Source organism: Ranitomeya imitator, chromosome 1 (assembly GCF_032444005.1).
Source record: "Ranitomeya imitator isolate aRanImi1 chromosome 1, aRanImi1.pri, whole genome shotgun sequence".
Taxonomy (NCBI): domain Eukaryota; kingdom Metazoa; phylum Chordata; class Amphibia; order Anura; family Dendrobatidae; genus Ranitomeya; species Ranitomeya imitator.
Genome location: NC_091282.1, coordinates 255860641 through 255929875, shown reverse-complemented (window position 1 = coordinate 255929875; position 69235 = coordinate 255860641). Strand labels below are relative to the sequence as shown.

At 45.6% G+C, this 69235-nt stretch overlaps 1 protein-coding gene across 1 annotated transcript; it reads right to left on the bottom strand.

Annotated features, from left to right (window-relative positions):
- Window positions 1-21753: 21753 nt before the first annotated feature.
- TMED2 (transmembrane p24 trafficking protein 2) lies at window positions 21754-56753 on the bottom strand. The gene is made up of 4 exons (XM_069755978.1): window positions 56430-56753; window positions 46908-47100; window positions 30527-30634; window positions 21754-24821 (listed from the first exon to the last, which is right to left on the bottom strand). Exons 1-4 carry the CDS (start codon window positions 56607-56609, stop codon window positions 24697-24699), a joined length of 606 nt encoding a protein of 201 aa, XP_069612079.1. The 5' UTR covers window positions 56610-56753; the 3' UTR covers window positions 21754-24696.
- Window positions 56754-69235: the final 12482 nt, after the last annotated feature.

Here is a 69235-nt window from a genome sequence, read left to right as displayed (position 1 = left end):
TAGGCACCTCCTGCAGCGACCAGCTAAATACAGCAGGAGATTTGCCATCAAAACTGGATTTTGTTTATTCAGAGTTGGAGAAGTACACTTCGCAGGCTAGAGCTTCCTCAGATGAAAGCACTAGTACCCAGACTTTTTTGAACCAGTGGTCAGTGATGAATATTAGGGTTTGTGTAACGGGCTGGGTGGTGGAACCACTGTGCCAAAGCCCAAGGAAGACCTGGAGGGGCGTGACTAGGAGCCTCACCCAATCCATCCACGGATACGCAGCAGCTAACAACACCACAGACCGTGGAGAGACAAGGGAGGTGATCCAGGTGCTACTCCAGGACTGACCTTGGATAGATGGCGGCTGTCCCCTAGGAGCGGATAACTGGAATGGCCCGGGGGAACGCCCAACAGGTGCAGGCATGTAGACAGGAACCGCAGGTGCAGACAGGAGCCGTGGCAAATTTTAGGCCACGCCTCTGATCACACCCATTTCACAACTAGTCACACCCATATTCACGCCCCAACCATACCCATTTAGCACAGCTGATCACATATGATGCTTTATACTGTATAATAGCCCCACATGATGCTCCATACTGTATAATGGTCACACATGATGCTCCATACTGTATAATGGCTACACATAATGCTCCATACTGTATAATGGCCACACATAATGCTCCATACTGTATAATAGCCCCACATGATGCTCCATACTGTATAATGGCCCTACATGATGCTCCATACTGTATAATAGCCCCACATGATGCTCCATACTGTATAATGGCCACACATGATGCTCCATACTGTATAATGGCCACACATGATGCTCAATTCTGTATAGTGGCCACACATGATGCTAGATACTGTATAATGGCCACACAGTGCTTCATACTGTATAATGGCCCCACATGATGCTCAATACTGTATAATGGCCACACAGTGCTCCATACTGTATAATGGCCCCACATGATGCTGTGTACAGTATAATGGCCCCACATGATGCTCAATACTGTATAATGGCCACACAATGCTCCATACTGTATAATGGCCACACATGATGCTCAATACTGTATAATGGCCAAACAGTGCTCCATACTGTATAATGGCCCCACATGATGCTGCCTACAGTATAATGGCTCTACATGATTCTGCATACAGTATAATGGCAACACAGTTACTCCAACCCATCATTGCCTTCTCCCCAACCCCCATCACTGCCTTCTCCAACAGCACACACACCTCTCACCATGCTCCCTTGCAGCAGCCGGCAGCTTCCTCTCCTGCGGCGCTGAATGATGTCATCCAGCCGAGCCGCTGACTGCTCCGGTACGCCACTGATAAAGACCTCTCTGTGTCTCCCGTGCCAGTCAGTGTCAGAGCAAGAAGAGATATCTGCTCCGAACCGACACAGCTAGCGATCGTGCAAGCAGTTTAAAGTGGCGGTACATTTGGTCTGAGGCCATGCGGGAAAAGGAGGATCCCAGCCGAGACAGTGGGACAGAGTCTCAAAATTGTTTGGGAGTTATGCACATGCGACTCCGCTCCGTACACACACGGCTCTGCTCCGTACACCTTGTACACACGCGGCTCCGCTCGGCACACCTCGTACACATGCAGCTCCGCTCCGTATACCTCGTACACACGGCTCTGCTCCGTACACCTCGTTCACACGCAGCTCTGATCTGTACACCTCGTTCACACGCGGCACCGATCTGTACACCTCATACACACACGGCTCCGATCCGTACACCTCGTACACACCCGGCTCTGCTCCGTACACCTTGTACTCACGCAGCTCCGCTCCGTACACCTTGTACACATGCGGCTCCGCTCCATACACCTCGTACACACACGGCTCCGCTCCGTACACCTCGTACACACCCGGCTCCACTCCGTACACCTCATTTACATGCGGCTTCGATCTGTACACCTCGTACACCTCATACACACACGGCTCCGCTCCATACACTTTGCACACACGCGGCTCCGATCCGTACACCTCGTACACACCCGGCTCCGATCCGTACACCTCGTACACACCCGGCTCCGCTCCGTACACCTTGTACACAGTTACCCCACCCCCATCATTGCTTTCTCCCCAACCCCCATCATTGCCTTCTCCATCACTACACACACACACCTTTCACCGCGCTCCCTTGCAGCAGCCGGCAGCTTCCTCTCCTGCGGCGCTGAATGATGTCATCCAGCCGCGCTGCTGACTGCTCACATCGCTGCAGCTCCGGTACGCCACTAATAAAGACCTCTCTGTATCTCCTGTGCCAGTCAGTGTCAGAGCGAGGAGCAATATCTGCTCCGATCTGACACAGCTAGCGATCGGGCAAGCAGTTTAAAGCGGCGGTAAATTTGGTCTGAGGCCATGCAGGAAAAGGAGGATCAGTGGGACAGAGTCTCAAAATTGGGACTGTCCCGCTGGATCTGGGATGCTTGGGAGTTATGCACATGCGACTCCGCTCCGTACATACATGGCTCCGCTCCGTACACCTTGTACATACGCGGCTCTGCTCGGCACACCTCGTATACATGCGGCTCCGCTCCGCACACCTCGCATACATGCAGCTTCACTCCGTACACAGGCGGCTCTGATCCGTACACCTTGTACACATGCAGCTCTGCTCCGTACACCTCATACACACATGGCTCCGCTCCATACACCTCGTAGACACCCGGCTCCGCTCCGTACACCTCGTTCACACGCGGATCTGATGGATGGTGCTTTCCATGCCATGTTTCATCTCAATAGACAGGTAAAATCACGTTAAGAAACAAGATGACAATATCTAACGCCAGGGACGTCCAGGGGCGAAGCTATCCTGTAAGTTGGTGATCTCATAAAATTCTAAAAGACCCAGCACATCCCACAACCAGCACCCACATGAGCTAACCAAGGGGAGGTGTGGGCGTAACCTTGATCTAATGAAAAGCAGAATTTGGGTTTGATAATTTGTCAGTCCTGGAAGATACAGCTCGCTGTGGGTTCTGTCTATTTCTAAAGAGTAAAGAAAAGATTAAACAGCTCACCTCTGCTAGGCATTCCAGGAGACATGGATCTGCAAGGAACCACTTGTAGGCATGGAAAAAAGGAGGAGATGATCCAGCTTTCAAACTTTAGGTTAAAAATGTTCTTTGTTAAAGAATGCAATGGATGTTCGAAACGCGTAGCTGTGTCTACACTCATGATAGAATCTACCTTTTAACCTAATAAAGTTTGCAACCTTGGAAGCTGGATCATCTCTTTTATTTCCATTTCTAAAGAGTGCCTCCTTCCGCTAAGCTCTGATCCATTTCTTTGACATCAGCTTTAGTAATTCTCTTTTGTTATTCCTTTTTATTTTATGCAATTGTATGTATCGTATTGCTTTGTTTACTTTTTAGAAACGCTGCCTACCTTTATGGATTAAATGTATAAAATGTAAGAGCTCTGTTCCTCTTGTTCTGTAAACCGCACCTTGAAGCCATACACTACCAGCAACGGGTGTCCACTCGGCATGCATAAACGATTGGTGGTGGCAGCTAGTGTTTCCTTTTTGTCATTGTAGAGTGGGCAGTAACCGTGTGTGTGTGTGTGTGTGTGTGTGTATATGTGTGCATGATCATATAACATATGTTATATATGTTATGATCAGGTGGTCTTGGAGCAGCTTGAAATAACCTTCGCTGGAGCAGTGGTAACTTTACTGACCGCAATCCCTGATCCTATCACCGCAACTAGAAGTAGCCGTGGGGTGTGCCTAACCAGACCTAGACACCTCGACACAGCCTAAGGACTAAATATCCCTAAAGATGGAAATAGGAAAACTCTCTTGCCTCAGAGTAGACCCCCAAAGGATAGGTAGCCACCCACAAATAATAACTGTGAGTAGGAGAGGAAAAGACACACGCAGACAGAAAACAGGGATAAGCAAAGGAGGCCACTTCTACCTAGATAGGAAAGGATAGTACAGGATACTATGCGGTCAGCATAAAACACTACAAAATATCCACAGCAGAAAAATACAAAAACTCCACCACCTAACTAAAGATGTGGAGAGTATATCTGCGACTCCAGCGAGTCCAACTAGACTGAGAAAAACATCATGCACAGTCTAGCAGGAACAAAATAGAAACAAGATAAGCACAGAAGATAAACACACAGCAGTGTGTCTAAAAAAAATGAAGAAAACACTTATCTTAGCTGAATTGGCAGCAAGCAGGAGGGGCCAGGCAGAGGACCAACACTTCCAAAGGAACATTGACTACTGGCAAGGACTAATGAGTCCTGCACAGCTAAATACCCCAGTCCGAATTGCAATTAGCGGAAACACCTGTCCAAGACTGCTGCTCAGGAATAACTGCATTACCATCAACAACCACCGGAGGGAGCTCAAGAGCAGAATTCACTGTACTGTATATATAAATAAAAATACTAGATGGTGGCCCGATTCTAACGCATCGGGTATTCTAGAATATGCATGTCCACGTAGTATATTGCACAGCCCACGTAGTATATTGCCCAACCACGTAGTATATTGCCCAACCACGTAGTATATTGCCCAGCCACGTAGTATATTGCCCAGCCACGTAGTATATTGCCCAGTCACGTAGTATATTGCCAGCCACATAGTATATTGCCCAGGCGCGTAGTATATTGCACAGCGAAGTAGTATACAGCACAGAGCCACGTAGTATATTGCCCAACCACGTAGTATATTGCCCAGCCACGTAGTATATTGCCCAGTCACGTAGTATATTGCCCAGCCACGTAGTATATTGCCCAGCCACGTAGTATATTGCCCAGTCACGTAGTATATTGCCCAGTCACGTAGTATATTGCCCAGGCGCGTAGTATATTGCACAGCGAAGTAGTATACAGCACAGAGCCACGTAGTATACAGCACAGACACGTAGTATATTGCCCAGCCACGTAGTATATTGCCCAGTCACGTAGTATATTGCCCAGCCACGTAGTATATTGCCCAGGCGCATAGTATATTGCACAGCGAAGTAGTATACAGCACAGAGCCACGTAGTATATTGCCCAACCACGTAGTATATTGCCCAGCCACGTAGTATATTGCCCAGCCACGTAGTATATTGCCCAGTCACGTAGTATATTGCCCAGCCACGTAGTATATTGCCCAGCCACGTAGTATATTGCCCAGCCACGTAGTATATTGCCCAGTCACGTAGTATATTGCCCAGTCACGTAGTATATTGCCCAGTCACGTAGTATATTGCCCAGGCGCGTAGTATATTGCACAGCGAAGTAGTATACAGCACAGAGCCATGTAGTATACAGCACAGACACGTAGTATACTGCCCAGTCACATAATATATTGCCCAGCCACGTAGTATATTGCCCAGCCACGTATGTAACAGGTTAAAAAAGACTTAAAATAAAAAATAAACATATACTCACCTTCTGAGGGCCCATTGTAGTTCTGGCACTTGTGTGCGGTGCACGCGGCAGCTTCCGATCCCAGGGTTGGTATGAGCGCAGGACCTGTGATGACGTCACAGTCACATGACCGTGACGTCATGGCAGGTCCTTCTCGCATAGCATCCTTGGCACCGGAATCTGCCGCTTGCACTGCCGAGGACAGGGCGCCACATCGGAGGGTGAGAATAACGGGGTTTTTTTTACTATTATTATTTGAAACATTAGATATTTTTACTATTGATGCTGCATACGCAGCATTAATAGTAAAAAGTTGGTCACACAGGGTTAATAGCTGCGTTAATGGAGTGCGTTACACCGCGGTCCATTAATGCTGGCATTAACCCTGTGTGAGGGCTGACTGGAGGGGAGTATGGAGCGGGCACTGACTGCGGGGAGGAAAGAGCGGCTAATTTGCCGCTGGTCTGTGCCCGTCGCTGATTGGTTGTGGCAATGGCAATAATTAGGCAATTATATAGTAGATATTCCATAAGCTGGAATTGGAGGTGAATATGCCATACGCTTACTGTGAATTCTGTAGGATTTTCCCAATATCATCCTTGCCAAACTGGTGACAGGGGGATCTGCACTACTCCCCCTGCTGTTATCTGTGACAGAGTGTTAAGGAGCATTTGTTCTATTGTATTTGACTTAATTATTTTTATCCTTTGTTTAATGCTGTATACTATCTTCTGAAAATAAAGGACTCGAAGAGGACTGTGCACAAGAGATGTCTCACAGTCTGACAAATTTGGAGCGCTTCTGCAAGGAACAGTGGGCAAATTACCAATGGACAAAAAGTGTGGAGTAACACTGGGACCAAGCAGACAACCGACGCGTTTCGAAGGAGCGCAGTCCTTCTTCATCAGGGTTACCTTCGAAACGCGTCGGTTGTCTGCTTGGTCCCAGTGTTACTCCACACTTTTTGTGACGTCACACAGTGAGCGCTCCCGTCGGCCATTTTTTTTTTTTTTTTCTGTTTTGCTTCACTGTCTCCAGGGACGCCACCGGCCGGGGCGTTCCTGGTTTCCACGCCGACTCACCGCCTTCCTGTTTGGCTGCTGCCACCTGGCGCTGGCTTCCTCGCCCGGTACCTGTTCCTCAGGAGCAGCGTCTCATGTGCTGGACTCACGTTCCAGGCGCTCGGATCCTTGGTACCTCTGGCACTACGTCTATCATCAGACCTCGGTGAGTCAGACTCACATTGTTTAGTGCCAACACCTCTGGTACCACGTTGTGCTCAGCATAGTATTTATCACAGTGCACTTATCCTTCCACTTTTTTCCCATCACATGTAGCAGGGACTCAGCGGGGAGTTTATTAATAGGGGCAACTTTTGTATACCATCCTCAGCACAGACATTTCCCTTTAGCGCGGTATCATCCTGTTTTACACGTAATGTTAGATGTTAGACTTGACGTGAGACAAGCTATAACAGACACATCCAATGGTAAGACTCCAGACCCTGATGGTCTCTCTACTGAATATTATAGGATTCTCTCCCCTGACTTAGTGCCCATTTTGACTAATCTTTTCAATGCAGCTTTCCTTTTGGGGGCTTCTGTCGATCGATATACTGACTCATGCACCATAACTATCCCTAAACTTAACAAAGACCCGTCACTGCCACAATCATATCCCCCAATGTCAGTCATCAACCATGTTTATAAACTCCAGGTGAAGATCTTAGCAAACTGTCTACAAATGGGCTCAGATGGGTTTTACCCAGGAATGGAGCATATATATACGCCTGGCGGTCGCAGCCACGGTCTTGGCCCAAGGTGCAACATGACCATCTGCAATGCTGATAAGTCTAGATGCTGAAAAACCCTTTCACATGGTGGAATGACCTTTTTTTGTACGAGGTTCTAGGCCAGGGAGAGTTTTCGCCTGAGGTTCTTGCAATATATTCAGTACCTTCATATAAATGCAAATACTTGTGTGGCAGTTAATGGATGTAGTGCACCAGCAATAGATCTCTTTCGAGGAGGAAAACAGGTATGGCCTCTGTCACCCCTTCTATTTAATCTCTCTATATACCCCTTACTACACTTTCTATTGTAGACACCTACTTTAGGGGACTTATGGTGAGCTCTAGTAACTAACCCCAAACAGGTCCTGCATTCCCTTATACAAGAATTAGAAGTCATGGGAGGCTTATTGGGATATAATATGAACTGGGACAAAACAGAGGTGATGTTATGCGGCCCCATTATGGGCAGCGGGGTTTTCCTGTCAATGGACTACTTGCTAATTATAATACTTGGAAGTACAGTTGACGAGACATCCCATACTATCCAAATTTTGCGCCTAATGAGGAGAAACAGATCAACTATTTATACCACTCATTTATCGGGGAGGGAAAAAAAATCCCCGTATAGCCTTTAAATTACTCCAACAGCTGAAGAGTAATGGGGGGATAAACTTCTCTGATATTAGACACTATAACCTAGCATCCCTATTCCAGGTGGTGGATTGGCTGGGAGGGACATCCTGCTATGCCCAATACAGCCTGGAGTGCTGCCCTCTTACACCTCTCTTAGGCTGGGATCACACACAGCGAGATACGACCGAGTCTCGCAGGTTAAATCCAAGCTCTGGCACCGGCACTCCAGAGCGGAGCATGCGGCCGCATAGCAATACATGGAGCTGCACGCTCTGCTCCGGACTGCCGGTGCCAGAGCTTGGTTTTAACCTGCGAGACTCGGCTGTATTTCGCTGTAGTGTGACTCCGGCCTTATACTGAATTACTGGCTGAGATAAGAGCAAACGCACTCCTGGTTTCTACATGGAAGGCATGGCAGAAAATATGCTGACAGTTTCATCTCTCTCCCCGGGTGTCTCTGCTTCTCCCACTTGTTGAGAACCCCTAATTTCAACATGGACATTCTCACCCTGTCTTTTATCAAGGGCACTCTCAACATATAATATCTATTAAACACCTGGTCCACTTAATGGAATTGAGGAGATACAGTCTAAATACCCTACCGCCATATTCTCTTCTTTCCAATACCTTCAAGCTAAGAGTTCTCCTGAAGAAGACCGGCGAAACGAGCATTGGGGCGGCAGGTGGGGACTCACTACGTACCATCCACATCTCCATGTAAGCTTTATTACCTTATCTAATTTTATGCCAGTTATACCGTGCATCCAAATACTTATGTGATATATTAGGAGCGCGCACTGTCGCACTTTATTGTGGCTTTAATATGCAGCCTTATCCCCTTAAATTCAGACGTGACTGATTGAATATATATTAGACAGGAGATACTTTTGTGCTGCAATTAGCCATACTAATTGTATTTAACCCCTTATATATTAGGATTTTTCTACCTCTACACCTAAATAATTAGTAAGCACAATTATATGCACAATTGCACTTTATTTTTGTTCTAATATGCAGTACTAGTTCCTCAATCTTTAGACACTATGAAATAACTATATACCATATGAGAAACATTTTCTACCGCTACAATTAGCCATACTGATTGTGTCTTAATCCTTACATACTAAAAAAGTTTTTTTTGCAATCTTGATTGTGCTTAATCCTTTATATTTTAGGATTTTTACTGGTATAGCCTTATATAATATAAAAAAAGATTTTTTTTGTAACTCTTATATGGACATAATTCTTATTATCCCCCTTATTCCTGCTATTTAGTGTCATTCTGTTATTTATCTTTTTATTATCTTGTGTGATTAAATAAAAATTGTTAGAATTTTAATTACTCTCGGGCCTTTTTTCTATTATTTTAGAAAGGTTTATATGTGATATTAAGCTAAGAGTTAAGTAACAAAAATACTAGCACATCTTCCTGAGCAGGAGTGGAGACCATGCCTGCTAAGATGGTTCACTAAATTTAATTCCTTATCTGGCCAAATAGCCACCAATTATAATTTTATCCATGTTTCCCTGGATTATGAGCAATCCCAATTTCCACTAACCAAATAGCAGATTGAGGACCCCACCTTGTCCTGTGGCGACATTCTGGAAACTTTGGTTCAAGCCCACAAATTCCTCCCTTCAGCCCGTTTTCTAAAAATCTGTCATAGATATTATTTAACTCCGTAAAAAGGTCGTCGAATGGGGCTATACACTACCTCTAGGTGTTTTAAGCAAAACCCCCCATCCCCCCAAAGCCAATTTGTTTCACTGCCTGTGGACATGCTTGGTCATTCGACCATTCTGGGTCAGAGTGCAATAATTCACCACCACACATCTGACAAACTTTGCCCCCGATGAGACTCTATGGGCCATCTTTCGATATTTAAAGCCAGATAAATATACATGCTCTCCAGGGGCCCATAATCTACTACATTTGGTAGTGACAGCAGGTATTAAAGTAATTCTGCAGGTATGGATTCACGACCAGGCTCCTCCTTTCAAGATCTTTCTAGACAAACTGTCGTTTCTACTTCTGATGGATTGGGCTGAGGCCTCCTTACATAAAGAGGGAAGGGTGCAGTCCTTTTTTGAAAGTTGGGAAAGTTTCATCTCCATGCTTCCAGAACGCATTCAGGGCGACATTAGAACTTGTTTTCAACCAAAAGTGTGGTATCAAGAGCAACTACTACGAGAAGCATCTATATAGGAATTTTTTAGGTGACCCATCGAGTAGAGATGCTACTGTGTGTTACGGGTTAACGCTGGTGTCGATGGGTCCTGCACAACTCTCAAAGAGTTTAAGGTTAAGCACCCATGCTGGGTGATCAATATGCAAAAGATGTACCAGTTTCAGACATTCTTCTCTTCCCTCCCCCTTTACAGTTTTTAGTTTATTTTCCTTCTGAATCAATGTAATTATACCTGAATAGTTATTTTGCTACCCATCATCTCATAACAGCATAGCATGCATATGATGATAGGCTTTGGTCAATTTTTGTCATCAGTATGTATACTTCATGTAAAATTTGCACTGATGCATGTAAAAAATAGGGATTTTTGAGTACTCACCGTAAAATCCTTTTCTCTGAGCCATTCATTGGGGGACACAGAAAGTGGGTGTATGCTGCTGCCATTAGGAGGCTGACACTAAGTGATACCAAGAAAGTTAGCACCTCCCCTGCAGTATACACCCTCCTGCTGGCTCTCAGCAAACCAGTTCGGTGCAAAAGCAGATCAACAACAATATAGGAGCATATAGCATGCCACATTATATATGAGAGTATAGCATGTCAAATTATAAAAACAAGCACAAGCTAATAATAGGGTGGGAGCTGTGTCCCCCAATGAATGGCTCAGAGAAAAGGATTTTATGGTGAGTGAGTACACAAAAATCCCTATTTCTTATTTGCCTCATTGGGGGACACAGACCATGGGACGTCCCAAAGCAGTCCCTGGGTGGGGACAACATCAGATCAAGCCCTGTGTAACCGCTACTTACAAGTGCGCCACCGCAGCCTGCGGAGTCCGCCTGCCCAGACTCACATCTGCGGAAGGCTGGGAATTATAGTGCTTCAAGAATGCACGCAGACTGAGCGAACCCACAAACTTGCAGGCGTGCTTTGCCGACGCCTGGTGCCTAGAACCCAAGAAACCTCGATAGACAGCGAGATAGACTGACATCTAACACGGAAGGACTCCTGGATGGTGTAAAGAATACACCAGCCTAACATGGCCAGTGAAATGGCCAAAACCTTCCAGTAACCGTCAGGAAGTCTTCCTGTAACCGTCAGGAAGTCTTCCTGTGACCGTCAGGAAGCCCAAATAAGGTGTTCCACCTTCGGAAGGATACCGTGCTCGATACGTACCTACACAGAGCACTCACTTCGTCCAGAATATGGAGAACCTAGGACTGGTGCTGAAAGAGGTGATGGAAGAACAATGCCCTCGTAACATTGGGAATAGAATCCCACCATGGTAACAAGGGACGGGGAAGGCCTGAGGACAACTTTGCCTTGATGGTATTAAGGAAAAAGTTTGAAAGAACGTAATGGCTAGTTCCGAAGGCTTGTCAGGATGACGAGATTGCAGAGAAAAAAGGGGGCGACTTTCCCTGATAGTACAGTCTGTATCAAAAGGAGTCTACTGTAAGACTCCTAGGACCATTAAGGTCCCAAAGATCTAACGGTATGTGAAAGGGAAGAACCACATGTGAAAATTCCCTGCAAGAAAGTCCCTACTTGCAGTTTTGTTGCAATAAGATGGAAAAGTACTAGCTCCGCAACAAAAAAACTAACGTGGTCCGTGCGGATCTCACAGGAACACTGGGAGTGAAAGACTCTCGGAAGCAGTGGAAGGGGAGTTATGGAAACTGCTACCACGGAAGAATCAGAGCATGCACTGCGATGGCTTTTGGATCTCGAGGTCGAACCATGAACTCGAGTACATTGACGTTCAGTCTGGATGCCATCTTATCTACATCTGGAGTGCTCCAGTGAAGGCAGATCTGTTGGAAGACTTCCGGATTAAGTTCCCACTCTCTTGAGGCGAGACCCTGACGGCTGAAGAAGTCTGCCACCCAGAGATCTACTCCTGTGATGAGTACTGCCGAGATCACCGAATGAGAAATCTTGGCCCATCAGAGTGTGAAGTACCTCGGTCAAGGCGCCTGACCGCGGGTACCTGTTGGATGATAGGCGTATGGCATAGCCATGACAATATCCGATTGAATTCGGATGGGGAGACCTGTCAAAAGGCATTGGACTTGCTGTAGGAGCAGTGGAACCATTCGGATCCCCAGATAACTGATCGGGAGACTGGATTCCCGAGATAACCATCGGCCTTGAGCAGTGTGGTGATGCTCCTCAGCTCAGAAGACTGGTATTGGAAGTCACTAGTAACCACTGAGCTGGGAGAAAGGATATCTGCTGGGCTGGAAATGAGGGAGAACTGTCTAAGTCTACCCACCAACCCAGGTGAGGAAGGGTATAGCAAAGTATATATAGACGGACTTCGCGCAGTCCTGGAAGAACGGCTGGAAAGTCGACCAGATTGGGCAGGACGGCCACGAACCCAGAGTGTAAGAGGAACATGACAGCCGCCATGATAATTGCAAATACTCTGGGAGCGGTAGTAAGGCCGAAGGGCAAGGTCGTGACCTGAAGATGCTGTTTGCGAATGGAAAAGCAAAAGAATCTTTTAAGAGAGGAATTTAGGAATGTGAAGGTAAGCATCCCGAATGTCGATGGATGCTAGAAAACTCTACCTTTTTTCCATTGAAGTAAAGGCCGAGTAGAGGGACTCCATCCCAAGAAGGAGGCCTTTGTCAAGCTTGTTAGAAATTTGAGGTCCAGGATCGGTCATAAAAAAAAAAATAAGGGGGACCGTAAATTAAGAACCAAGATCCCTTAGATCTAGACTGTCCAGGACAACCCTTCCACTGCTAGTTGGGTCTATAGGACACCTGCGATCCTTTGTTCCTGCGTGGGGAATGCCCCAAACTTCTCAGCGAATAACCTACCACTCTGTAAGGGAGTGATGCGAGAGGTTGCTTCTGTTCTCTGAGCCATAAAGCCCTTCTGAATGAAATGGAATTCACTGCTGACAGCGCCGCGGCAACTAGCCGCATTCAAAGAGGCAGTGAACCACATAGTATCCCGCTCAAGAGATTTGATTGGCCAGCCGTACTGTCTCTTGGAAAAGGAAACAGTTCTGAATCAAAGTAACTAAGGTCTCAGACCAGGAGACCATTGCTCTAGCAACCCGTGCGGCGGCTAAGGAAAGGTAGAGCGCTGAACTCGAGGCCGCAAGACAGAACAAGTCATATTGTCTTTTTAAAAGATGATCCATCGGGTAGGGATACTGGTAAGTATACCACAGGAGTTAAGCTGCCAGGTGGCAAAGTGCACGGCTGCATCCAACAGAAAGGGAAAAAACCCATCTGTTGAGCCGCTGCTGTCTTTCAACGGTGCAGAGATAAAAAAAGGATGAACCCTCGATCAACCATCCTCTTAACAAGGAAGTGGAGAGGGATAGTCCAGCCTCCTTGCATCATCCGCTAAATAGTGGCGATGCAGAGGGGGGCTGCTCGGACGTCAAAAGGAGGGCGTCCGTACATCCACGGAGATCAAGCCCCTGGGTGGACCGGGTTGGCATTAGGGCCGACTGTAGAAGAGTATACATGGAGGCAACACTCCATGTGCTCGTCTGATGATGGTGTGAGATCGGTGTCTTTTGAAGGACCCGTCGCCTTTAAAAAAAAAAAAAAGACCAGACATGGCATCTCATGTCGCAGAGTTTGCATATTGCTGAAAAAGGGTACTGCGCTTGAAGAGGCTTCTGCTTCTAGAGCAAGCCCATTTGCAAATGCTCATGGTGGGACTGGAACCCTGCACTCCCATGCTGCAAAACACCAGTGTTTTCCACTGTGCTGCCATGGTGCTCGCCAGTGAATCGCTTATTCTGAGGCTTGCCATCCAGGAAAAAGGCAATGCACTACTAGGGAGTTTTGTCTCCGTTTTGAGGACCCAGTGTGATCTAGAGCAGAACCGTAGTCCTTTTTTAAACCCAGTGCTCTAGACCGCTCGACCACGCTACCTTGAGTACCCTTGTCAATTTAATGAGATTGGTTGATGGCCTAAATAGGCGAATCCATCTTATTCCGAGGCTCTGGCGAGTCCAGACCCAAGGCAACCTCCGATTGATATGCGGAGTCTTGTTCCATTTCTAGAATACTTGCGGCCCCTGCTAGCCGATGGCTCCCATGTAGGAGAGGATTCATCTATATTGGTCCTGCAAGCACTTCGAACCACAGAGTGTTCACATAGGGATTCAATCTCTTGGTCAGAGAAGCCATGGATTGCGTCAGTGACGAAGCCCCTTTAGGGGAACTAGGTACTCTGGGAAAAAAACAACTGGGATCGGCGACGGCCTCCTGAGTTCATTTGAACTAGGTACTCTGGGAAAGGTGACCAGCTTTGGGCTGGTCATGTGCCTTTAAAACCAGGGAATGCAGGTCATGTACCTTTAAGACCAGGTGTGCCTTTAAGACCAGTGAATGCTGGTCATGTACCTTTAAGACCAGTGAATAATGGGACATGTGCCCTTTTAACTAGGGAGTGCTGGTCATGTTATGCTGCCGGAGGAGTGCGGAGGGGGGGGGGGGGGAGAGTGGGATGGAGCTACATCTCCCTACCCGGATCCTGAGTCCCTCGTCAGCGTTGGATCAGCGCTGAATACCGCCGGTGTGATACAGCAGCCGCTTCCGGATGTTTACAGCTCGTGTCCAGAAGTGGCAGGAGGATGAAGATGGCCACCGAGAATATGTGTGAGAGTTCTCGTCCTGAACGAGAAGCGCCTGAATAGGGAGGGCGGAGCCATGAAGCATGACCTAGTGTGGGCGGAGGCTCCAAGTTGCGACCTACACAAACCCGAAGCCGGGGGCTAAATTTTTGGTGCCGGCGCCGAGCGGGAAAAAGGAAAAAGCGACCAGCCGCTGCAAAAAAAAAAAAAAAAAGGGGGGGGGGGGGAATCCGCCGGTTGCGCAGAGCTCTCCAGCCGCTCAAGTCCCTGTACTTACCGAGGAAGCTGCCGGAAGGCAGAATATGCAGCTGTGTTTAGCAGGTCAGAGAAGTAGAAGAGATTGTCTGCTGTCGCTGCTGTTTGTATGGTGCAGGGATAAAGAGAAGTCCTCAATCCATCATCTCTTTGCTAGGGAGGTGGGGAGGAACCTTCCACCTCCTTGTACCATCCACTTTCAACAGTGGTGGTGCAGTGGGGGCTGCTCGGACGCCACAAGCTAGGCCTCTGTACATCCAAAGGGTTATCACCTAGGATGGGACAGGGCTGAATGTCCGGCAATAGGCCTGGCTGGGGAAGAGGGTACATGAAGGTCACACTCCATGTGCTCGTCCGTACAGGTTGTGGGGAGATCGGTGCCCTTGAAGGGACCCGTCGCCCCTAGGAATCAGCTCAGGCGTGGCATCCCACATCGCAAGAGAGGATACCGAGAGGCGACACTCTCCGTGCTCGCCTGTTGATGGTTCGGGGAGATCAGAGCCTTGAAAGGATCCTTCGACCCTTCGTCCGTTGTAAAAAGTAAAATCAAAAAATGTAAAAAGGCAAAAATAAAATGAGTTTTGGGTCTGAATAGCAGACCCGTCCCTGTGCCTCCTACGGACACTAAGGCTTCTTTCACACTTCAGTTGTTTGGCGTCAGTCTGCTCCGACATAGTGACGGATCGACGGATCCGTCACAATTGTTGAGAAAACAGTTCTAACAGATCCATTTTTTTGACGGATCCGTTACTTGGGGGTTGTCTGGGAAAAGTATCTAGTTTTTGGAGCATGCGCAATTGAAAAAGCGGATTGGGGCAACGGATCCGCCAAATGACGGTCGCGACGGATCCGTCGCCCATAGGCGGCCATTCTATGGAATGGCGGACGTGACGGATCCGTCGCGAACCGCCATTTCGGCGCAGACAGAAAACGTTATAATGTCCGTCAATGTCTACATTACGTCCGCCAAATCTCGACGGATCCGTCACATGGCGGATGGAACAGACGACCATCCGCCACAATCCGTCGCTAATGTATGTCTAAGGGAAAATAGCGGATCCACCCAAAAAAAAAATGGCGGATCCGCTATTTGAGGAAAAGACTGAAGTGTGAAAGAGGCCTAAGCAAGAACAGGTTAGCTGAGAGCCAGCAGGAGGGTGTATACTGCAGGGGAGGAGCGAACTTTCTTTGTATCACTTAGTGTCAGCCTCCTAGTGGCAGCAGCATACACCCACGGTCTGTGTCCCCCCAATGAGGCGAAGGGGAAAAACGGTAATTAATCTTACCGATAATTGTATTTCCAGGAATCCATCCTGACAGCACCATGGAGGACGTCCTTCTTATACACAGTGGGACAGGAAACACGAGAGTTTAAAAGGACCCTCCCCCTTCCACCCTTCAGTGCTTTTCCAAAGTAACACATCTGGATGGATGCAAACAGAAAATTTATTTTGAACATAAGATTAATACAAATGTTACTTCACATAAGTAAAACACATATTTGCCATAGGGAGGGAACTATCCGTGCTGTCAGGATGGATTCCTGGAAATACAATTATCGGTAAGATTAATTACCGTTTTCCAGGTCACCACCTGACAGCACCATGGAGAAGTACCAAAGGAAACTTCCTAGTTCTAGGGTGGGACTACCGCTTGAAGCACTTTCCTGCCAAAAGCTAACTGAGAAGAAACTACGTCTAATTTGTAGTGTTTTGAAAAAGTGCTAATGTTAGACCAGGATGCTGCATTACAAATCTGATCTACTGAGGCCCCACCTTTTTCGGCCCAAGACGTGGCCATAGCCCTGGATGAATGAGCTTTAAGGCTATCTGGAGGATCTTTTCCCTGTAACTGATAGACCGTGGTAATAGTGGATCTAATCCACCTGGCAATAGTGGACTTTGATGCCTTTTTTCCCCTATTAGGACCCCCATACAGGACAAAGAGATTATTATCCTGTCTCCAGGCCCTAGTCATGTCCAAGTATTTCAGCACCGTCTCCCTAACATCTAAGTTATGGAAAAAGGCTTCTTTTTGATTTTTAGGAGATTGGCAAAAAGACGGAAGAACGACCTCTTGGTTAATATTTGATACAGAGGCTACCTTGGGGAGAAATCCTGGGTCAAGCCTCAAAACCAACCTATCATCAAATATTTGTAGATAAGGGTTCTGGATGGAAAGGGCCTGAAGTTCCCCTAATCTTTTGGCTGATGTGATGGCTACTAAAAAAAACTGTTTTTAGGGAAAGATTAGCGATATTAATGTCTCTGTTTATATCAAAGGCCTCTTTGCATAAAACATTAAGGACTAAATTAAGGTCCCAGGGAGGCACAGACTTCCTGATTGGAGGTTTCAGCCTCGAGACCGCTCTAGAGAACCGAGCGATCCAAGGGTGAGCGGCAAGGGAAGAGTCATAAAATACACTGAGAGCTGCAATTTGAACCCTCAAAGTACTTGGTTTGAGCCCGTTCTTAAATCCCTGCTGTAGGAAATCAAGAATTCTGGGTATGTTAGGGTGATCAACATCGATTGTTGTGTCTCCACAAAAACTGCAGAATTTTCTCCAGGTTCTGAGATATATTGTTGAAGTCACAGGTTTCCTACTTGCTTGTAGAATCGAAATCACTCCTTCTGAAAGGCCTCTTGACCTTAGGATCTGCCGCTCAGGATCCAAGCTGTTAACCGCAACTTTCCTGGGTTCTGATGGAGGATCGGACCCTGAGAAAGTAAGTCCCCCCTGACTGGAAGATGGTAAGGACTGTCCACTGCCAGCTTCTTTAGTAGGGGGAACCAGCTCCTTCCGGCCCAGAAAGGGACCACCAGGATCACCCGAGCTCTGTCCTCGCAGATCTTCCTGAGTACCCTTGGTACTAATGCCAGAGGGGGAAAGGCGTATAGCAGACCCGAGCTCCATGATTGAGAAAGGGCATCTACCCCTGCTGGATTGTCTTGAGGATTTAGGGAGAAGAAGGTCTTTATCTTTGTATTTCTTCTGGTCGCGAAAAGATCCACGGACGGGGTTCCCCAACGCTGACACAGGGTCTTGAAGATTCCGCTGTTCAGTTCCCACTCTATGGGTGATAGTTTTTCTCTGCTCAGAAAATCCGCAACCTGGTTCTTTGAGCCTTCTAAGTGGACTGCTGAAATAGAAAGTACCGAACTTTCTGCCCATTCGAATATCTGATCCGACAGACGTTGCAGTTTCGGATGTCTGTTCTTTAATAGGGACCGGGCTGCCCACAGAACCTTCCAAACTGCCTGTGTCTCTCTATGTGGTTTGAAGAATTGTTGTTCTCTTCCGAATTCCACAGACCCTGGTAATATCTTCCGAGTACCTGGCTGCCCCAACCTTGCTGACTCGCATCCGTGGTTACCATGACTGCCGGAGTCTGGATCCATGGGACCCCCACCTGAAGGTTTCCTGACACCATCCACCATCGTAGGGATTTTCTGACTCGATAGGATAGGACAAACTGTCTGTCCAACGAAGACTGTCTTCTGTCCCATGTTGTTAGAACCGCTCTCTGTAGTTGACGAGAATGGAATTGGCTCCAGCTGACACATGGGATACAGGCTGTCATCAGGCCTAGGACCGAGTTCTTGCAAACTGTCGAACCTTCTTTACCAGGTCTGACCGCCTTTTGTCCGGAAGAAAAGACTTCCTGATGTCTGAGTCTAGTATTACCCCCAGAAACTGTCGTCTTGATCTTGGAGTTAAGTGTGATTTTTTCCAGTTCACCACCCAACCTAGTTTCTGCAGTGTGGAGATCACTAACTGAGAATCGATCTTGAGTTGGGACACTGAGTCTGCCACTAACAGGAAATCGTCTAGATATGGTATTATTATGATACCTCGTCTCCTTAGAAAAGAAACGATCTCTATGATGAGTTTTGTAAAAACTCTTGGAGCCGATGCTAGACCAAACGGAAGGCAACGGAACTGATAATGAAGGACTGAACCGTCTTTCTCTATCGCAAATCTTATGTACTTTTGATGTTGCGAAAAAATTGGGACGTGATAATACGCACTTTTTAGATCCAAAGTGCACATTACCACGTCCTTCCCCAATAGGGGAATTGTGGAGCGAATGGACTCCATCTTGAATCTTTTGTACAATAGCCATTTGTTTAATGGCTTGAGGTTTATGATGGTTCGGGATTCTCCTGATGGTTTTATTATTGAGAAAAGACCCGAGTAGTGACCTGTTCCTCTTTGGTGAGGAGGTACGGGAGTTATTGCCTCCATCCGGAGGAGATTCTGAATGTCTGACCACATTGGGGAGACTGAAGAGAGACGGGCGTTGGAGATAAAAAATCTTTCTGGGGGACGGGATACGAACTCTATCCTGTAACCCAGTGATATAACCTGAAGGACCCATGGGTTTGAGGTAATTTTTTCCCATTCCCCCAGGTAATTCAACAACCGACCCCCTATTCTGGTGGCGTCACTTTCTCCGAAACTCAGACCTGGGGTTTGAGGGACCTGGATCTCTATTTCGGTTCCTATTATCCCCCCCTTTCTGGTAACTCCATCTCCCTTGTTTACCTTTACCCCTATAGTCTGCTCTCTGACTGTAATAGGGTCTACGAAAGGGCTGGAATTTTTTCTTTTTCTCTTCTGGAAATCCCTTCTTCTCATCAGAAGCTTTTTCCAAAATATCATCTAATACAGGGCCAAAAACCCGGCCACCCGAAAAGGGAATGGAACATAGTTTGTTCTTGGAGGGAACATCCCCCGATCAGCTTTTTAACCAAATAGCCCTACGGGCTGCATTAGATAGCGATTGCCCTCTGGCTGAGAACCTGACCGATTCTGCCGTAGCATCTGCTAAGAACCCTGTAGCTAGTTTAAGTAAGGGAATAGCACTGATGATAGACTCCCTAGAAGTTTTGGCTGACAGTTGATCTTTTAAATCATCAACCCATAGATGCATGGCTCTCGCCACGGATGTCGCCGCAATATTTGTGCGGATCACCGCGGCCGAACTCTCCCAAGCTTTTTTAAGGAGACCATCCACCTTTCTGTCCATAGGCTCTTTTAAGTTCGAGGAGTCCTCGAATGGTATGGCAGTTCTTTTAGACACTTTTGCTAGCGGGATGTCAATTTTTGATATATCTTCCCAGTCTTTGACCTCTTCATGGTCAAAGGGAAGACGGAGCCTAAAGTCTCTCGGTATTGATATCCTCTTCTCTGCCTCCTCCCACTCTTCCAAAATCATTGAGCTGCGGGAAGAGGTGAAGAAGGGGTCAGTAGTTGTAAACTCTGAGCAAAGCCGAGACTGAACTCGGACTCACCGAATGTGGGCATTAACCGGAAAGACCTTTGACGTCTCTGACCGCAGTCCCCCGAACATCTCATCCTGCACGGAAAGAGAGGTCGAAGGTTCCTCAACCTGCATAGTCTGTCTGACTGCTCCCAGTAGTTCATCAATATCATTGGAAGAGAAGATACTTTTTCCCCTTCTGAGGAGGATCTTTACACAATTCTTCCTCTAACTCAATGTCAGATTCTGATTGATTGTCCTCAGAAGACGAATCTGACTCCCTCTGCCTCTTCCTAGACCTGGGTAGATCCTGGACCTCAGGCTGGAACTGCCGGACGGCAGATAGGTTAGATATAGAAGCCTGCACTTCTTCTCTAACCATAGCTCTCATGCTTGTTATTAGAGAGGCCTGTTCCTCTCCTACAATGCGGGCGGTGCAGGGCTCGCACAGAGGCTTCTGACACAAGGCATTAAGTTTTGTGGCACATATAGGGCATCTCCTGGTTTTACCCGTCTTCTTATCCCCAGATGAAGGACGCCCCTGGAATATATAAAGGGACCACTACTAGTACCTTTAATAGGAGTATAAGGAGCGCACCTTTTAGAGGGGACTCACGTGTGTAAGGGAATCCTGTTTCCCCGTGGCCTCTACGCTGATAGCCTGGATCCATTGCAACTGCGGTGTCTAGCGGTATTCACTTACCTTAAATCCTTTTGCTTGTGTCCCGGCGCTCCTACAGGAGCGAGGAGGAAGGCCGCCCCCCTGCTGCCGCTGTGACCCGGAAGTGACGCGGCAGCGGTAAACCGGAAGTCCAACGCACGCTTACCGCCGACACACATGGAGTCCGGAGCGCTCTGCCGTACCTGCCCCTCCTCCGGACTGTCTGCCAAGGGACCACCCTGCAGAGATCCATGCAGGTACGCTTGGGGTAGCCGTCCGAGGTCCCTACACCGGCGTCGCTGAGGGACCCAATTAATTGGGTGTCGGCGGTACAGAGATACGACCCATGGGAAGGAAGAGGCTGAGCCCCCCCGATCCACATGCTCTGTAGGGACAACGCTCTCGTCGTTCCTATCCACAGTGGGACAGGAAAAACACTGAAGGGTGGAAGGGGGAGGGTCCTTTTAAACTCTCGTGTTTCCTGTCCCACTGTGTATAAGAAGGACGTCCTCCATGGTGCTGTCAGGTGGTGACCTGGAAAATTAATTCAATAAAAATCTAAGTTTAAAAAAAAAAGTGATACCCTAATCGATTCCCCTGCCCAATGATTGAGCCCCTTGAGAATTAATTCTTATCCATGGAACACCACCTTTAAGATTTGATGGGTAATACCAGCAATTACTGGAACAAACATGTCTTACAGGACCGCTGCAGTGTGTGAACAAGGGACTCAGAAAGGAGTTGCCTTAGTTATTGAAATTAGCAGTCAGCACCCAGCTTTAAGACTGGATGTAGTAAAGCCAGGAGTGGATCAGAAAAGGAATAAAACTACAAATTACAGACATTTACTGATTCTCTTTCTTTTCTTTTTTTCTACACTTGTTCTTGACTCAAAAATTGCGATAAATGGTGCACATACACAAAAAGCAAAACAAAACTTAAAGACAGAATTAACACACCATTTTTGTTAAACAATGTTTTATTCTTCACTGAACCTGGGTAATATTCAGACAAGCATTCTTTTCTTAAATGTACATCTTTAAAGTCAATTTGAAAGTGAAATTCAAAACCAATTGGCAAGCAAGTCCTAACATAAGAACCATCGTTATGAACCTGCTGTGCGAGACGTTTAGCCCAAAATTGAAAATATTCTTTAAAACATGGAAACCCATAAGAAAACTTAACTTATTTATACAAAACGGTTTTGTTGCTTGCAAAGATACCTTCTGCGTCCAGAGAAAGAATGACAAAGGAGACAAAAAACAAAAAAAAAAAAAGTAAGTAATTTACATAATTCCCTAAATAATCCCAATCTGCACCGACACCAGAAGCCATATTAATCACATTATCAAACCGACAAACAGGTGACAACTTTGTTTTTTTTACCCGCAAAACAAAATGGTGTAGATTTCGAAGTGTAACTACATTGAAACAAAGCCTAAAAAGTGTCATCAAAACTAAACAAAAATGTAAAGTGGCGGGAGCAAAAATATGACATCAGGGTATGACCCCAAACTTCCTAGTATATAGCAGTTTTATTTCAGTCGAGACATACAACGTAACGAAACGTATAATGCTTCCCCCCGAAAAACAAGTAGAAAATTACCAAGGAGGTGAGATAACTATTAGACAAATAATGATCAGTGATGAGCAAATGTGCTCGTGAAAGGTGTTATCTAACCATGGTGGGGGCCTAACCGAGCGACTTTGGTGAGCTCGAATAATACTTTGGAGTCCCCGTGCCCATTATGCAATCACCAGATGTGTTGAGACTGTCGAACAGAAGCGAGACGTGCAGCTGCACGATCTTCAAGATATTTTTCAAGCACGCCAAAGACCCTTGGTTAGGACCAGAGCATGCTAACAAAATCTTATCAGAGAACGTTTACTCATCACTACTGAGGATCCATTCTACAACATGGCAGCATGTTCATCTCGGTTCATTTGCTCAATCAGGTTTTTATTGAGGTCAAACATACAACCTGTGGGTTGTGGGATGAAAGTGTGATCTGCTAAATACAAGTGGTTCTTTAAAATTTGTTAGTTCCTTGCCATCATCCTCTTCCCAGATATTCCATGATCACTATACTCTCCGATAGCAGTTTATAAGATGTAATACCTAAGCACTGATGAAGGAGTTGCAGTTACGCAGCAGTATGGTGCAGCGATCATTTGCTGGCTGGTTGATTGTGGATAATCTGATATCCCCTCCATCCATAGAAATAACATTGGGACTTATCACTCTTGGCCATACTTGTCCATAGCTAGCTTTAATGTTGGGTAATCGCTAAAAATGAATAAAATAGAATACACCAACATCAGCAAAGCAAAAGAATAATAACTTGCCACAAGGTTTCTGACAATTTACTGATGGATGAAGACCATTAAAAAGTCTCGTCTCATTACTAATATACCTTATACCGGGAAAACTTTGTGTCAAAGTGTCACATTTCCTGTCCACAAGGCAAAAAAAAAAAACAACTAAAATTGCCTTCTTTGCATAGTAGGGAGTGAGAAGAAAGCAAATTTCTGCAACCATAGGCTGATGATTTAAAGCAACAGAGAAAAATAAAAACCAGCGCAAGTTATTAATGGTCTGGGAGAGGCTAGAAAATGAATGCATGGCTGCTTAATATTACAGTGCCACATTGTCCATGCGTTGCGTCCAGTGCTGCAGCGCAGGTTGAGGCTAGGGCTGCACGGTGATGTGTTGCCAGACATTGAAATCGCTGTGTCGCAGTGAGACGTGGCACCCAAGTCATTTACTTGTTCCGTTGAAGGTTGCACGCAACGCACTTGCCATAGACTTCAATGTAAAGCACATGTGACTGCGACTTATGTACGATTTGGCCTTTATTTTTACAGAAAAAAAAAAAAAAAAATCACAGCTCTAAAATGCCACATGTCTGGAAAAATGCTATTGTGCAATACGTGCTAGTGGGATAGCCCTAGCCTAACGTTTACCTGCAATACCACACACAACCTGCTGACAGGTGGGGTGATGTTTAAAAAAAAAAAAAAATAGTCCTGCGTTTCTAAAACGTCAAACCCCTTTCAATGTTTGTTATGAACAATTGAGCACGTCTAGGCATCTAATCTAGAAACAAAGCTTTTACCAGTGTACGACTCTCTTGCAGGCAGAACTTGCTAGATAATAGTGAGGAGCGAGTAAGCTCGGATAAGGTGTTATCTGAGCATGCTCGTGTGCTAATAGAGGATCTTCGGCGTGTTCGAGTTCCCGCAGCTCATGTCTCGCGGATGTTCGACAGCCACAACACATGCTGGGAGTCCCAGTCTGTTAGGTAATCCCTGCATGTGTTGTAGCTGTCGAAGAGCGGCGACACATGAGCTGCGGGGACTCGAACACGCCGAAGACACTATTAGCACACGAGCATGCTCAGATAACACCTTATCTGAGCACACTCGCTCATCACCAATAATGAATTATTAGAAAACACACTGGACAGAGCACAACAAATATCACAGGAATTCAGGAGAATGACATTTGCTCAGAACAGATGATTTCTGTGGCGCATTTTGAGCCATCTCATCCATGAACCTCTTTGGCTCTTAGTCTTCATTATAACAAAATGTGAGAGTAAAGTGGTAAAAAAAAGAAAAATATAACTAGATATACTTCCAATCCGGACGGTAACACAACACAGAACGGGTTCTAGGATCTTCCCAAAATGTCACTTAAGTTTCATATCAAGGGGACTTTCCTGAAGGTAACAAATGCAGCAGGAGGTTTATCTGTGCTACAATGAGCATTTCCCCAAAACAAAAATTGCAAAATTTAATTTTAAAGTTGGTCTGGCCAAGATAACAAGAAGGGGAGGTTCTGGGGGAAAATTTAGATCATTATTTGGGACACAAAAAAAAAAAATACAACAGGTGCAGCTTCCTAAACAACTCGTCGTACTTCGAAAAATCTCTTCAGATAGTAGATTTGTCCAAGTGTCATAGCAACAAGTACAAGGGCTTCAAAAAATGACCAAAGCACCACCCTGCTGTTCGTGTTGTCATTGACTGCGGAGAGAAGAGAAGAATTAGTGCAAATTGGACAAGACACGTATGAAACACGCATTAAAGGGGTTGTCTACTACTGGTCAACCCTTTATTAATCGCTCCACTGTGTAAAATGAAAGTATACTTATACCCAAACAAGTGCCATTCCTCCGATGGCAGCGCCACATCCCCCGATGGTCAGTCTCCCGCCAGAATGGAATAAACAGTGTTCTGCTGCTCTGACAAAATACGGAAGGCTATAAGCAGATCAGAAACTAACTGACTGCAGCAGTCACGGGACAATGTCTATGTTAAAGGGAATCCGTCAGCAGGTTTTTCCTACCTTATCTGAGAGCAGCCTGATGTAGGCAAAGAGAAGCTGAATCCAATGATGTATCACTTAGATTACTGGGTGCAGCTGTTCTCAGTCAAAGCTTTTAGATTTAGAAAAAAGCAGAGCTGAGAAAGCTAACCCCGCCCACCGCAGCATCTTCATGCACAAAGTCCGTAGACAGTGAGCTGCTTATCACAGGAGGGGGCGGTGCCGGACTAGACCAGCAATGTTAATCTCTTAGTGATAAATCATTCACAGTTAGTAAAGAACAGTAAGCACTTTGACAAGTGACACATCCTTGAATTCTGTGTTTCAGCCTCTATCTCCTGTGGTCTTCAGATTACAAAGCAAAAAACTGCGGACCGATTCCCTTTAACTGACCACCGGGTATTGAGGTAATCAGAGATGTGGATAACCTGCACTAATGGTGATGTGTCCACAAATAATTCCAATATGCAGTGTAGAAGGCAACAGCACAATTTATTCTCAACCTGTTTCAATGTTCTCAGACTTCTTGAGGAGCAAAGATTGTAATAATAAATAATAATAATAATTTTATTTATATAGCGCCAACATATTCCGCAGCGCTTTACAAATTATAGAGGGGACTTGTACAGACAATAGACATTACAGCATAACAGAAATACAGTTCAAAACAGATACCAGGAGGAGTGAGGGCCCTGCTCGCAAGCTTACAAACTATGGGGAAAAGGGGAGACACGAGAGGTGGATGGTAACAATTGCTTTAGTTATTCGGACCAGCTATAGTGTAAGGCTCAGGTGTTCATGTAAAGCTGCATGAACCAGTTACCTGCCTAAGTATGTAGCAGTACAGACACAGAGGGCTAATACTGCATAAAGTGTATGAGAACATGATGCGAGGAACCTTTTTTTTTTTTTTTTTTTTTTATTATAAATAGGCCACACAGGGATCGTTAGGTTAATGCATTGAGGCGGTAGGCCAGTCTGAACAAATGAGTTTTTAGGGCACGCTTAAAACTGTGGGGATTGGGGATTAATCGTGTTAACCTAGGTAGTGCATTCCAAAGAATCGGCGCAGCACGTGTAAAGTCTTGGAGACGGGAGTGGGAGGTTCTGATTATTGAGGATGCTAACCTGAGGTCATTAGCGGAGCGGAGGGCACGGGTAGGGTGGTAGACTGATACCAGGGAGGAGATGTAGGGTGGTGCTGAGCCATGGAGTGCTTTGTGGATGAGGGTAGTAGTTTTGTACTGGATTCTGGAGTGGATGGGTAGCCAGTGTAATGACTGGCACAGGGTAGAGGCATCGGTGTAACGGTTGGTGAGGAATATGATCCTGGCTGCAGCATTCAGGACAGATTGGAGCGGGGAGAGTTTTGCAAGAGGGAGACCGATTAGTAGAGAGTTACAATAGTCCAGACGAGAATGAATAAGTGAAACAGTCAGAGTTTTTGCAGAGTCGAAATTAAGAAAAGGGCGAATTCTAGAAATGTTTTTGAGATGCAGGTAAGAAGAGCGAGCCAGTGATCGGATGTAGGGGGTGAATGAAAGGTCAGAATCAAGGATGACCCCAAGGCAGCGGGCATGTTGCTTTGGAGTAATGGTGGAACCGCACACGGAGATGGCAATGTCAGGCAAAGGTAGGTTAGTAGAGGGAGAGAACACGAGGAGTTCAGTTTTTGACAGGTTTAGTTTCAGATAGAGGGAGGACATGATGTTAGAGACAGCGGTAAGACAATCACTGGTGTTTTCTAAAAAGGTCGGTGTGATATCGGGAGCAGAAGTGTATAATTGGGTGTCGTCAGCATAGAGATGGTACTGGAAACCAAATCTACTGATTGTTTGTCCAATAGGGGCAGTATACAAAGAGAAGAGGAGGGGGCCTAGGACTGATCCTTGAGGAACCCCAACAGTAAGGGGAAGGTGAGAGGAGGAGGAACCAGCAAAACATACAGTGAAGGATCGGTCAGAGAGATAGGAGGAGAACCAGGAGAGAACGGTGTCCTTGAGGCCGATGGAGCGGAGCATAGTGAGGAGGAGCTGATGATCCACAGTGTCGAATGCTGCAGAGAGATCCAAGAGAATTAGCATGGAGTAGTGACCATTAGATTTAGCTGTTAGTAGGTCATTAGAGACTTTAATGAGGGCAGTTTCAGTAGAGTGTAAAGAGCGGAAGCCAGATTGAAGAGGGTCGAGAAGAGAGTTATCTGAGAGATAGCGGGTAAGACGGGAGTGGACCAGGCGTTCGAGGAGTTTAGAGATGAAGGGAAGATTAGAGACAGGTCTATAATTAGCGGCACAGTTTTGATCCAGGGATGGTTTTTTAAGTAATGGATGTATGATGGCATGCTTAAATGAGGAGGGAAAAATACCGGAAGTGAGGGAAAGGTTGAATATTTTTGTTAGGTGAGAGGTGATAGCCGGGGAAAGGGACTGGAGGAGATGTGACGGAATGGGGTCACTGGTGCAAGTGGTCGGGCGAGAAGATGCAAGGAGCCTGCTTACTTCTTCTTCTGTAACTGCTTCAAAGTCAGAGAGTGAACTAGATGCAGTGGGGGAGGGAGGACAGTGCATGGTATGAAGAGATTGGGAGATGATTTCCTGTCGAATGTGGTCAATTTTTTCTTTGAAGTAATTGGCCAGATCGTCAGCACGGAGATCCGTGGTTGGGGCCTGCTCTCTTGGGTTGAGTAGGGACTGGAACGTGTCAAAGAGACGTTTAGGGTTATTGGACAGGGAGGTGATGAGGGTGTTGAAGTAGGTTTGTTTGGAGAGGTGAAGGGCAGAATTGTATGTCTTTAGCATGAACTTATAATGGATGAAATCTTCGGGTAGATTAGATTTTCTCCACAGACGTTCTGCGCACCTGGAGCACCGCTGCAGGAAACGTGTTTGCAGCGTGTGCCACGGTTGTTGCCGTCTGTGCCGAGTTGTTTTATGTATAGGAGGAGCAGCTTCATCCAGAGCACTTTGCAGGGTTTCATTGTAATGCTTCAATGCAGAATCAGGACATGAGATGGAGGAAATAGGGGCCAATGAGGACTGCAAGTTCATCATAAGTTTCTGGGTGTTAATGGCCTGTATGTTTCTATAGGTGTGGAAAGTGGGGGTGACCTGAGCGGGATGGCAGTTCTTGATAGAGAATGAAAGAAGGTTGTGGTCAGAGAGCGGGAGAGGGGAGTTTGTGAAGTCATCCACTGAGCAAAGTCGGGAGAAGACCAAGTCAAGGGAGTTTCCATCTTCATGTGTTGGAGAGTTAGTATGCTGCGAGAGGCCAAAAGAGGAGGATAGAGATAAAAGGTGAGAAGCAGATGGGGAGAGGGGAGAGGCAATGGGGATGTTGAAATCACCCATGATAAGGGTGGGGGTGTCACAGGAGAGAAAGTGTGGAAGCCAGGTGGCAAAGTGATCCAGGAACTGATGAGAGGGGCCGGGAGGACGATACACCACCGCCACTCGCATGGAGAAGGGGACGTAGAGTCTGACCACATGGACCTCAAAGGAAGGGAAGACAAGTGAGGGTACTTGGGGGATAACTTGGAAAGTACATTTGGGTGAAAGGAGCAGACCAACGCCTCCACCTGCTCTGTTGTCTGATCTTGGGGTATGAGAAAAGTGTAGTCCACCATATGAAAGAGCAGCAGCAGCGGTGGTGTCTGACTGCTGGATCCAGGTTTCAGTAAGAGCCAGGAGATTAAGAGAATTAGAAAGGAAGAAGTCATGAATGAAGGAGAGTTTATTACACACAGAGCGAGAATTCCAAAGGGCACAATTGAAAGAGACAGCAGGCATGCAGGGAATATTAATAAGGTTAGAGGGGTTTCTGGGTGTAGCAATTGGGAGGTTTGACTGGCTATAACATGGGGGGCCGGGGTTTGGAGATATGTCTCCAGCGACTAGGAGAAGGAGGATCGAAAGAGTGAGCAGATGGTTAAGTGATTTGTGAGAGCGTCTCTTGTGTTGGATGTTGGGACTGAATGGATCTGTGCTGTTAAGCAATGTGAATAGAGCATGAGTGCTATACATAGGAGAGGCAAGGACAGAGGGGCCGATATGGATGGAGTGTAGAGAGTTAATGCGAGGGCGGTGAATGTGAGTGAATGCAGCAGCCAGAATATAGATTATACAAATAAATATGGTGAGTATTTGTGCTGTTTCAAGTGAATATGGATTAGATTTAGTTTTTCTTACCTGTCTCCTGCCCTGTCTAACTGCCATGTTATAACTGCCGAGTACTTAGAAAAAAAAGTACTTTGAATAAAAAATACACGAATAACAGTGCACGAATGCACCCCTGCACGAATGCATCCCCAAGCTACATCTACATTTATAGAAGGCTAGCCCTTAGATCTCTTTTTTTTTTTTTTTTTTGTGTTAAAGCTCGTTAGCAATCAATCTAACTCAGTTGAGACAACAGGACACAATAAATGTAGTGATCAGATAAACAAATGTCCAGGTCTACATGGATCATAAAGCACTTTGAAACAGTTATGTGATCTCTCTGAGTAAGGACATGCAAAAGTGAGTTAAATATCTATAAACACAAACAAAGGCATAATAGGATGACTAACATATATAGATACATGCAGGATTCAATGCCGAAGATAGAATGACTCAGATACCATCCAAGCTGCTTGCTGTCAGGGACTGGAGCAATAGACATGCAGGATATTTCAGCTCAGAGAATGAATGATATGTTTACCATCCAAGCTGCTTGCTGTCAGGGACTGGAGCAATAGACATGCAGGATATTTCAGCTCAGAGAATGAATGATATGTTTACATATATAGATACATGCAGTACACAGTAGCAAGGGACAGACTTAAATAACTCGTACTTAACCAGTACAGAAAGTTTTGCTTATAGAGAAATGTCATATTAAAAATTGCTAATTGCTATGATTAAAGCGTATTGGAGAAAAATAATAAAGGGAATGTGCAAAATAATGTTTTGAAAAAAATAAATAAAATAAAATCCATTGAAAGAAATTGGAAAACATTTATTCTGAAAGGTGACTGTAAAAACGGATCGGAATATGCACAGGGAAAGGGAAAATTAGGCTGAAGACAAAGGAAGGGAAAGTTCCCAGATGAACTCTCTGCTGAGCGTGAGAAAGGAATTCTGACCTCCGGGAACATGGCGCCAACATTGGGGAAAAGGCAATCATCTGGGAGGTAAGCACAGAGATTATTATTATATGCTGCACAGTGGAGCCATTAATATTTAGGGTGGTGTCACTGATAGCCCTCGTCTATAAGATCAAAACCCTACACAGCGCATATCTATATTTATTTCATAGTTAGAAAAAATACCAGTTTAATGTTTTTACTCACTTGTGACAGAGAAAAGCACAATTTCTAATAATATGTATGGACACAGACTAGCATCACTTCAGGAATACGAGGACTCACTTGCTCTATGTATTCTTTCCCGCACTTCCATGTATTCTTGCTCGTGCTTCACAGCTGTCATGGCCACGGCCAGCTCATTGATCATCTCCTCCAGCTTGTTCTGGTGCGCTGAATAACACGCAAACAAACAAGTCGTCACATATCATGGGGAAAAAGAAAAAAAAAAAAATCACACAGTGAACGCATGGCATGGGAGAAATGCACTGACAGACCACAGTAACTTATCCAGAGTAAAAATATACCAGGAACACACAAGGAAAACTCAGTAATTCCACAACACACAAGCATGGCAATAATAAAGCACACGGGTAATTTATTAGTGACACATTCACATAATACATTCTTCGCAGCTCTGCTTGTGTGCCTTCCTTCCGTAAGTCCGATCACAAATTATAGCCCCCACCGGATTACCCTGGCCCTGTTTCATCATTCCCAACAGAGACAGACCGCAAATAGCAGTCATTCTAATAGTGTGATGGTCGGGGCGTGGCCTGAGAGTCCATGTGAGCGAACGTGCGGCTGTGAGCTCCCGCCGCTGTACATTCTAAAATCCTGCAGAGCCGCTGCTGTTTGGTCCCTGTGGGGGCTTACCGGCTGCGGGGAGACTTGGAGGGTCCGGCGGTGCTGAGCGGTGGTGCTGGAGCCGGCGACCATGACCAGGAGAAGGCAGAAGGACGCGGGAGCCGGGGATGCAGGCGCAATCCAAGATGGCGCCGACACGAGGGAGAAGGCAGACAAGGAGAACGCCGCATGTAGAAAGCGCATGGAGGTAGCGGCAAAGCTCCAGCAGTTTGCGAGAGCGGAGGCCGCAGAGGAAGGAGCCGGAGCAGATACTGAAGAGGAGGAGGAGGAGGAGGAGAGCCCAGCAGGAGAACATGAGGTACAACAGGGGAGAAAGGAGAGTAAAATGGCGGTAGCAGAAGGGGGACCCGAGGAAATGGCGCCAGAAGCTGAGCCTACCCTAAGAGACGTTTTTGCGCTAGTCTCTTCATGTAAACAGTCTCTGACCTTACAGATACAGGTGGTTAAGGGGGATACAGCCCAGATAAACGCAGCCATGCAGAAGATTGACAAGCGTGTGGGGGAGGTAGAGGAGAGAGTGAGCACTGTAGAAGACCATATAGTGCAGCTGCAAAAAGCAGAGAAAAAGTTCACTCAAGCAATAGCTGAATTGGCTGCGAAAAATGAGGACCTTGAGAACAGGTCCAGAAGAAACAATATTCGCATAGTGGGCATCCCTGAAAAAGCTGAAGGGAGGAATCCAACGGAATATATTGAAAAATGGCTGTTAGAAACATTTGGAGATATGGCGCTAACAAAAGTGTTCGCGGTAGAAAGAGTGCATAGGGTCCCGCCGAAACCACCTGTCCCTGGAGCGAATCCCAGTACCATGCTCGCCAAAATTCTAAACTATAGCGACAGAGACATTATCCTGAGGAAGGCCAGAGACATGACAGAGCTGACAGTTGAAGGCCAGAAGATTGCTATATACCCAGACTATTCTACTCTGGTGCAGAGACAACGGATGATGTTCACGGGTATCAAGAGACGGCTGAGGGAGTTGGGAGTACAGTACTCCATGATGTTTCCAGCAAGACTAAGGGTGGTGGCGTTTGATAAAATTCATTTTTTTCAGAAGCCGGAGGACGCTACCCAGTGGATCGATATTAATGCTAAAAAGCTTAAAGGAAAAGGAGACTGAAACTGTGGGAAGAGTCTGATCTTGTTTACTTATCTGTCAGTTGGCAAAGAGTCATGTGATTGACAAACCAGGGGGTGTGGGGGATGAAGAAGGGAGCTGGATTGTATTCAGTTAAAGTTAAAGGGAGAGTGTAATGGTTGCTGGGAAAGGGGGAGGAAGGGTATGCGGCATATTTTAAGTGTATGCAGGTTTCTTGCGTGTGTAAATAATTCTACATTAAAATGTTTTGTGATATGTTATTTTTCAAAATGTCTGAAATCCTGTTATGTACAGTGGTGGGAGGAGGGTTGGGAAGGTAATGCCAAACGGAGTGTTCGCTATGGGCGATGATGCCCCACTCTTGAAAAGAGGTGGAACGGTTAGATGTGAGGGGGGAAGGGTGGGTGGGGGAGTTGGGAGGGGGGGGAGGGTAGTTAGACAGCTTGGGCTCAAAATTGACGATATTTATAGTGAAGATGAGCCAAGTGATGGGGAACCGTTTTAAGATTTTGTGCTGGAATGTGAGAGGCCTAGGGGAGAAATCTAGACGTGCCGCGTGTTTGCAATATGCAAGAGACCAACGGGCCTCAATGATATGCTTGCTGGAGACGCATTTGGTAAGGGAAAAGGTGGATGTTCTGAATAGACGGTGGATCCAGAAGGGATATCATTCTACCTTCTCCACGTATGCAAGAGGAGTCTCAATCTTGGTTCCAGCGGGAGTTCAGTATGAGGAGGTGAAGGTTTGTGTGGATGTGGATGGGCAGTACGTACTAATACGGTGTATACTGTATGGAGTGATGTTGTGTGTTGCAGCGATGTATATTCCGCCTCCCTACTCTAGCAGGAAAATTAGAGAAGTAATGGAGCGAGTGGAAAGATGGGGGCCGACACCGTTAATAATTATCGGGGATCTAAACAATATCTGTGATGAATATTGGGACAAAAATAAAAATACTCAGAATAGGTCGGAGGGACATATAACAACATTTGGCACCTATATACAGGAGATAGGTTTGATTGATCTTTGGAGGGTTAGACACGTTGGAGAGAGAGGGTACTCATGCTATTCACCGGCGCATGCCACGCTCTCTAGGATTGATATGGCTCTGGGTAACAGGATTTTGGACACATTGGTTGGGGAGGTGAGATATCTGCCAAGGGCCTTGTCGGACCATAGTCCAATTGAAGTAGAGGTTAGATTGGAGGGGGCTCACTCGCTAAGGGGGAGAGAATGGAAGATTCATCCTAATTGGTTACAGAGTATTGAGCTGGAAAGTATAGGACGGGAGGTAGAGGAATTCTTCCTCTTAAATGATGGAAGTACTGATGCTCTTACGATTTGGGATGCAATGAAGGCGTATCTGAGGGGACTACTGTTTAGGGACATTAGTAGGTGTAAGCGGAGGACGAGAGAGGCAGAAAAAGTGGCAGTTGAGGAGTTGAAGGAAGCAGAAGACGGGATGGCTACACTGGGAACCCCTGAGGCAGAGAGAAGGATGAAAAACGCACAAAATCATTTGGAAAAAATTCTGTTAGGCAAAGCAGAGAGGAAGCGGGATTTCCAAAGGGTATTGTTCTATCAGGAGGGAGAAACAGTGGGACATATGCTGTCGGTAGTGGCTGCTGCTCAGAGAGGTTCTTCATATATACACTCTTTGGACTCTGCTAGTGGAGGTAAAATAACGGAAACGCCTGAAATCTTGAGAGCTTTTGCGGACTTCTATGCAGATTTGTATTTCTCTCGGGTTGGTGAATCGGTCGAGGACACACTGACTTTCTTGGAAGGTCTGGATCTGCCGAGACTGAGTGAGACAGATAGGGAGAGCCTTGAGGCCCCTATCACTGAGGAGGAATTGAGTCGGGCATTGATGTCTATGGCTAATGGGAAAGCGCCTGGGGTCGATGGGCTACCCGCTGAGATCTATAAAGGGTTGGCAGAAGTGTTGATTCCTAGATTAAAAATGGTATTGGAGGAAGCTAGGTCCTGTGGGTGCTTGCCAGCCTCTACGAGAGAGGCCATAATAGTGGTCATTCCAAAAGAGGATAAGGACTTGGGGAAACCAGAGTCGTACCGCCCAATTTCTTTACTAACTATTGATGTCAAGCTTCTGGCCAAGGTGTTGGCTCTCCGCCTCTCTAGTGTTATTGCGAGTCTGGTGCATTCGGATCAGTCTGGCTTTATGCCGGATAGATCAACGGCGATCAATTTGCGGAGGTTATATGTAAATTTGCAGGTAGAGTCTGATAACTGTGGTCGAAGAGTGATTGTATCGCTAGATGCACATAAGGCGTTTGACAGTGTCGAATGGGGGTACCTCTGGCAGGTGCTGGAATGTATGGGGTTTGGTCCGCAGTTTGTGGCCTGGATACAGCTGTTGTACTCATTACCGTCCGCTAGAATTAGAGTAAACGGGGAGCTATCTCGACCTATAGGGCTGGCTAGGGGTACTAGGCAGGGATGCCCGCTTTCACCCCTCCTGTTCGCGTTGGCTGTAGAACCTCTTGCTGCTAAGATTCGGCAGTCGGATGGGGTCCCTGGGTTTAGGTATGGGAAAGTAGAGGAAAAAATAGCGTTATACGCGGATGATGTTTTGCTGTTCCTGGCGGATCCAGACGAGTCACTAAGAGGGGCCGTTGAAATTGTTGAGAGATTTGGTACTGTGTCGGGACTAACAATTAATTGGGATAAGACGGTTCTTTTTAGAGTGGATGACGGTCCCTGGGTTTAGGTATGGGAAAGTAGAGGAAAAAATAGCGTTATACGCGGATGATGTTTTGCTGTTCCTGGCGGATCCAGACGAGTCACTAAGAGGGGCCGTTGAAATTGTTGAGAGATTTGGTACTGTGTCGGGACTAACAATTAATTGGGATAAGACGGTTCTTTTTAGAGTGGATGACGTAGGAGAGAATGTGAGTGAGGATGTTGGGGATGAGAGGCTGAAGGTGGTCTCCCAATTTAAATACCTTGGAATATGGATTTCGGTGCCAGTTGCGGAGTTCCTGCAAAGAAATTTGACTCCTGTTATGGGGGTACTCAGGGCAAAGGTAGATGCCTGGAATAAGCTACATCTATCGGTCGTCGGTAGGGTAAACCTTATTAAAATGGTTCTGATGCCTAAAATTCTTTATGTTCTACATAACGCACCAATTTGGATCCCTCGGGGGAAGTTCAGGCAGATTAACGCCCTTTTTAGAAGTTTGATATGGGGAAGACAATATCCACGTATTAGCCTGGAGACGCTTCAGCGACCCAAGGAAGATGGTGGTTTGGCTTTGCCCAACCCGGAAATATACTTCCTTGCGGCCCAGAGCCAGCATTTGAAGGGCTGGGCGCGAGGGGCGTCATCCAGTGCAGTACAACAGCTAATGGAAGAGGTGACGGACCGACGACCGATGGCCAGGTGTTTGGAAGATGGCTCTTTGAGCGCTCTGGGGAAAGTATACCCAACCCTGTTCCTGATTCGTAAATTATGGAATAGACTAAGGCAGATTCGTGGGGTTACGGGGTTGACTAAATTCACACCGATATGGTCTAACCACAATTTAAAGGAATTTGAGGCCTTGGGAGGACTATTGGAATGGCAGAATAAGGAAATTTGCTTTGTTCACCAGATAATCCAGCGACAGGAACTGAAGTCCTTCTCCCAATTGCAGGAAGAATTTGGTTTGCGATCCACAGGGGAATATCAGTATGCGCTGATGAGACATGCCTTTAGAGCTCAGAATAAGAAGGCTGATATCAGGGTTCAAGATGATATAGTGTTGGAGTATGTGTGTGGTGACGGAACTACAAGGGGAGTTATTTCTACTCTGTACAAGGACCTTATGCACACGTTCCTGTTAGATTTCCCTATAAAGGCGAGAGCTAAGTGGGAGAGAGAAGTGGGACCGATGGAAAATGAAACCTGGGAGTCGGTGATGGAGTGGGTTCCGCGACTATCCTTGAGTGAACCATATAGGCTCTCGCAGCTATACATTCTGCATAGGGTATATAAATCTCCGGAAGTGCTATACAAAGCGGGATTGCGTGCCAATTCTGAGTGTCCGAGGTGTGCGAGTGAGAATGCAGGAATATATCACATGATGTGGACGTGTCCGAGACTGGCTGCCTTTTGGGTGGTGGTTTTGAGCCGAGTTGAAGCTGCGTATAAGTGCAGAGTTCTTAGAGACCCGATAGTATGCGTGCTGGGATATGTGGAAGAAATTGGAGTTGACAATACTTGGAAGATTGCAATCGCTAGGCTACTCTACATGGCCAGGAAAGTAATAGCACGAAATTGGATAAATGCGGAACCACCTGCGAGAAGGGAATTTCTCCAATATGTTCAACATGGTCTGAAATTGGAAAAGGGGGTGTACAAAAAAAGGGGGAAATTAGAAACGTTTAATAAAATATGGTCTCCTTGGCTTGATTTGGATTGAGGAGTATAGTCGTCGAGTTTCCTAGGACTTGGATGAGGATAAATTATACGAGGCAGAGAAGGCCTCAGTGGGGCGAAGATTGAGACTGAGCTGTCGTAGGGGGGAGGGGGGTAGTTGGGGTAATGTTGGGGTTTATTAAAATAAGAAAACGTGTATGTGATATAATGCAATGTAAATGGCATTCTGATGTTCTTCCTTATTTTGTTAATAAAAATCTATTTAAAATAAAAAAAAATAGTGTGATGGTCAGGCATGCGCTCTGATGCACCACTTAAAGGGAATCTATCAATCTGAGAGCAGCATGATGTAGGGGCAGAGACCCTGATGCCAGTGATGTCTTACTTAATGGGCTGTTTGCTGCAGTTTGGATTAACCCTCCGTCACATACAACTGATCTGACAGGCGCTTCTCTTTTACTTTCATTTCTCCTTCCTCACCAGATTGTGAGGAAACCCCCTCCCTCCAGGTAGTCTCCTGTCTCTTGAAGGTCTGTGAAACCTGATATCACAGTTGGATTTCAGAGCTTCAGGGGAAAGGATATAGCTGCACAGATCTCTCAGGCTCATTGTATGTGAATACGTCACATTCAGTAAGGTTGGTATTTTATGTTTTTATTCATCACAATAGTTTATTTAGCTTGTTTTATGAATGTATAGCACAAAATGTGAGGATATTTCATAGAAATAAGGGAGATTTTATAAAAGAAAGTGTGCTGCTCAGGCATATACAGTAGTTCCCTAACATATTCCTTCTCTTGCTTCAGATTATCTGCTGAAATGGAGAGGAAAATGTACAATTTATCCAAACAACTTGATGTTGAGGAAGTAACAAACATGCTGTTAGATGATAGAGACCTCACACTGAATGAGGATTTTGGAGAGGAAAGTGAGATTGATTCTCATGATGAGGTGGACGAATGTGTCCTGGATCCTGAAACAGAGCAAGATGGTGACAGTGGTGAGGATGAAGAAGTTGGATCATATTATATTGGAAAAGATAAAAATACTAAATGGAACAAGAAGCCATTCCAGAAAAAACGTAGGGAACCTTTAAACATTATTACTCACCTTCCTGCAGTAATAGGAACTGCACGTAATGCAAAACTGCAGTTGAATGCTGGAACAGTATATTTACAGATGACATTCTGGACTCTATTGTCACATATACCAACCAATATATAGACATTATAAAGGACAAGTACATCTGCAACAGAACCATCAAGCCCACAGATGAAATAGAACTGCGTGCTTTTTTTGGATTACTGTACCTTGCAGGAGCTTATAGGGCAAATAGACAAAGTTTGGAGGAACTTTGGGGTAAAGATGGGGATGGAGTTGAAAAATTTAGCCTTGTTATGTCCATAAACAGATTCAAGATTCTAATTCGTTGCCTTCGGTTTGACGACAGAACTACCCGAACCGAACGCAAAACACATGACCGACTTGCTCCAATTCGTGATATATTTCAAAGATTTGTTGTAAACTGTAAACAAAGTTATTACCCTGGAGAGAATCTCACTATTGACGAAATGCTCCCTGGTTTTCGTGGTAGATGTGCCTTTCATCAATATATTCCATCAAAGCCAAACAAATATGGAATAAAAATTTATGCCCTTGTTGATGCCAGTAAGACCTACACTTACAACCTGGAAGTTTATGCAGGAAAACAACCAGAAGGTCCTTACTGTGTGAGCAACAAACCCATTGATGTTGTAAAAAGACTGGCTGAACCCTTATTTGGATCCGGTCGCAATATTACAGCTGACAATTGGTTTACAAGTTGTGATCTGATTGATTATCTGAAAATTCAGAAGCTGTCATATGTGGGAACTGTAAGAAAAAACAAAAGGGAATTGCCGCCACAGTTTGTAAGTGTGAAAGAGAGACAACAGTACAGCAGTATGTTTGCATTCCATAATGGAAAGGCTTTAGTTTCCTATGTACCACATGCCAAAAAAATCGTACTTCTTCTATCAACACTTCATGATGATGAGGCCATCGATCCTGGGACTTGGGCAGAAAAAAAAACGGAGATAATTACATTTTACAATGCCACCAAAGGGGGTGTGGATACAGCAGATCAGATGTGCTCCACTTTCAACGTCAGCAGAAACATCAAACGCTGGCCAATGGTCATAATTTTTGCTATGTTGAATTTGGGTGGTATAAATTCACAAGTAATTTATCTTGAAAACAAGCTTGAACCACTCCGTAGACGATTGTATCTGAAAAAATTGGCCCATGAACTAGTACTTGGAGAGCTACGCAGGAGAAGCGTGAAAACAATCGGTATCCCCTCTCGCCTTCAAGTTCAGCTCAAAAGGTTCCGCCCAGAAGGTGAAAAGTCACCATCTGCACCACCTCACAAAAGAAGGAGATGCACCACCTGCCAAACGGAAAGCGGAACCAGAAGGCTTTCAAATTATGAATGTCTCAAATGTCATAAAGCAATTTGCCTGACACATGCAAAAATGGTGTGTAATTCTTGCTATTTGCTCTGCAAGTGTGACTTTTCTGGGGAAAACTCAGCATCTACTTCTGATTGAATATGTTTTTAATAGTACTTAAGGTACCTTAAAATTAAGTTTGTGTTCAAAAATTTTCTTTGTACATTTTTTTGAGAGAGTGGAACTGGGGACTATTTGGCGGGAGTTTTGAAAAGTTTGTATTTCATAGTTATTAGTTTTATGTTAAGTAAATGTTTTTTTTTTGCAACTGATTATGTGTAGTCTCTTTTATTACATCCCTATGAAGGTCACTGATCACTTTTAGAGCACTGAAATTGCAAACATTAGATATTATAGGTATTTTTCCAGCAGGCACCTGACAGGCACATTGTATGTGAACTCGTTAGTCCGAATATTGTATGTGACGGAGGGTTAAAAACTTATCTAATGCAGATGCAAAACTGTGCATAGGCATTAAGCTGCCAATCGGTGATGGAGACGTGCTTGGACTTCCTGGCAGCAGGTGTACTTGTCCGAAAAATTGGGAAAACTTTGAAAGTGTCCACAAGTGCAGTGGCAAAAACCATCAAGTGCTACAAAGAAACTGGCTCACATGAGGACCGCCCCAGGAAAGGAAGACCAAGAGTCACCTCTGCTTCTGAGGAGAAGTTTATTCAAGTCACCAGCCTCAGAAATCGCAGGTTAACAGCAGCTCAGATTAGAGACCAGGTCAATGCCACACAGAGTTCTAGCAGCAGACACATCTCTACAACAACTGTGAAGAGGAGACTTTGTGCAGCAGGCCTTCTTGGTAAAATGGCGGCTAGGAAACCACTGCTAAAGACAGGCTACAAACAGAAGAGACTTGTTCGGGCTAAAGAACACAAGGAATGGACATTAGACCAGTGGAAATCTGTGCTTTGGTCTGATGAGTCCAAATTTGAGATCTTTGGTTCCAACCACCGTGTCTTTGTGCGACGCAGAAAAGGTGAACGGATGGACTCTACATGCCTGGTTCCCGTGAAGCATGGAGGAGGAGGTGTGATGGTGTGGGGGTGTTTTACTGGTGACACTGTTGGGGATTTATTAAAAATTGAAGGCATACTGAACCAGCATGGCTACCACAGCATCTTGCAGCGGCATGCTATTCCATTCGATTTGCGTTTAGTTGGACCATCATTTATTTTTCAACAGGACAATGACCCCAAACACACCTCCTGGCTGTGTAAGGGCTATTTGACCAAGAAGGAGAGTGATGGGGTGCTACGCCAGATGACCTGGCCTCCACAGTCACCAGACCTGAACCCAATCGAGATGATTTGGGGTGAGCTGGACGGCAGAGTGAAGGCAAAAGGGCCAACAAGTGCTAAGCATCTCTGGGAACTCCTTCAAGATTGTTGGAAGACCATTCCCGGTGAATACCTCTTGAAGCTCATCAAGAGAATGCCAAGAGTGTGCAAAGTAGTCATCAAAGCAAAAGGTGGCTACTTTGAAGAACCTAGAATATAAGATATTTTCAGTTGTTTCACACTTTTTTCTTAACCCCTTACCGGCATCGGACGTACTATACCGTCCGATGCCGGCTCCCCTGCTTTGATGCAGGGCTCCGCGGTGAGCCCGCACCAAAGCCGGGACATGTCAGCTGTTTTGAACAGCTGACATGTGCCCGTAATAGGCGCGAGCAGATCTATTAACTAGTTAAATGCCGCTGTCAAATGCAGACAGCGGCATTTAACTACCGCTTCCGGCCGGGCGGCCGGAAATGACGTCATCGCCGACCCCCGTCACATGATCGGGGGTCGGCGATGCTTGTACAGGTCCTTCTCAAAAAATTAGCATATAGTGTTAAATTTCATTATTTACCATAATGTAATGATTACAATTAAACTTTCATATATTATAGATTCATTATCCACCAACTGAAATTTGTCAGGTCTTTTATTGTTTTAATACTGATGATTTTGGCATACAACTCCTGATAACCCAAAAAACCTGTCTCAATAAATTAGCATATTTCACCCATCCAATCAAATAAAAGTGTTTTTTAATAACAAACAAAAAAACCAACAAATAATAATGTTCAGTTATGCACTTAATACGTGCTCGGGAATCCTTTGGCAGAAATGACTGCTTCAATGCGGCGTGGCATGGAGGCAATCAGCCTGTGACACTGCTGAGATGTTATGGAGGCCCAGGATGCTTCAATAGCGGCCTTAAGCTCATCCAGAGTGTTGGGTCTTGCGTCTCTCAACTTTCTCTTCACAATATCCCACAGATTCTCTATGGGGTTCAGGTCAGGAGAGTTGGCAGGCCAATTGAGCACAGTAATACCATGGTCAGTAAACCATTTACCAGTGGTTTTGGCACTGTGAGCAGGTGCCAGGTCGTGCTGAAAAATGAAATCTTCATCTCCATAAAGCATTTCAGCCGATGGAAGCATGAAGTGCTCCAAAATCTCCTGATAGCTAGCTGCATTGACCCTGCCCTTGATGAAACACAGTGGACCAACACCAGCAGCTGACATGGCACCCCACACCATCACTGACTGTGGGTACTTGACACTGGACTTCAGGCATTTTGGCATTTCCTTCTCCCCAGTCTTCCTCCAGACTCTGGCACCTTGATTTCCGAATGACATGCAAAATTTGCTTTCATCAGAAAAAAGTACTTGGGACCACTTAGCAACAGTCCAGTGCTGCTTCTCTGTAGCTCAAAAGTGGCTTTACCTGGGGAATGCGGCACCTGTAGCCCATTTCCTGCACACGCCTGTGCACGGTGGCTCTGGATGTTTCCACACCAGACTCAGTCCACTGCTTCCTCAGGTTCCCCAAGGTCTGGAATCGGTCCTTCTCCACAATCTTCCTCAGGGTCCGGTCTCCTCTTCTCGTTGTACAGCGTTTTCTGCCACATTGTTTCCTTCCAACAGACTTACCATTGAGGTGCCTTGATACAGCACTCTGGGAACAGCCTATTTGTTGAGAAATTTCTTTCTGGGTCTTACCCTCTTGCTTGACGGTGTCAATGATGGCCTTCTTGACATCTGTCAGGTCGCTAGTCTTACCCATGATGGGGGTTTTGAGTAATGAACCAGGCAGGGAGTTTATAAAAGCCTCAGGTATCTTTTGCATGTGTTTAGAGTTAATTAGTTGATTCAGAAGATTAGGGTAATAGGTCGTTTAGAGAACCTTTTCTTGATATGCTAATTTATTGAGACAGGTTTTTTGGGTTATCAGGAGTTGTATGCCAAAATCATCAGTATTAAAACAATAAAAGACCTGACAAATTTCAGTTGGTGGATAATCAATCTATAATATATGAAAGTTTAATTGTAATCATTACATTATGGTAAATAATGAAATTTAACACTATATGCTAATTTTTTGAGAAGGACCTGTATATTGTAACCATAGAGGTCCTTGAGACCTCTATGGTTACTGATTGCCCGCCGCTGTGAGCGCCACCCTGTGGTCGGCGCTCACAGCACACGTGCAATTCTGCTACATAGCAGCGATCAGCAGATCGCTGCTATGTAGCAGAGCCATGGAGGCTATTGAAGCATGGCAAAAGTTAAAAAAAAAAGTTTAAAAAAATATGAAAAAAATAAAAAAAACATAAAAGTTTAAATCACCCCCCTTTCGCCCCAATCAAAATAAATCAATAAAAAAAATATCAAATCTACGCATATTTGGTATCGCCGCGCTCAGAATCGCCCGATCTATCAAATAAAAAAAAGTATTAACCTGATCGCTAAACAGCATAGCGGGAAAAAACTTTTCATGACTATGAAAATTGTACACGGTAAGGAAACACGGCACTCAGTAGATATGAGGGTTGGTGGTGCTCAAGTAGGGTGTCCACCCCGTATATTAAAGATGAATGAAACTTGGCACTCAATTTTTGAGAAGAAAGGCTTCTTAGTTTATTGATGCATCCAGACAAACAAAACCGCTAAACGTTTTCGGTCCACACCGGAACTTCGTCAGAGCGTTTCTTGACTGGATGAGGAAGCTGATGAGCCTGAATGAGCGTCAGCCAGAGCACGGGATATAGGAGCTGCAGTCTGCAACTCTGGCTGACGCTCATTCAGGCTCATCAGCTTCCTCATCCAGTCAATGTCTAAGAAACGCTCTGACGAAGGTCCGGTGTGGACCGAAAACGTTTAGCGGTTTTGTTTGTCTGGATGCATCAATAAACTAAGAAGCCTTTCTTCTCAAAAATTGAGTGCCAAGTTTCATTCATCTTTAATATACGGGGTGGACACCCTACTTGAGCACCACCAACCCTCATATCTACTGAGTGCCGTGTTTCCTTACCGTGTACAATTTTCATAGTCATGAAAATACAGAAAAATCTTTAAATGAGAAGGTGTGTCCAAACATACATATTATATATATATATATCTCAAGCCCAGTAGGTGACATCACTGGAATTGGGGTCTCAGCCTGCCTATCATGCCGCTCTCAGATTGGTGGCAAACACCTGGAGCCATTGCCTGCACCCTATGGCACCAACTGCACAGTGACTGGCTGTTCTTCCACAGCTGCATAGACACTGGACAGCAAGGCACGTGTCCTACTGCTGCTTCACTATGATGTATCCTAGTCGTGGACTTGCAACTAGGAGGAACAGGGTATCAGGGCCCCCATTCTTTCCAGTTTTAGGAGAAAAATGCTTTAAAACAAAATATCCATTACACAGAAATATGCCATCCCCAAAACTCGAATTAAACTAATTATATAGTCCTATAGGTGACAGACACTTGCTACTGTGTGATCCTGTGTGCAGCGAGCGGGATGGCAGGGCGCGCGCAAGCACTGACACCGTGTGCACTGACACCGTGTGCACTGACACCGTGTGCACTGACACCGTGTGCACTGACACCGTGTGCGCCTACCTGTATCGTCCGTGCAGACATGCAGGGCTGCGGATACAATTCAGTCGATTCCCCACTGCCTGGATATTTATGCCCTACACTGAAAATAGGTTACCAATGTCCATGTACTGGAAAACACCTTCAATAAAAGTTACAATTTCCTCACTTCCCTTCCGACAGACCAATTCAAATGAAAATACCAGCAACCACCTCTAACATGAGATTAGTACATAAGAACGTTGAGCTTAAAGGGACTGTCAGCACAAAATGACTGTTCAAATCAAGCACAGGCACTAGGCACATCATGGCGTGGCCAAACATTTAACTACACCTTCTCACCTACTTGTGTTCCCCCTACACCTCTGCTCTGGCTTGATAGAAGGAGAACAAAAAGGTGGGAAGGTAGACTTAAAAAATTGGCCCCGCCATGATGCACTGAGCGCCTGTGCTTGGTTTGAACAGTCATTCTGTGCTGTCAGAGTTCCTTTACAAAGCAACAAGGATTTTTCTACCATAGTAAGTGGTGGCAAATAGCTAAGGTAAGTCAGCATTTCCTGATTGGTAGGGCCCGACTAATCTATATGATAAAGTTGTAACCTGCCTCCGGTGATGACGCTTCATTTTATGTGACCCCTGCAGCTAATCACAGGCTGCAGCGGTCACATGGGATGAGACATCATTGGAGGCGACCAGGTTGTACAGAGCCTAGCAGGCAAATTGCAAAGAAACCTAGAAGTGCAAGTTGAGGGAGTGGAATATTTGTCTTTCTTAGGGCTTGTTTTCACTTGCGAGGAACACGTCCGTGTCTCGCATGTGGAAACGAAGCTCTGGTCCCGGCACTCCGGAGTGGAGCGTGCGGCTCCATGTGTTGCTATGCGGCCGCACGCTCCACTCCACAGTGCCGGCGCCAGAGCTTCGTTTCCACATGCAAGACACGGACGTGTTTCTCGCATGTGGAAACAAGCCCTTAGATTTTATTTGTAGCTGCAAGTTCACAGACAAATCAGCCCCAAAATCTGTGCGATTTGGAGCGGATCTTCAGTGTCGGTGTCTGTCATGTGAACATACCCCCACTCAAAACCAGCTGGAAAATGGGGGTGGTTTCCCAATAGGAAAAACATCTCTCCCAACTAAAAGTAATATTGAGCTTCGACTTAAAACAAATCACAGCAAACAGCATGCCAACCGGGGTCAACACAATGCTAGTTAGGCGCGTGCCAGCCACACCAGGCCCATCACTATCCGCGCCAAGTCACACCATGGCAACATAGAAATTAGGGTTAGGTGACAAGAAATGGCTGTATAGTAGTGTTAATGTGCATGTTGTCAGGCGACTCATCAGACAGCAGAAGACATACCGTCCCAAGTATCTCCTCCACCTGGGGGAATTGGAAACATGAGAACACATGAAGGGAACGATGGAAGGGTTTTTTGTTTTTTTAATAACTACTGTTACTTGGAGCAGACATATCTGTCTTGATGGTCTAATTCTTAAAGAATTCCTGTAATTTACTGAAAATAATTGCGTTTAATACTTTAAAAAACATTTTTTTTAAATGTTGCGTTGCTCCATTGCAGATATTCTTTTCAGAACCAGGGAAGCTCAGGGAATTTTCCAAGGTAGTAATCTCATTTATTTTTTTTCCTTAGGGTATGTGTCCACGTTCAGGATTACATCCGGATTAGCTGCGGATTGAACAGCCGCAGCGTTCAACCCGCAGCGTCCAGATGTTACAGCATAGTGGAGGGGGTTTTATGAAATCCCGTCTCCACGATGCGTGCGAACACGCATCCAGCGGCCCTGCATTTACGGACATGTGGCGCGTCTTTTTAGAACGCAGCATGTCCGTTTACCTTGGTAAATCACAGGGCCATATGTATGGAGTGCGGAGATTCCGGAATCACCGCATGTACAGAAGGGGGCGAAGCTTTGGGCGGAGCGGGATTTCCGCTCCATCCAAAGCGCCGTCATTACGAACCGTGGACACGCACCCTTAGGCTCCTTTCACACAATGTCATCATGCACATTTGTTGGTCCCGTCAGTGCTTGCATCTAGATCCCCCACAAAATGGGATTTGGATGTATGCGGCGATGGGGTCATAGACTATAATGGTGCTGACAGAGTCCACGTGTGTTCTGACAGGCACAATTTTCAGGCGTCTACTGTAGGCGGACACTCAGACATAGTGACTGTGCCCGAAAATGATGCGTTGACGTGGGCAAAACGCCGCGTGACAGGAGCCTTAGCAAGGGACAGGTCCTCTTTAAGACAGGAGTATTTTCACGATGATCCACCCTGGTGACTCCATAAAGATGATATTACTGGCAGACGAAAGCAGTGAAAGCCTCAGTGATCATATCTCTAGAGAAAACCTGTTTGCAAGAAATAGGGACTGAATGGGTCGGATCCTTTGACGCTTCTTTTGGCAGTTGCAAATTCTTCTTAATCTTGTGTCTATGGATAAACTTAAGGTTTTTGCTATGTAATCTGACAGCAGCGTAATGTAGGGATAGAGACCCTGATTCCAGCAATGTCACTTAGTTTAATGGGTGCAGCAGTTGTGATAATCAGTTTTCTCTGACACAGAATATAGCAGAGCTCAGAATGTTGAGCTGGGCATCACCAGCCCACACCAGTGCTTAGCAGCTTTCTGTGTACATTGCATATTGATATAATGCTGCTAATCAGTGGTGGGTACATGGTTGGACCAGGGGGCACTAGACATCTAGTCCTCTTGTCATAATCTCCTGATAATAAAACCCTAACTGTATTGAAACAGCAAGACACAGCCTAGTAAGTGACATCGCTGGAATCAAAGTTTCAGCCTCAGCATCAAGGCGCTCTCATATTACATAGCACAAAGGTACTGACAGCTTCGCTGGACTTGTTCTGAGCCCTCAATGGTTAATAAAGAACGCTATACATATATGCATTTTATCAGTGAAGTAACTCACCCTCTGTCTCCATGTCCTGGCCCTTTGGGGCTTCTCCTATGTCAATAGTGAACATCACTATCTTTGGAGTCATGGTTGACATTCTGTTACTGAAGCAGAACTTGTACGTTCCATCCATGTGTGCCGCAAAGGTGTACTTCCCACTGGACTCCCGGTCTCCTTTATAGATGCCTTTATTGTCAGGACCAGTGATCTAAAACAGAAAAGGCAGAGTGTACTGAGAAATCCAGTCAAAATGATCCTCCAATATGGCAGATACACAGTGAGATCACAGAGGTGACGCCGGCAGACGTGGACCACCACCGTCTCCGAGAACACGACAGCAAAAACCCTGTTCCCGCTGCTCATAGATTTATTATCGTTCTTCCCCTCTAAACAACCACCATTCTATAATAGTGGACGGTAACAGATGCCCCTGTACAGTCTGCCCCAAAAGCTGAATTCATGCCACAGTTTACTTTCCTGACTGACAGACCAAAGTCCGTGCTCCACCACAGTTCTACCAGGACTTGTGGGATGTCAAACAACGGGGCGTCTGGGAACCGGAATGGGAGATATTTTCCCGCCAGATTACTCTATATACAGTTCAGTTTTAACCCCTTAATAACCCGTGTCTGATATATCCGTCACGAGCGGTGTGTTATTTCCCGCACCTTGACAGGTATGATTATCTTGCGAGTCCTGTACTCTATGGATGCTGAAGCCACCTTATCGTGCATGTGAGACCACTGGCATCTGGACGGCCTAACTGAAGGACATTGGTCCGAGTGCTGGCCGGGTGAGGTCACGTTTTTTCACGGTCACGCTTGCGTAAATGTGAACTAATAGGTAGGAAAAGCATTATTTTTGCAGTATATAAGAACATCAATAATGAGACACTGATCAGATTCTGATGAAAATCTGCTCCAACACCCTGAGGGAAATGGGTCCGTCCAGACGAGGCCTCACCCAGTGTGAGGGGATTACACAGCCGCAGAGGTAGAATACTATTGCCTTGGGATGAATGGCGCTTAGCTGTTATTCTTGTGTCAGATTCAAGCAACGACTCTCAAACTGAGTGGGCTGTGTTCACACATTGTGGATATGTGGACAACACTTTCCTCAGAAAATCAGCAGGAGAGTCCGCAGTCTCACACAAAGCTAAAAGAATCAAAATCATCTCTTCAGGCGATTCCTCCGCTCCCAACAGGGCTTCCATGAAGCATCCCGGGTTGGTGACGTTCTGTCACAGCTACAACCAGAGGCTGATGTTTTGACATGGGGCAGAACGTTCCAACAGGTGAATGAATGTGGAGAGTGCAGCATGGAAGTCTTGGGAAAAAAATATATATAATTGCCATTGGGGACCTTTTTTTTTTTTACTTTGATTGTAAAAATATTAATCACTTTTGATGGTACTGTATTCATTGGGATGGTGCGTCCAAAAAGCCACAATGTCGGCATATATCCTCAGGGTGACTACACAACTTAGATAACCATTGGGCAAACACTGGCCCTGAGGGCCGTCTCTGCCAACCCCACATTCACCTTCTACTGAACATATGTTATCAATGTGGAGAAAGCAGTGAGCGGCAGCATAACTACCTGGAGCGTAAGACCAGCTACACATCAACTGGAGAACTTACTGGTTTGGGAATAAATGTATTGGGCACATGGTAGGGTATCTGACCACTGTCCCACATAGCGGACTATCCACATATTTGATATGCACCTGGATACTGTATATAGCTTTTCACTGCCTGTTCTGCACTTTATAGTTTAGGTGCGAACCAGGGTCTTTAGGGATACTGAGGTTGAGCGGGGGGCACCATATCACAATTATTAGGGTGCCAACCTCCGCAGCAAGGGAGGATAAAGCTCTTCAGGGAATATTAGGGATTTGCTGCTAAAACTTTATATGGACCCGGTATATTCTATTGATTATCTATCTATTGATTATCACACCTCTATAAGTTTTTATTTTTAGAGTATGTTCTTTTTTTGAGAGTATTTTGTCATTGTCAAAAATAATAATTAAAAGCTATATTTTAGGGGTTTATATTTGTTGTTGTAGTACCCTCGTTTTTTGCAATGCAATCCACGCCATTTACCTGTATTGCGCTGCGATGTAGCAACACCAAGTGACCATTGGATGCGCAACAGCCATCACAGCCAAAGTCGCCATGTGGCACTAGCCTAGAGCATCACCCATTGAAATTTAACGGGGTCCAGCCTTCTTTTTCCCCATCATCAACTGTTCCAAGGGGTGGCGTGAGAAGCCCCCATATACACAAGATCATCAGGTCATCTGCTAGTCCAGTGGACTCTATGGGTTTGGACAACTAAGGCCCCGTTCACACATCAGTTTTTTTGTCCATCAGTCGCAATCCCTCAAAGTTTGAAAACGAATCCGGGAACTAATGCCACCGAATCCGTTTTTTCTCATAGACTATGAAGAGGTAAGTTCCGGACTGGACCAAGGGAACCCAGTGGACGTAGTGTATATGGACTTTTCAAAAGCTTTTGATACGGTGCCACACAAAAGGTTGATACATAAAATGAGAATAATGGGGATAGGAGAAAATATGTGCAAGTGGGTTGAGAGCTGGCTCAGGGATAGGAAACAAAGGGTGGTTATTAATGGAACACACTCGGACTGGGTCGCAGTTAGCAGTGGGGTACCACAGGGGTCAGTATTGGGCCCTCTTCTTTTTAACATATTTATTAATGATCTTGTAGGGGGCATACAGAGTGGAATTTCAATATTTGAAGACGACACTGAACTCTGCAGGGTAATCAATACAGAGGAGGACAATTTTATATTACAGGATGATTTATGTAAACTAAAAGCTTGGGCTGATAAATGGCAAATGAGCTTTAATGGGGATAAATGTAAGGGCATGCGCTTAGGTAGAAGTACTAAGATGTATAACTATGTGCTTAATTCTAAAACTCTGGGCAAGTAATAGGGGACAGTACAAAGACCTTTCTGATGATCTTTTTAATCATAGAGCTGAGAAAGGGACAAGGGGGCATCCTCTACATCTGAAGGAAAGGTTTAAGCATAATAACAGATGAGGATTCTTTACTGTAAGAGCAGTGAGACTATGGAACTCTCTGCCATATGATGTTGTAATGAGTGATTCATTACTTAAATTTAAGAGGGGACTGGATGCCTTCCTTGAAAAGTATAATGTTACAGGGTATATATACTAGATTCCTTGTTAGGGTGTTGATCCAGGGAACTAGTCTGATTGCCGTATGTGGAGTCGGGAAGGAATTTTTTTCCCCAATGTGGAGCTTACTCTTTGCCACATGGGTTTTTTTTTGCCTTCCTCTGTATCAACATGTTAGGGCATGTTAGGTTAGGATATGGGTTGAACTAGATGGACTTAAAGTCTTCCTTCAACCTTAAAAACTATGTTACTATGACTTGTATTAGCGATGGATGGCCTCACGTTTCATCTGTCATATGCCGGATCCGTCGAAAATTGTTTGTCCCGCGGCCGGAGACAACGGACAAAGTAAGGCTACTTTCACACTAGTGTCGGAATCTCCCCGTCGCAATGCGTCGGGCAGAGATTCCGACGCTAGCGTTTAACGCACTGCACAACGGAGGCAGCGGATGCATTTCTCCGGCGCATCCGCTGCCCCATTGTGAGGTGCGGGGAGGTGGGGGCGGAGTTCCGGCAGCGCATGCGCGTTCTGAAAAAACGGTCCGTCAGGAGCAAAAAACGTTACATGTAGCGTTTTTTGCTCCCGACGGTCCACCAAAGCACGACGCATCCGTCGCACGACAGATGCGACGTGTGGCAATCCGTCGTCAATACAAGTCTATGGGGAAAAAATGCATCCTGCAAGCACTTTTGCAGGATGCGTTTTTTCTGCAAAACGACGCATTGTGACGGATTGCAGTTAACGCTAGTGTGAAAGTAGCCTAACTTTTTTGTGTATGTCAAAAAAACAGACGGCGACAAATCCGTCACAGTCTCTCGTTTGCTACAATGGAGGCCTACGGTGCCGGATCCGTCAAATGACGGAATCCAGCAACGGATTCCGTTCTTTTTAATTGAGCATGCTCCGATCCACTTAGCCAGATCCGCTTGTCGGATCCGTCCAAAAATCTGCCTCGGATCTATTGAGCCAACGGATTGTGACTGACGGCAAAAAACTGATGTGTGAAAGGGGCCTTACAACTTTTTGCAATGTTCATCATGGCCTATACGTGTCGCTGATTTTAAAATGGGCATCATACTGGGCAGTATAAAAGGCAAAAGTACAACACTGAAAGAGAGTCAGGTCGCCGTCATCTGCAGGGGTCTCCCACTCCAGGAATGTGGTCTAATCACAATCTTCTAGGAAGTGTCAGAAAATCTCCTGCGTGTGGATTTACAGGTTAGATAATCAATAAAGCAATTTTGTCACCAGATTTCACAATATAAACGTTATATATTGATCTTTAAACTTGATGAAACTGGTGTACTTTCTGTGAAAATCCATGTCAAAATGGCTGTATAATCCTGATATTATAATCAGCATTTTATAAGTTCAACCCTAGCTCCTCAGATCTAAGAGATCCATTTAGTAATTTATATAAGTTGCATTGTGTAAACTGGTGACAGATCACCTTTAACCCCTAGTCAACATCTGCTCCATATAACAAGCAGTTGCCAGCTGTGCTACACAGTAGACACCCAAGTGTAATTGCTGCGATCCTTACAGAAGTTTAACCTCTTAAACCCTGCTGACAAATGTGACAGCAGCATTTACAATGTTTCCAACATGGTGTCAATTTGTTTAATCACCTCTGGCTCCACACGCAACACTACACACAGGGAGCCAATGGGTTGCAATGGCAGCAGGGTGCCTAATGACAGATCCCCAGCTGTCATGTGAGTACACCTATAGGAGATCGACAATTATACAAAAAGTGGCAATACTGTAGCATTGCATAGGCAATGAAGCAATTGTGTGGTTCAAAGTGCCCTGAGTGGACTAGTTAGACATCTAAGGCTACGTTCAGATTTGCGTTGTGCGCCGCTGCGTCGGCGACACAACACAAATAAAAACGCACCAAAACGCACGCAAAAACGCTGCGTTTTGCGACGCATGCGTCCTTTTTTGCCGAAATTTGGACGCAAGAAAATGCAACTTGTTGCATTTTCTGCGCCCAACGCTTGCGGCAAAAAAAACGCATGCGTTGCACAACGCATGTCCATGCGCCCCCCATGTTAAATATAGGGGCGCATGACGCATGCGTTGCCACAACGTTTCCCGACGCAGCGTCGGGAAACGCTAATGTGAACGTTGCCTAATACAGCAGAAAAACACTTAAGTAGAAGGGCACCAGCCCCGACGCGTAACCACACCTCTTACATATCTCACTCATTCCAATATTGCTATAGCAATGGTGAGTATCGGAAAACCTAACTTTTACTAATAATAAATAAAGCCAAACAAAATGTCACACTCATGTTAAAAACATTACATTACAGTTAAAATGGCAAATCCAGGAGCAGTGCCTCAGTGGTGTGAACAATGTACATTCCAGCAGTAGACAGTATTTTTGTGTCTCAGATAGTAGATAAAATTGATACACAGTATAGGACTGTGGAGAAGATTGTGCTGCGTGAGGTAATAAAAAATCGTAAGTAAGCATGCGCGGGTACACTGTGCAGTTATGGCCGTTACTGGGAATAGCGGTGACGTATATCTGTCACTAGCGCAGCCAAAAGGCTGTTAGGCTATGTGCACACCTTCAGGATTTCTTGCAGAAATTTCCTGACAAAATCCTGAGATTTTCTGCAAGAAATCTGCATGCGTTTTTTGCGCGGTTTTTTTTTTGCGGATTTTTCCGGACATTTCCCAATGCATTATATAGTGGGAAATCAGCAAAAAAAAATCAGCAAAATTAATGAACATGCTGCGTTTACCACGATGCGTTTTTTTCGCGGAAAAAAACACATCATGTGCACAAAAATTGCGGAATTCATTAAAAATGATGGGATGCATAATGTATGCTTTTTTTTGCGGTTTTATCGGGAAAAAAACGTGAAAAATCAGCAACGTGTGCACACAGCCTTACTGCGGCTGCCCAAGTAAAATAGACGTCACCGCTATTCCCCACGCAGGCGCAGTAACAGCCACGTCGTTACCGCACATGCGTGGGTAGAGCGCGCAGTTGTGGCTGTTACTGCGCATGCGCGGGAATAGCGGAGTTGTGTATGTCACTACTTGCACAGGCGCATTTCGTGGCCTGCGCAAGTGACACTGCCGCAGTGCCTTATGGGATTCGGTGACAGCAGCCTGAAGTCCCAACTGGTGATTATATATGTAGATATAGAGTCATTACAGACAGTGTGATCTATTTCAAGAGTTTATTTCTGTTAATGTTGATGATTATGGCTTACAGCCAATGAAAACGCAAAAGTCATTATCTCAGTAAATTAGAATACTTCATGACACCAGCTTGAAAAATCATTTTAAAATCCAAAATGTTGGCCTGATTGTGGAAACTTCACACTAGACCTCAAGTAGCTTAGACTGTGCGCCTCTCCACTCTTCCTCCAGACTCTGGGTCTTTGATTTTCAAATGAAATGCAAAATGTATTTTCCTTGTGGAGTGTCAGTGACTGCCTGCTGGACATCTGTCATGTCACCAGTCTTCCCCATGATTGTGGAGCTACTGAACAGACTAAAGGTACCGTCACATTTAGCGACGCTGCAGCGATATAGACAACGATGCTGATCGCTGCAGCGTCACTGTTTAGGTCGTTGTGTGGTCGCCGGAGAGCTGTCAGACAGGCAGCTCTCCAGCGACCAACGATGCCGAAGTCCCTGGGTAACCAGGATAAACATTGGGTTATTAAGCGCAGGGCCGCGCTTAGTAACCCGATGTTTACCCTGGTTACCATTGTAAAAGTTAAAAAAAAAAAAAACAGTACATACTTAGATTCCGGTGTCTGTCACGTCCCCCGGCGTCAGCTTCCCTGCACTGTGTCAGCGCCGGCCGGCTGTAAAGCAGAGCACAGCGGTGACGTCACCGCTCTACTTTACGGCCGGCCGGCGATGTCAGTCACTGCAGGGAAGCTGACGCCGGGGGACAGACACCGGAATGTGAGTATGTACTGTTTTTTTTTTTTTTTTTTAACTTTTACAATAGTAACCAGGGTAAACATCGGGTTACTAAGCGCGGCCCTGCGCTTAGTAACCCGATATTTACCCTGGTTACCAGTGAACACATCGCTGGATCGGCGTCACACACGCCAATCCAGCGATGACAGCGGGTGATCAGCGACCAAAAAAAAGGTCCTGATCATTTCCAGCGACCAACGATCTCCCAGCAGGGGCCTGATCGTTGGTCGCTGTCACGCATAACGATTTAGTTAACGATATCGTTGCTACGTCACAAAAAGCAACGATATCGTTAACGAAATCGTTATGTGAAGGTACCTTAAGGGACCTTTTTTAGGAAGCCTTTGCAGCTGCAGCGGGGACCACTTACACCAGTGAAAAGGTCTACACCTAGGACCGAAAGGTCACCACATGGACTAATAAAAAAACACCTTTCAACTACATTATGGAGTGCTGCTTCAACATTTTTTGACACACACATATATAATATATCACTATCACAGCCTGGCACCATGCGAGGTATATATGGATCTATATCACAGCCTGGCACCATGCGTGGTATATATGGATCTACATCACAGCCTGGCACCATGCGAGGTATATATGGATCTATATCACAGCCTGGCACATTGCGAGGTATATATGGATCTTTATCACAGCCTGGCACCATGCGTGGTATATATGGATCTATATCACAGCCTGGCACCATGCGTGGTATATATGGATCTTTATCACAGCCTGGCACCATGCGTGGTATATATGGATCTATATCACAGCCTGGCACCATGCGAGGTATATATGGATCTTTATCACAGCCTGGCACCATGCGTGGTATATATGGATCTATATCACAGCCTGGCACCATGTGAGGCGTGTGCCATATATATATATATATCACAGCCTGGCACCATGTGAGGCGTGTGCCATATATATATATATATCACAGCCTGGCACCATGTGAGGTGTGTGCCATATATATATATATATCACAGCCTGGCACCATGTGAGGTGTGTGCCATATATATATCACAGCCTGGCACCATGTGAGGTGTGTGCCATATATATATCACAGCCTGGCACCATGTGTGGTATATATGGATCTATATCACAGCCTGGCACCATGTGTGGTGTGTGCCATATATATATATCACAGCCTGGCACCATGTGAGGTGTGTGCCATATATATATATATCACAGCCTGGCACCATGTGTGGTGTGTGCCATATATATATATATATATATCACAGCCTGGCACCATGTGAGGTGTGTGCCATATATATATATCACAGCCTGGCACCATGTGTGGTATATATGGATCTATATCACAGCCTGGCACCATGTGTGGTGTGTGCCATATATATATATATCACAGCCTGGCACCATGTGAGGTGTGTGCCATAGATATATATCACAGCCTGGCACCATGTGAGGTGTGTGCTATATATATATATATATATATATATATATATATATATCACAGCCTGGCACCATGTGTGGTATATATGGATCTATATCACAGCCTGGCACCATGTGTGGTGTGTGCCATATATATATATCACAGCCTGGCACCATGTGAGGTGTGTGCCATAGATATATATCACAGCCTGGCACCATGTGAGGTGTGTGCTATATATATATATATATATATATATATATATATATATATATATATATATATATATATATATATATATATATATATATATATCACAGCCTGGCACCATGTGTGGTATATATGGATCTATATCACAGCCTGGCACCATGTGTGGTGTGTGCCATATATATATATCACAGCCTGGCACCATGTGAGGTGTGTGCCATAGATATATATCACAGCCTGGCACCATGTGAGGTGTGTGCCATATATATTTCACAGCCTGGCACCATGTGAGGTGTGTGCCATATATATTTCACAGCCTGGCACCATGTGAGGTGTGTGCCATATATATATATATATTTCACAGCCTGGCACCATGTGAGGTGTGTGCCATATATATATATATATTTCACAGCCTGGCACCATGTGAGGTGTGTGCCATATATATTTCACAGCCTGGCACCATGTGAGGTGTGTGCCATATATATTTCACAGCCTGGCACCATGTGAGGTGTGTGCCATATATATTTCACAGCCTGGCACCATGTGAGGTGTGTGCCATATATATTTCACAGCCTGGCACCATGTGAGGTGTGTGCCATATATATTTCACAGCCTGGCACCATGTGAGGTGTGTGCCATATATATTTCACAGCCTGGCACCATGTGAGGTGTGTGCCATATATATTTCACAGCCTGGCACCATGTCCACCCCAGCAGCAGGGCGGCTCCGGCACACTGGATTCTTGGCGATGCTCGGACATCCCGGGACCTGGCGCCATTGAGGAGGGCACTGCTTGCCCCATACTCACCTCTACATCGATGTCCAGGAATCCCCCCTCCGCCACCTCGAAGATCAGGCCCATCTTGGTGCCGGACGTTACATGCTCAAAGTAACATTCTTCAGCGTGGGCATCAATGCTCACAAAGTAACCCGAGGCCGTGGCGGAGAAGAAGGCGACCAGGGCCACGAGCTCCGATACGGTAAACATGGTGGTCAGTGTCGGGGAAACAAGCGAGCGCTGGCCGGGAACCTTGCGGCGGAGTCTGGGCCTCACTGAGAAAGAGGCGTCACCGCTGTAGGCAGCCGGGGAGCTAGCAGCTAGTGCCACGTAACGGCTGTACGGAGGCCCGGCAGGGACACTCTGACATCCGGGCAATGGAGACGTAGCGTAGACCTGGCAGCACTAGCAAACGCGCTGTCACGTCCAGCTGTCAGAAGCCGTGACGGCCATTTTAATTAGGGGCACAGAACCTACAGACACCGACTACATCGCTTCATTCCTCTGTAGAGCTGCCTGGCTCAGCAACATGCATTAATGGCAGCTTTCGAACTATTTGATCACTCCTGATGCACTCAGAATTCTCTACAGCCTATTTTTCTTAAAGGGATTTAACAGGCCTTGCTTAAAGGGACACTGTCACCTGAATTTGGAGGGAACAATCTTCAGCCATGGAGGCGGGGTTTTTGGGTGTTTGATTCACCCTTTCCTTACCTGCTGGCTGCAATATTGGATTGAAGTTCATTCTCTGTCCTCAGTAGTACATGCCTGCCAAGGCAATCTTGCCTTGCACAGGCGTGTCCTATGGAGGACAGAGAATGAACTTCAATCCAATATTGCAGCCAGCATGCAGCCAGCGGGTAAGGAAAGGGTGAATCAAACACCCAAAAACCCCGCCTCCATGGCTGAAGATTGTTCCCTCCAAATTCCGGTGACAGTGTCCCTTTAATTCAATGCCTCATCTAATATAATAAAGGTGTGTGTGTATGTCCGGGATTGGCATCTGCACCGTTGCAGCTACAGCCACAAAATTTTGCACAGTCACACGTCTGGACCCCGAGAGCGTCATAGGCTATGTTGTGAGGCGAAATCTTAACCCCGCGCGTTCCAATTCACCAATTTTGCCCCCATCTACATAATGGGGAAAAAGTGAAAGGAAAAGTGTTGGAGGCAAATTGACAGCTGTCAGATGTGAACAAGGGGGACTTAAAGAATGAGAGCGATGGCGCCAAAGAGTATATACCGTACAGTTGCTAAGGTGGGGCCCCGACATGGAATACTCACCACACACGGGGATATGAACACACACACACAAAATGCGCCACACACTACCACGTGCTTGAACACATATACCACCCGGCCTCAGCACACATGTCACCACACATACACCAACCTCGCCACATAAAAGTCGAAACACAAAATTCGCCACATACAAAACTAGGCTCACGCAAGACTCGCCACACATGCAAAACTCACCTCATGGAAAACTTGCACACGCGGAAAAATTGCCACATGCACAAAAGTTGCAACACAAGTAAAAGTTGCCTCACACAAAACTTGCACATACTCAAAACGCACCACACATAAAACTCGCCACGCGCAAAACTTGCTGCACACAACTTGCTACACTAACCTGTCACATGTAACTCGATACACAAAAAGTTGCTACACACATGTCACCACACAAAACTCATCTCACAAAAGTCACTACATGCATGTAGCCACACGCAACTCAACACACACAACTTGACACATGAAACTCGCCCTAAAACACACACAAGTCTGGTATTATCCTTCAAAAATAAAAATCTGATTAATAAGCAGACAAACTACAAGAGCAACAAATGTACCATATAGGAAATACGGCAGCTGTCAGTCACATGACCTGTCTATTATGTGTATGTGTGAGCTAATATATACTGCCTGGGGGGAGGGCTTCCTGTTGGCTGGGGATTTATCAGGCTGCCAATAGCAACCAATCACAACTCAGCTTCTATTTTGCTACAGTTAATTAATCTGAGTTCTGATTGGTTAATATAGGCAACAAAGGACATTCTCAGTATAACAAAGCTTGTGTGCGGTAATAGCATGTCAGTTAGGGTGTGCTGGTGGAAAGGCAGATGTCAGTCACATTACCTCTATGTGAGAGGATATAGAAACTGCCAGTTACAGACTATTTTTACCGCAATAATGCCTCATAAGAAAAGGAATTCCATGGCACGAATGTCAGCTGATGCGCAAAGAAAAGCTGCATTACGGGCCAATGAAAAATGTGAAGACCAAGAAACAAGGCTGACACACATGAGAACAGCAGCTGCTTCCTCAAGAGCCAATGAACTTTCTGAGCAGAGGGGAAGCGAGGCTTGCAGACAAGAGAACTTAGTTAAATCTGTGTGGAATATCTCTGGTGTTGAAATATACATATGTTGTAAAATGCTTCTATTAGCTTAGTTTTTGCCTTTTAATAATTACATTTCTATCTATTTGTTTTGTGGTATTTGTGTGCAGAATACATTTTTGTTAACACATTCTATTTTGCTAACAGCAGTTATTAACCCGGGCGAAGCCGGGTAGTACAGCTAGTATAACATAAAAACAGTGTATACTCCCCTCCTGCACTGGCACTGTTCCTGCGATGTCTGCATAGCTATTCCCGGCAGGTCATTGGACATTGGTGTGTCTTGTGACCGCTGCAGTCACTCACACTCATATCTCCTCTCATCTCTCTATCATCCTACACGTGCCCTCCGTTCTACAAATGACCTAAGACTAACATCCCCCGTGATCCGAACCTCGGACCTCCGTCTTCAAGACTTCTCTCGTGCTGCGCCAGCTCTCTGGAATGCTCTTCCCCAGACGATCAGACTGATACCTAGCCCCGACCTATTCAAGCGCACTTTGAAAACCCATCTCTTCAAGCAAGCCTACCACATAAACTACTCAGTAAACTAACTTTGCCTTGTTCCCTCCTTCCAAATATTATTCTGAATCTGCACCCTACTATTCATCTGTCTCCACACCCTCCATGCACATGATAACTGCACTTGATACTTGACTATTGCACTTAATCACACGGGCTGATGACCGGATCATGCAGATTTATATGAAAATCCCTATCTAATATATAATTGCCTAGAATACTACTTCCTGCAATTTGTGCCAACTTCCGTGGCTTTGTCCGGAGCTAATGTCCGGAGCTAATGTCCGGAGCTAATGTCCGAAGCTAATGTGCGGAGATAATGTCCGGAGCTAATGTCCGGAGCTAATGTCAAGAGCTAATGTCCGGAGATAAGTGACGTCAACAGTGTCCAGTGTCTGATTGGTTGCCGCCTGCTGCGAGCGACCAATCAGAAACGTGCCGTACTGTGACACACTCCGCCCGCCATTTTGGTGTGATTTTTGAATTTTTACCTCACAGCAAGTTTCTACTGCGTGGAGGCGGGCCCAGTGACGTTGCTCTTCAAGCTCCTGCCGAATTTCGTCAAAAAAATGATAATACCATTTACCAAAACTATATATATTTAGTTGTGAAGTGGTTCAGTGACATTTTCACACCAATTTTGAACTTTTGTCAAGAGCTGGTGAGTGCAGCCATTTTTTGTTCTTTCTTACTATTATTTATTAATTGTATTATTCTTACATTTGAATAAATAAAGTATATATGGATTCTAGACTCCCGATTCTTTAGAATCGGGCTGCCATCTAGTTTATTATAATTGCCAGACCTGAAATAACAAGCACTTTTCACCTATTGCGTCCCCCCATTTCCTTGTAGATTGTAAGCTTGCGAGCAGGGACCTCACCCCTAATGTCACTGTTTAAATTGTCTTAACTTGTACTGAATTTATTGTCTGTACATGTCCCCGCTTAATTGTAAATTGCTGCGGAATATGTTGGCGCTATATAAATAAAAAATTATTATTAAATTATTAACTGCGTGCTCTACCGGCTCTACCCGCGCATGCGCTCACTCCCGATGCGATGGCATCGGGCCTATTTCTAGTAGGATATGTTTCCAAGTTAGAACCAGAAAAAGTGTGACGTCACTGAACACAGTGTCGTCATAGAACATGACTGGGGTGAAAAACTGTAGTGATTTGAATATGCTTGGTTTATTTTATTATTGTATTCAATTTCACGTGCTTAGGTTGAATATGAAACTAGGTGTAAAAAGATTATTAGAAAGACATCTGTCGTGTTCTGTCCCCTGTAAGATGGCCGCCGGATGAGTCCTTGAGGAGAGATATGTGTCATTACAGCTATTAGCATGTATAGTGCTGAGAGAGTTATTTGGGCCGTTCTAGGGCCGTGTTTTATGAGCAGTCATAAGAGATGGGTGGGAATGACCGCTCACATATCCCAATCCTCAGGGGCGTGGGTTGGCTGATAAAATGGAGGCCAAATGTCTCATTCGGTGTCTGTGGCTGGAGGTGTGGTGACCTTCAGTGCGTCCGTAAGTGGGTGCGAGCTAAAGACACTGATCTGAGCGGGTGGACCTGCAGTACTATATGGACTGCTTATTTTTCTGTTTGCTTATCTCTTTGTGCCGGAAAAGGCTGTTCATTTGTTTTGGCTATCCAGAGCGATTTATACAGTTTTTAATGAGCTAGCCTGGACATTTCAACCATACTGCTTCCTGTGCCTACCTCAACCGCAGCCGAGTGAGTGCAGACTCCTACAATTGGTGCTATAAGCACGGGCACGAATCCCAAGAGGCAGTGTGGCTGCAGATACTGCATGTGCTGTATACTTCTAGACACATTCCAACTAGACATACACAGGATCTACATCTAGCTTTAGCTAAGAAAAGGAAACAGGTGTTATACCCCAGGTCACATAGCTGCCCATTGCCCCACAACCACCAAGCCAATGGACTGCAGCACAGGATAGTGTGGCACGCCAGGAGCTCGGGTACCACAGTAGTGCTGCCTTCCTCTCGGGGAGAGTAGTGCTATGCCTGGAAACAAGAGGAATCTCTTTTTCAGGTAAATCACACACACAACACCTTCTGAATCCAGGCCAGGAGGGGGAGCTCAAAACCCTGTTTTAGGGGAACTTCCCTGAATAAAGATCCTGGTCTGGAGGAGGAGCTAGATCAGTTGAGAGTGAAGAGAGACAGGAAATAGCAGAAGAGAAATTTGAGTGATCAAGGAGGCTGCGAGTAGGCCTCCGAGGAGCCAGAGCGCAGAGATCGGGTACCGGGAGCCTGAGGCTGTGGGAAGCTGCAAGCCCCATAGCAGAACCGGAGGGCACAGAACTACACGTGCACTGCCCAAATTAAGTCTGTGGTACAGCAGCATCCTGGAGTCACCATGCAGAGACCCCAGAAGGAACGGCTCAAGCTGCCTATCATACAGGCACTGTCCTGGGACAGAAAAAGGACCAGAACCTTGTTAGGACACTTCAGGCAGCAAGGGACTATAGCGAGCGCAAAGTGGAGGGCTCCCAACCTGACTTGCCAAGGGGATTTCACTTGTTTCTCGGCTGCCTGGACTTCTTATGTACCTATTGCCGGTACCCTGGACTAAGGCCTGTTACAACTTCAGTAAACGAAGTAAAGACTGCAGCACTGTGTCCTTTACTCATTTACCTCCATACACCATCATTGCCATACACTGGAAGCCCTGGGGACCCTGCTTCACCTGTGGGAAGTGTTACCATAATTGCTGCAACAACATCCCCCAGAGGACCCCTTTAAAGCAGCGTCGGTCCCCCTATTGACTGAACACCACAGTTGGCGTCACGACAGATTTTATCACAATTCCCTTTAAAGACCGTTCCCCTTTTACAGTGAGTCTCAGGGCCACGGACCGGGTCGCAGCCACCGTGACATCCCCTTTAATAGCGACCGGACCCGGTGCCGAGTACCCCGCTGCCCTGGTGGGTGACTCAATAGCGCTGCTCGTATTTTGCATATCCTGCCTGCAGTGCTGTCCCTCATACGGGATTGGGCCCGCAGGCATGTCCCGTGTCAGTGAATGGAGTGCAAATGACTGGTCTGTTGGACTAAGGTAATTTGGTAACCCTATAACCCTAGTGAGGGCCACCATTTCTCATCGGCTGATTCCTGGGAAGAAGGTGGGCATCTGCTGTATCCATGGTGACGCTAAGAACTACCGCGTGGTCATAAACACAAACTGTGGCACCGAGTCCCATGAGGTAGGCGTAGCCTAGGACCTATTGCACCCTAGTGGGGGAAAGGGAGGACATCTGGTTGCCTGGACAACGGCCAGATCGCTCGTTCAGAAACCTCATCACAGGCTGCAGCTGACAGGTTTCCATTTTGTGTGCTTGTTCGCGATGAGTATGAGGCAGAATCCACTGAGGCCAACGTCCCTGAGCTGGAGGTGTCCGGGGACAACTTTGGAAGCGCCCAACTCAGATACTTAACTCTAAATGGGGTGTTTGATAATGTGACAGTACTTAATGGTGTTGCTCAAGAGTCGGGAGCTGACACCCGATAGGCATATTTTGCCGTGAATGGGGAGTTAATATCGGGTCCCCAAGCTGAAAGGGATAGTAACAGAGCAGTTACTAGTACCAGGTCCGTACAGATGCAAGTATTAGATATCGCCCATAGCATGTGCTAGGTGGTCATCTAGGGGTTGGAAAAACCCAGAAACGGATAACAATAATAATAATAATTTTATTTATATAGCGCCAACATATTCCGCAGCGCTTTACAAATTATAGAGGGGACTTATACAGACAATAGACATTACGGCATAACAGAAATCACAGTACAAAATAGATAACAAGAGTAGTGAGGGCCCTGCTCGCAAGCTTACAAACTATGAGGAAAAGGGGAGACACGAGAGGTGGAGGGTAACAATTGCTTTAGTTATTTGGACCAGCCATAGTGTAAGGCTCAGGTGTTCATGTAAAGCTGCATGAACCAGTTAACTGTCTAAGTATGTAGCAGTACAGACACAGAGGGCTAATACTGTAACTGCATAAAGTGTATGAGAACTGTTGTGAATTCTGTTGTCAAGCTCCCTCCTGTGGTCATGAATGGTACTTCGGCTGGTTCTGTCCATGGGCTTCCTTTGGTGGTTGTGAGTGGGGCTGCGGCTTATGAGTTTCCTTCCACAGGTGACGAGGTTAATTCGTTAGCTGGCTGCTCTATTTAACTCCACTTAGATCATTGCTCCATGCCACCTGTCAATGTTCCAGTATTGGTCTTGTTCGCTCCTGGATCGTTCTTGTGACCTGTCTTCCCAGCAGAAGCTAAGTTCCTGCTTGTTTTTCTCTGGTTTGCTATTTTTCTATCCAGCTTGCTATTTTGATTTTTGTCTTGCTTGCTGGAAGCTCTGGGACGCAGAGGGAGTGCCTCCGCACCGTGTCGGTGCGGAGGGTCTTTTTGCGCCCTCTGCGTGGTCTTTTTGTAGTTTTTGTGCTGACCGCAAAGTTACCTTTCCTATCCTCTGTCTGTTCAGTAAGTCGGGCCTCACTTTGCTAAATCTATTTCATCTCTGTGTTTGTAATTTTCATCTTAACTCACAGTCATTTTATGTGGGGGGCTGCCTTTTCCTTTGGGGAATTTCTCTGAGGCAAGGTAGGCTTTATTTTTCCATCTCTAGGGCTAGCTAGTTCCTTAGGCTGTGACGAGTTGCATAGGGAGCGTTAGGAGCAATCCACGGCTATTTCTAGTGTGTGTGATAGGATTAGGGATTGCGGTCAGCAGAGTTCCCACGTCTCAGAGCTTGTCCTGTATTATTAGTAACTATCAGGTCATTCCGTGTGCTCTTAACCACCAGGTCCATTATTGTCCTAACCACCAGGTCATAACAGAGAACATGTTGCGAGGAACCCGATTATGTTTTTTTTGTTTTTTTTGAATGGGCCACACAGGGATAGTTAGGTTAATGCCTTGATGTGGTAGGCCAATCTGAACAAATGAGTTTTTAGGGCACGCTTAAAACTGTGGGGATTGGGGATTAATCGTATTAACCTAGGTAGTACATTCCAAAGAATCGGCGCAGCACGTGTAAAGTCTTGGAGACGGGAATGGGAGGTTCTGATTATTGAGGATGCTAACCTGAGGTCATTAGCGGAGCTGAGGGCACGCGTAGGGTGGTAGACTGAGACCAGAGAGGAGATGTAGGGTGGTGCTGAGCCATGGAGTGCTTTGTGGATGAGGGTAGTAGTTTTGTACTGGATTCTTGAATGGATGGGTAACCATAACCAGTGTAATGACTGGCACAAGGTAGATGTTGTGAATTCCGCTCTTGGGCTCCCTCCGGTGGTTGTAAGTGGCACTTTTGTGAGTTCTGCTCTTGGGCTCCCTCTTGTGGTTTCTAGTGGTATGGCTGCTCCTTGGAGTTAGCTGTCATCAGCTGCCTCCACTTATCGACCGCTATTTAAGTCTGGCTCTTTCTTCAGCCTGTGCCACTTGTCAATGTTTCCTGGCTGGATTCACATCTCTGCTTGGATACTCCTGGTTTCCTGACCAGTTCTGCAAAGATAAGTTCTGGCTTTGCTCATTTCAGTCCACATGTTGTGGACTTATTGTTCTGTGCATTCTATATTTGTCCAGCTTGTCAGTATGGATTTTTTCTGTTAGCTGGAAGCTCTGGGAAGCAGATTTACCCTCCACACCTTTAGTCAGGTGTGGAGATTTTGTAAACTCTGTGTGGATTGTTTTGTAGTTTTTATACTGACCGCACAGTATCCTTTTCTGTCCTATCTATCAAGCTAGACTGGCCTCCTATGCTAAAATCTGATTTCATTTCTGCGTATGTTATTTTCCCCTCCTCTCACCGTCAATATTTGTGGGGGGCTATCTTTCCTTTGAGGATTTTCTCTGAGGCAAGATAGGTTTCCTGTTTCCATCTTTAGGGGAAGTTAGATCTTAGGCTGTGCCGAGGGGTCTAGGGAGCGTCAGGTACCCCCCACGGCTATTTTTAGTTGCGCTGCTAGGTTCAGGGTTTGCGGTCAGTACAGATACCACCTCCTTCAGAGCTTGTCTCATGTTGTTCCTAAACCACCAGATCATAACAGTACAAGTGGCCAAAAATGAATTAAATGTATCTCAAAAGAAGGAAAAGAAAGTTCTGAACCATTTTTTTTCTCTGTGCTCTGGTTTGTTTGTTTTTTTTCCTCTTGATATCTGGGTGGTTCAGGATATATGCTCTGGCATGGATGTTCAGGGTTTGTTTTCTCGTGTGGATCAACTTGCTGCAAGAGTACAGAGTATCCAGGACTATGTTGTCCAGACTCCGGCTTTAGAGCCCAGAATTCCTACTCCTGATTTGTTTTTTGGGGACAGATCCAAGTTTTTGAACTTTAAAAATAACTGCAAATTGTTTTTTGCTTTGAAACCCCGTTCTTCTGGTGATCCCATTCAGCAGGTGAAAATCATCATATCCTTGCTGCGTGGTGACCCTCAAGACTGGGCTTTTTCTCTTGAAACAGGGGATCCGGCATTATTGAATGTAGATGCATTTTTTCAAGCGCTCGGATTATTGTATGACGAACCTAATTCTGTGGATCATGCAGAAAAAACCCTGTTGGCCTTGTGTCAAGGTCAGGAAGCAGCAGAGTTATACTGCCAGAAATTTAGAAAATGGTCTGTGCTCACTAAATGGAATGAAGAGGCTCTGGCTGCTATTTTCAGAAAAGGTCTTTCTGAAACCCTTAAAGATGTTATGGTGGGCTTTCCTACGCCTGCCGGTTTGAGCGAATCTATGTCTCTAGCCATTCAGATTGATCGGCGTCTGCACGAGCGCAAAGCTGTGCACCATATGGCAGTATCCTCTGAGCATAGTCCTGAACCTATGCAATGTGATAGGATTTTGACTAGAATAGAACGGCAGGAATTCAGACGTCAGAATAGGCTGTGTTTTTACTGTGGTGATTCGGCTCATGTTATCTCTGATTGCCCTAAGCGTACTAAGAGAGTCGCTAGGTCTGTTACCATTAGTACTATACAGCCTAAATTTCTCTTATCCGTGACCCTGATTTGCTCATTGTCGTCCTTTTCTGTCATGGCATTTGTGGATTCAGGCGCTGCCCTGAACTTAATGGACTTAGAATTCGCCAGGCGCTGTGTTTTTTCCTTGCAGCCTTTGCAGAGCCCTATTCCTTTGAGGGGCATTGATGCTACACCCTTGGCCAAGGATAAACCTCAGTACTGGACACAGATGACTATGTACATGGCTCCTGCACATCAGGAACATTGCCGTTTTCTGGTGTTGCATAACCTGCATGATGTTGTTGTGCTGGGATTTCCATGGTTACAGGAACATAATCCGGTGCTGGATTGGAAAACTATGTCAGTGACTAGTTGGTGTTGTCGAGGAGTACATAGTGACGTTCCTTTGATGTCAATTTCCTCTTCCCCCTCTTCTGAGGTCCCTGAGTTTTTGTCGGATTTCCAGGATGTATTTGATGAGCCCAAGTCCAGTTCCCTTCCTCCGCACAGGGACTGTGATTGTGCTATTAACTTGATTCCTGGTTGTAAGTTCCCTAAGGGCCGACTTTTCAATCTGTCTGTGCCAGAGCATGCCGCCATGCGGAGCTATGTTAAGGAATCTTTGGAGAAAGGACATATTCGGCCCTCTTCGTCACCATTGGGAGCGGGATTCTTTTTTGTTGCTAAGAAGGATGGCTCCTTGAGACCCTGTATTGATTATCGTCTTCTTAATAAGATCACGGTTAAATTCCAATACCCCTTGCCTCTGCTTACTGATTTGTTTGCTCAGATTAAGGGGGCTAGTTGGTTTACTAAGATTGACCTCCGAGGGGCATATAATCTTGTTCGTATTAAACAGGGTGACAAATGGAAAACTGCATTTAATACGCCCGAAGGCCATTTTGAATACCTTGTGATGTCATTTGGGCTCTCTAATGCTCCATCTGTGTTCCAATCTTTCATGCATGATATTTTCCGCAATTATCTTGATAAATTCATGGTCGTATATTTGGATGATATTTTGATTTTTTCCAATGATTGGGAGTCTCATGTGAAGCAGGTCAGGATGATGTTCCAGATCCTTCGTGATAATGCTTTATTTGTGAAGGGGTCTAAGTGCCTATTCGGAGTTCAGAAGGTCTCTTTTTTGGGTTTTATTTTTTCTCCCTCGTCTATAGAAATGGATCCTGTTAAGGTCCAAGCTAAAAATTTTTGGGCTTTGCTAATTTCTATCGCCGTTTCATTGGCAACTTTTCCAGTGTGGTTAAGCCCCTTACTGATTTGACGAAGAAAGGCGCTGTAACGAATTGGTCCTCTGAGGCTGTTGAGGCCTTTCAGGAGCTTAAACGCCGATTTACTTCTGCCCCTGTGTTGCGTCAACCGGATGCTTCTCTTCCTTTTCAGGTTGAGGTCGACACTTCTGAGATTGGGGCAGGGGCCGTTTTGTCTCAGAGCAGGGGTGGATTAAGGGTAGCCAGGGCCCCGGGCTGTTCACACACTGTGGGCCCCCCCGGTCATGTGACGGGGGTCATGTGACGGGGGTCATGTGAAGGGGGTCATGATATACCCGAACCAGATTATTCCAGAAAAATGGCCGGGGCCTACTCTACTGTAACCTATTAAATATTTGTTAAAATCTGCAATACAATTTAGGTATATCTTGACCAATAATATCACATACAAGGAACAAATACCACCGCACCATGACCAGACCACAAATTACAACCACAGTGATCGAATAATACCACATACAAGGAACAAATACCACCGCACCATGTCAAGACCACACATTACCACTTGGTGACCAAATAGCACATACAAGGAACAAATACCACCGCACCATGTCAAGACCACATATTACCACTTGGTGACCAAATAGCACATACAAGGGACAAATACCACAACACCATTTCCAGACCACATATTACCACCATATAGTGACTGAATACTACAATACTGATCAGTAATAAAAAAAAACAAAACACAATACTATCACCATAAGTGCCAGTATTCACAGGAGATCTGTACTTAGTATGCAGTGTCTGTGTAGAGGTAATACAGTGATCACTGGTGACATTGTACACAGGACCTCTGTATATAGTATACAGTGTATAGTGTCAGTGTATAGGTAACACTGACTCACCAGTGACGTCTCTAGGTGAAGTCCTTCATCTTTCATCCAGCACAGACCGCCATCATTTCTTCCAGCCAGGACTCGTTTCTGCAGGAAATAACACAGTTATCTCGAGCTCCGCTTGCAGAACACATTACTTAATTTTTCACAACTTCTAAATTACACCGCATGAAGAAAAAAAGGCAATATAGTGTCACTCTGCACAGTAACAGGACCCCCCCCCCCCCCCCCATTTAAAACAGTATACTCAAAAAATAAAATAAATACATCACTGCAGTAATAATATCCCTTAATTAGCCCCTATGGTAATAATATTCCCCATCCTGGCCCCGTGTGTCTCATTCCTGGCTCCAGCCATATGTTCTCCCATCCTGCACTCATGAGTATCCATTCTATACCATATGATCTCCCCTTCCTGCCCCATCTGTCTCCATCGTATCCATCCTGCCCCATGATCCAATCCTGCCCCATCTGTGTCCAGCACTCTGCCCCATGTCTTTCATTCTACCCTGTGTCTCCATTCTGCCCATGCCTCCAGTCCTGCCCCCAGTGTGTCCAGCATATTACCCCCAGTGTGTCCAGCATATTACCCTCAGTGTGTCCAGCATATTACCCCCAGTGTGTCCAGCATATTACCCCCAGTGTGTCCAGCATATTACCCCCAGTGTGTCCAGCATATTACCCCCAGTGTGTCCAGCAATCTGCCCCAGTATGTCCAGCATATTGCCCCCAGACAGTGTGTCCAGCAATCTGCCCCAGTGTGTCCAGCATATTACCCCCAGTGTGTCG

Excerpts from the sequence above, each read along its gene's own strand:
- TMED2 (XM_069755978.1), bottom strand. The coding sequence starts at position 56,609 with ATGTTTACCGTATCGGAGCTCGTGGCCCTGGTCGCCTTCTTCTCCGCC. Across the intron at positions 47,101-56,429 it reads TCCTGGACATCGATGTAGAG|ATCACTGGTCCTGACAATAA; the intron begins GTGAGTATGGGG and ends TTTCTGTTTTAG. Across the intron at positions 24,822-30,526 it reads GGAAAGAATACATAGAGCAA|TCAATGACAACACGAACAGC; the intron begins GTGAGTCCTCGT and ends TTCTCTCCGCAG.